Source organism: Lagenorhynchus albirostris, chromosome 18 (assembly GCF_949774975.1).
Source record: "Lagenorhynchus albirostris chromosome 18, mLagAlb1.1, whole genome shotgun sequence".
Classification (NCBI taxonomy): Eukaryota; Metazoa; Chordata; class Mammalia; order Artiodactyla; family Delphinidae; genus Lagenorhynchus; species Lagenorhynchus albirostris.
Genome location: NC_083112.1, coordinates 72,403,106 through 72,475,194, shown reverse-complemented (window position 1 = coordinate 72,475,194; position 72,089 = coordinate 72,403,106).

Below are 72,089 nucleotides of genomic sequence, written 5' to 3'. Positions count from 1 at the left end.
TTGCTTGTCCCCGAGCGGGGGTGAGCTGATTCCTTATATGGGTGAGGGTAGGGGTGGGTCCAGGGGGTCAGGCTGGAAGGGTGGCTTAGGTGATTTGCCCACCCCTTTGGTGGTATTTTGTGCAGCGGGCATGTGCAGTACCCTGCTTTTGCTCCCAGTTCTTCAGAAGCGGCAGTTGGAGTTCTTTTTTGGTCTTTTTGTATCTTGTCCAGAATTGGCCCCAACTGTGCAGGCGTGCAGCTATTTTTAGCCCCTTATAGCTTCTTTGTATTCTGTAGCTCGAGGAGACGATTGTCCAGGTACAAGCATGGCAGCAAAGGGTCCCAGGTCCCAGGTCCCGGCCTGTCTCAAGAAGGGCTTCCTCATTTGTGCCGAGAAGCCGTGTGGTAGAACTGTTGGCAGCCTTCTCACTCCAGGTGTCCCTTGAACTGCAGGATTTCTGAGTGATCTACCCACTCCGGAGTGTGGTGAATAATGCAAACACCCCATCACCTCCTTTCATGGAACCTGATTTATCACAGGCTTTACTGCCTTATGGATCCTGTGAACACCTGAGAATAGCTGACTCACCCTCTGAGCCATCTAGAACTCACAGTGACTCACCATCGCCTCTGGGGGATGTTTCCTCCCATTAACTCAAGGGCAGTGTGGCCCACAGATGACCCTGTGGCCCCTTGATTATTGTCCATCCTTATAAGTTACTCTCACCCCTAGGGGATGTGTCCAGCCCTTGGGATGACCCAGCCTAAGCCCCCAGCCATGGACCAAGACAGCAGTATCCCTACCAGTCTGCCTGCTGACTTTCAGCAAGCAGCACGTGGCTCAGGACCCCGAGAGCAAGGTTTAAGTAGGTGTACGGTTCCCATGCTCTGGGATCCTGTAGAGAGTCCTAAAGGCACTGAGACTGGAGGCTTCAGGAGGGGAACTGCATCCCCCTGCTGCCGTCTGAGAGAACCGTTGTTAAGTAGGGAGCAAACACTGATCTCAGGCTGTCTATTTAGGAGAGTGCTAGCAACACCCATTTCCCCACATCTGAAGCTCCCAGCTGAGAATTGAACTTGAACAGGACACCAAGTCTGTTGGAAAGAGGCCCAGAACTCAGATTTGTAGGGACACCTAGCGATGCCTCCTGGGGTCATACACAGGAAAATCCTACTTTTCTCTGTGGAGTCATTTAGGTAGGAAAGACTGTTCATTTAAAGCACCTGTTAAAATAGGCTCATCACCTGATCACCAAAATTGCCAGCCTATCTGCTTCTGAAGTTATATTTTTTATACTTGGTTTTATTACTTGTACCAGAGACCGATTACATCTCTTACTCTAGAGATCCTATCCCGTATTGCCTTCTCATAGAATTTTCTTTGCACCGATGCAATTTCTCTTCTGCATCTCTCATTCCTTCCTCTCTATCAGATTCTTTTCATCATCCCACAAGCAAGACCCATTGTCCCCATCCTTAAAAAGTGAAATAAAATAAAGGACCCCTCCACCTCATTCTTTTATGATTCCCAATCCAACTCTGTATGCCTTTCCTCAACAAAGCATGCCTTTCCTCAACAAAGCATCCTAAGATTGCTGTCTATAGTTATTCCTCCAGTTTCTCTACCACAGAACACAGACTTGGGTCCCATCACTCTACCGACACTGCTCTTACCAAGGTCTCCAGACATGTCCACATTCACTGGCCTTTGAGTGTTTCTTCAGTAATATCTCAGCAACATACTCAAAAAATCACTGCACTTTCCTTTCCTCTCTTGGCCTCCAGAGCACTGCATTCTCTTGCCTTTCATTCTACCTCTCACACAGTTTTCTCTCATTCTTCTTTGCTGATACCTCTTACACCGTCACCTGTAAACGATGGCATTCCCCAAGGTTCTATTCTGAGTTCTCTGCCATCCATTAAATATTTTCTGATGTGAGGTGTTTCCATTCACCCCCGTGACTTTAAATGCCAATTATATCTGACCCCAACTTTTCTCTTAGCTAGACTCTGTATCCAACTCAATATTCTCAAATACATCTCTGAGTAATATTTCTAAACCCAAACTCTAGAATCACATCCAATCACCCACTTCTAGGTTCACGCAAATATCTAACAGGCATCTCAATCTTAACAGTGACAGCAACTCATTTCTCACATTTCCAAAATTGTTTCCTTCCTTGAATTTCCACATTTCCATAAGTAGGACAAGTTGCTCAAGCTAAACATCAAGACTTTGTCGTTGCTCCTGGTCTTTTATTTACTTTTTCATGTTCTACACCACCAGGTCAGGAATGTTGGGAGGCCAAGAAGTGTCAGCTATCTCACTAACATATATCCCATCACATCATTTCCATTTTTATTATTACTACCTCATCCAAGGCATTTCCATGTCTTGCCTGAACTGTTAACATAGCCTGTTATCTGGCTTCTGTTCAGCTCTTACCCCTTCTCTGTGCTCTCAGTCTAGCAGCCAAGCGCACTTTGAAAACCACACGGAATGTATCACGACCCTCCCAAGCTGAAAACTTTTAGCTGGCTTGTCATCAGTCTTGGAAAATAAATAAATAAAATCCCTTTCTCTTGCTTCCTAAGTGCTACAAGTTCTGACCCTGTCTCATACCATCCTCTGATTTGCCTTCTGAGCATGACAGTGACATAAATTTATTAAGCAAAATTAGTGTATAACTGGATTTTCTAAAGTTAGACAAGTAGTAAGGAAGATGGGTTAGGACAGCCTGATCTGTTAATTCTCTGGGGGTTTTACTATCACTGGATACAGAGACCATTATGTCCTCATTTGTCTTTTGGCTAAGGAGTCTAAAATAGGCTGTGCACAGTTGTGTTACCCACCCTTCATCCCTCTAAGTGTTCAGATTATGTTACATACTTTTGGAGGTGGCTACAACCTTTCAGAATTAAAGATTTATCCTCATTCTTCAAAGCACCCAATCACTCCAGACAGAGCCTCATGTCCAGCAACCTCCCCAGATGAAAGACTTCTAGCTCTGTTTCGTCTTCGTCCACTGATACAGGGCTCTCCAACCCCCGGGCCGCAGACCGCTTCCAGTCCGCGGCCCGTTAGGAACCGGACCGCACGGCAGGAGGTGAGCGGCTAGGCGAGTGAGTGGAGCTCCATCTGCCGCTGCCCATCTATATCCCCGTCGCCCACATCACCGCCCCAACCGTCCTCCCCCAACCCGGGTCATAGAAAAATTGTCTTCCACGAAACCGGTCCCCGGTGCGAAAAAGGTTGGGGACCACTGCACTGATAGAATCTGCCAGACTCTTTAGGAAGTGGTTAGGAAAGTAAAGTCTACCATGGAACAGCTCATCACTGGGAAGTGGGTATCCCTCCAGCTCAGATACAGATTTATGCAACGTTAAAGGAAATAAAACAAATGTTAATGGTTGTTTTTGAACGTCTGCTAATACGTCAGGCACTATTCTAAGTAAGTACTTTATGTACAGTTCTTGGGAATCTACCTAAGGCCATGAGCATAGTGCCTGACTCATAATGTTCTATCAATATGAGATATTATTGTAAAAATAACATGACTGTGTCAACCCTGTGAGGTCAGTACTTTATCTCCCACAATTTGCAGAGAGGAAATGGAGGGAATTTATTTTTGCTCATAAGTTTGGTAATTAGCAATCTGACACTTGAACTAAGGTGTACTGATTCTAGAGTTCTAGCTGACGTCATACCAGGATGGGCTTAATTTAAAGTCTCCACATCCCTTCACCTTGCAAAGATGATTGCCTAACACACTTTACCACCATTTATCTCCCTGTGTATGTGAGATTCCCCGCCCCCCTTTCCTACCAGCTCCTGAAGCTTAGAGAATGCTGGTTGACTCAGACTTGGTCCTTGTCACTAGCCCAGAGCCAGATGCATGGTGTATTCAATAAGCCTTTGATCAAGAAAGGAATGGAAATGTTGGCATGTGGCCTGCAGCTCACTGAAGACCATAGGGGAAGGAAATGTGTTAGCTGCTACACAGTATTGATACTTTCCCAGAAAACAGAGGCAACTGCTGGCCTTTCATTTTAAATAGTTCCTATAATAATTTTTAAATTAACCATAGTGTACTCACTATGTGTCAGAAATTGTTCTAAATGGTTCTATATTAACTCATTGTCTATATAATCCTCTAGGGATAGCAACTATTGTTATCCTCATTTTACATCTGCAGAAGCTGAGACAGAGACCCATGAAACAACTTGTCAAGACCCATGAATGAAAAATGGGAGAGACTAGCCTTGAACCCAGGTAGCCAGGCTCTGGGTAGATTCTTGCCCATCTGGCTGGGCTGGAGAGACTAGCCTTGAACCCAGGTAGCCAGGCTCTGGGTAGATTCTTGCCCAGTTGGCTGGGCTGGCTGTGGAGCTGGAAGTTTCCTGTAAATGGAGGTAAAACCATATTCCCAGAAGGTAGGCCATAACTGGAATCCAGTTGGTTAGAAATTATGATAGTTAATATCACAAGAAGTTGCCATAGTTATTAAAACAGAGAAAGGGGTATATATTTCCCTAAAGGGTGTGTGAGCACAGTGGATTTCCCACCTGGCAGAAACTAAGTCTCTGTGAACTCATAACAGATTCTATTAGTCTCCTTGGCTTGATGCTCACCATTTCCAATAAACACACTAAGGCTGCTGCTGAAATCTAACACATGTAGCCACATATATATAACATGTTGCTTTCTTACATAGGTATCAAGAAAGACAGACTCAGTTTAAAACATATTGAGGAATGAAATTTTTGCTGGGGATGCATTTTACATGGTGTCCAGCAAAGAAGGAACACACAACACATGGACATTTTCTTATCATTCTTCCCCCCAATGATCTTTAGATTCAGAAACCAGCTATGTCAGAACTGAAAATAGATGCTCTACAGATATTTCTGATTGAAACGTGAATGCTTACCATATAATAACATTATTAAAAATAATTTATTGGCTATAAAAGCTCTCAAATTGTGTTTTTATTCACAGTTAAATATATATGAATTTAATAAGCACTTCACAACATCTTTTGTTACCCAAAGGTAAGCATAAAGATTAAGAAGAAAGGAAGAAATATGTTCAACATAAAGAATCCCTCTGCAAATATGATGTATTCATAGTTTTGGCAATTGTAGATACAACCTCTGGAATACACCTACACAGCAGATGTTATACAATGTTTTGTTTGTTACAGGCATAAGTGAGGACACCACAAGAAGTACATCGTTAGCTAGAAAATGGAAAACTGAAATTGAAATAACAGTATGTTTATATATTCACTTTTTTTTTTTTTTTTTTTTTTGCGGTACGCGGGCCTCTCACTGTCGCGGCGTCTCCCGTTGCGGAGCACAGGCTCCGGACGCGCAGGCTCAGCAGCCATGGCTCACGGGCCCAGCTGCTCCGCGGCATGTGGGATCTTCCCGGACCGGGGCACGAACCCGTGTCCCCTGCATCGGCAGGCGGACTCTCAACCACTGCGCCACCAGGGAAGCCCTATATATTCACTTTTATAGATCTAAATTTCTGTGACTGTCAGAGGCTATGTTCTCTTTTCTGTTTTAATTTTTTTCCTTTCATTTTTGGGTCTATCAGCCTGGGACCTGAATCACTAAAATAAAGGAAGGTACAAGGAGACATTTTAGTGATGTGATTCAATAAACCATACGACAAACTTAATCTGACACTAATGTTATTCTGGCAAAATTACTGCTGTTCAGAAAAGGATTCTTGTTCACGTAGACATAAATATAATTTGCAATACTTTTATATCCCGAGTTTAGTGTTTCAAAGTTCAGATGGAGGGAAGAGAAAGAAAAGATAAAGAGAGAGAGGGAGAGAGGTGTAGAAAGAGCACATTGCGTCTTTATTCCTGTCCTACATGGTGCTTTGTGACCAGCTAGGAGGGTGGGATAGGGAGGGTGGGAGGGAGATGCAAGAGGGAGGAGATATGGGGATATATGTATATGTATAGCTGATTCACTTTGTTATAAAACAGAAACTAACACACCATTGTAAAGCAATTATACTCCAATAAAGATGTTTAAGGAAAAAAAAAAGAAGATCACATTGGCCCTTTTTTCCATGTGAACAAGTATTTCAGGCTTCTTTCCTTCTTATCTCTTACCTCTGTACCCACACCCAGGAGCGCAACGCTGGGACTTGATGCAAACTTCATTTCGGTCAACATGTCGTCTGAGTGGTTAAGATTAAGCTACCTAACTCTGCTGAGGGTGGGAGGAAGAGGGAGGAGAACGATAAGTTGCATATTTTGGTAAACATCAGGTGAATGTGATTATAAAAATACTCAATGATTTTCCAAAAAAATCACAAAAGATCCAAAAACTATTTGGGCCAACGGGAATGTATAAGCATCATATACATGTAACTGTACACTCACATATGCACACGTATAAAAAATACATATAGCATTTATGTATAAAATTTCTGTAGTGATCATTATATATGTATATTATATATAATCATAGGACAGATCATTTGTTATAAATTATATTCTGATTATATACGATGGATTATCGACCATTATATTGATATATTTGTATAACTGTCTTTTTAATCATTTGATTATATGTGTATAAAGCCAAGTTATACCTCTGTATCTTGAGTTATCGATGTAGAGCTATTGACTTTTCACACCATCCTTTACATTAAAGAAATTAATGTAGACTCTGCAGTTACATCCCATGTATCAGTGAGTTGTCATCCATGCATCCTTTCTGTGAGTCACCCACCCTCTGCCTTCCATAGCACATCTTAACTTTCATCAAAGTTGTATGAGATGCAGTACCTTTGGGAATCCATATATGATGCTATTATGGATGATTTTATCTCAAGCCACAAATACAGATTTATGTAACATTAAGACTACCGTCATTTCCTTTTGTTCTATAAGTGTAAATCCATATGCTCCATAATGTGAGTCAAAATTTACTGTATGACTTTTCAACATACATTAAAGTTCTTGTTTATAATGACATCCAACATTTGCAACTATGAGCTCATTCCCAAGGGGAAAAAAATCATAAATGTGTATTCAATTTCTTTGTCTCTTTTTTCCCTGTAACTTTGGGTGACCTCTATAAACATTCCGAGCCAGCATTGATTGAGGTTCTTTCAGGCCATATGTCTCCCCGAAACAGCATTTTGTGGCTCAAAATAAAATCATTGAAAAAGTAACATGAGATACTTGGTTAGGGTCCAAATACGAGGTGTCGTTCTTTACTGAGGGATAATTTTGAGAAATGTCACTTTGGGTTTAGTCATGTACGATAAGGTTTTCTACACAAAACCATTCTACATAAAATTCAACCAACCTGAGGATCATTTTTAGTTCCATACCTTTAGCAGTTGGCATTCTTCTTGCTGTGAATTAGTTTAGTTAGCTGTCCTCCTAATAGCCTGTGTATGAGCATTTACGGGTACCTCCTCTGTGCGGGGCTGTGACAGGATGTGGGATGCAGTGGAAACCAAATAGATGCCTTCCGTGCCCTGACAGACCCTGGAGCCTGGCAGAAAAAAACAAGCACTGGATACATCATTCACATCATTATTTGAATAAACACCCATGGAAAGGAAAGTGCGGAGGAAATGTATAGGGCCCTGTGTGATCATTTATCAGAGATCTAACCTAGCCTAAGGGATTCAGGACAGCCATCTGCATCCTGACTCAGAGCTGGCCAAGCTTCAAAACCCAGCTCTACCTCCTTGCTGTCTGACCAGGAACAAGCTACTAAACACTTCAGCTCCTTAATTTCCTCTTCTGTAAAATGATAATTATAAAAATAACCATGTAAATTTGGAGTGAGGATTAGTGATTTTATGTTAAATAAATATATACGTATACATTTAAATGTATATTCATTTAATATTAAATGCTTATTTAATGCTAAATGTTTATATATACACACATAGGTATGCATAAAACATATGTATATATAAAGACAAAATATAAATATATATTTAATATCTATTTTATAGAACAGACCCTGATACATTGTAAGTTCCTTTGGTGTAACATATCATTATTAACCCCAAGGCAGAAATATTCAAGGTAAAATATAAATGATGAGTAAAATATAAATGATGAGTAAAATTTACTCTTGTAGGGTGTGAGGGCAAAGGAAAGAGAATTGAATTCATCAAAAGTAGAGATGGAAGCCCATGTCCAGGCCCTGAGTTAGGGAATAATTAGATTGGAAACAGCAAAGAGGACCAGTGAGCCCAAGCTGAGGGACCAAAGCAGAGGTTGTTTGATGAGTCTTCTCGAGGCAGATAGATTTGTGTTTGCAGAAAAAGGAGCACAAAACTGACAAATAAGAAGAGCTAAAAGTGAGACCTTAAGGAAGGCAGGAGGAAAATGGCAAAAGACCAGGTCACCACACAGAAGAGAAAGGGGTTCAGAGCCCGCTTACGTTCTCTGAAAGCAGGAAGGCATCAGCGTTCTTTGTACCGTTTCTCGGCAGGTGAACACACTTAATAATTCATTTTGGCTTGGTCATACTTCAGTCATCTTGTTCAGTTCTCAGTTCTCTGCTTTTACTGAATAAGGCATGACCGCTGGTCCATCATGGAGCCACTAGGGGGGATTCCTTTCCCTGACAGGCTTACTACCCCTGGGGAGGATGCATAAACTTGAGTGAGGCCACTCCCTTCCTTAGGAAGAACTAGGCTGGCTGCTAACATCAAGCTGTGCCCTTGGTGCCGGGGGAGTGAGTACTTAGGTCCCAAAGGAGAAGCTGGTTGGCTCAACGCAATGTCCACAGCAGTGTACACAGTTGCCTCCACGAGGAGATGATGTTTGAGCAGAAATCTGAATGAAGGAAGAAAATGAAAATCTGGGAAAAGGATTTTCCAGGCAGAGAAACGTACAACCTTAAAAGCCCTGAGGAAGGAAGAAAGCTGTTGAGATCGATCGATGTGTTAGAAAGAGTGCTCATGGCTGAAGGGCAGTAAGCAATACCCAGTGTGGTAGGAATTATCTAATAGGGAGGGGAGACTTAGATCATAGGAATTATCTAATAGGGAGGGGAGACTTAGATCAGTGTGGTAGGAATTATCTAATAGGGAGGGGAGACTTAGATCATAAAGAAACTTAGGTTATGATATGGAACTAGGGTTATATTTTAAATGTAATGGAGGGCCACTGAGTGATTTTTTTTATGATTTAGATACTCTAAATGATGACTTTGTCTGTTTTGTAGAAAATAGTGTCAGGAGATCAAGGGGGAAATCAGAGTAACGAGTTAGTGGTCTGGTTGGAGGTGCAAGTCATCTGCTCTAGGATCAGAGCAAAGAAGTGGAAAGAAGAGGTCATGGAAATGTTCATAGCAAATGTCCCTTTTCATGACTTGTATACAAACTATGAGGGAAGCAAAAGGTGACTTCTAAGATTTTGGTTTGAGCAATTGTATAAATGATGGTCATATTTTGATCTGGGCAAGATGGTTAGGGACACATTAATGAAGAGATGTTTAGACAGTAAAATGTGAAGTTGATATTAGATTTTTTTACTGGAGATTTTGAGTAGGTAGTTGCATGTGCAAGTTTTGGCCTTGGGGAGAAGCTGGAGCCAAAACTATAAATTTGAAAGTCATCTGCATATAGAAGGAATGTATAGCCTTCGAACTAGAGGGGATCATCTCAAAATTTTATATAAATGAAGAAAAGAGAGTCTAAGATTGAGTTCTGAGGGGCACTTGAGAAGAGGTTGATCAACAGCTGTGATGGTGTATGTGTGTGTGTGTGTGTGTGTGTGTGTGTGTGTGTGTGTGAGAGAGAGAGAGAGAGAGAGCAGTTGAGAGAATAAAAATGTACAGTACTTTAAAGAACTACAAAATGTTTAATAAGGCTCTAAGGAGAATGTGCAAAGCATAGTAAATGATGCATTTCAACAATTATCTGGTGATGTACAAATGATAACTGAACAGTTATATCATGCCAGGTAGTCCATATTTTCCTCTGAAGGCAATAGATACAGTGATTCCTTTAGGATACACTTATACATAATGGAATTGGGGAGGAGAGGAGTGGAGAGATTTTTAGGTAGGTTTAGAATTTCAAAAGGAAAGATTTTGTTACTCATGAGACATTCGTGGAATGAGTGATTCTCAGATCTCTGACTATAAGTACCGGGTGAGAGATGGACTCTATTCATTTATCAATTTCTTCACAAAACAAATGTTCACTGAGCCCTTATTATACATCAGGTTCTCTTCTAGGTGCTGAGGCTGTTAACAGTGAACAAATAGACAAAAATCCTGCTGTTCTGGTTATGTTCTCATATAGAAATCAGACAATCAACAAGACATTAGTAAATATACAGATTAGAAGAAAGTATAGAAGATGTCAATTGTCCATCTATTTTCTTTTATTAACCACCTGTAATGAATTGTGGAAGGAACAGAGGTGGAAAAGGAAATTTAACACAAAGAAGAAATAGATAAAGTAGAAGATGAAAGCTACAAGGTTCAGGAGAAATGTGTTTTGCTATGATGATAAAAAGAGATGTCTTCAGTTTCATCTGCTGGTGAGAAGCAGGATGTAAGGAGGAAAGGAGCATTTTGAAATGGAGCACTTTGAGAGATGTGATTGATTTACTTAAAATTGTACAGAGGGAAGGATTATTTGGATGTAGGCCTGTCATAAGAAAGAGAGTTTCCAAACTGTCTCTTTATTTCATAGGTATATATACACCATATTCAAAACAGAATTTGAAAAATATGGAATTCCACAAATGATATTTAATTATAAAATATTTTGAACATATAGAAAAGTAGATTAAGTACTTTTTTTAACTTATTGCAGCTGGTATTATACTATTTTACTGGAAGTGGTGTTATTGTTATGTATGTCTATTTTATTTCTTAACCAACTCAAGTTGGATGTACGAAAGTTAAGTGTGAGAAAACTTCATGTATGCAACATAAGAGCAAGTTGAAACACACATGGAAGCTAGGATTGTGTTTTTACCAAGGTAGCCCTTATACCTCTTGAAGTTACATTTGTAATTTAAGCCCTTCAAAATCAATATTTGTAATCAAAAATATGTCTGATAGTAAAAAGAATATTCTTTTACAACCTGATGATTTTCTTAAAATTTGTTAATAAAAAGTCATGAGGGTATTTAAGCAAGGAAAATTGATTAAAGCATCCAACAACAGCTACAGAGAATTAAGGAGATTAGTGGATTTTGGTCATGAGAAGTTAATTTCAGATCCTATTTTTTGCTAATATTTTGCTAATTTCCTATCTAATATTTTTGCTACATCTTATTTCAAATCTGTTCTATGAATTACCAAATTAAAGCAAAAATGATTTTCACATAGCTGGTACACAATAAGTGCTCAATAACAAGTTAGTGAAACTCTTAAAATAGATTATTCCGTTAATCTGTGGACTAACAGTGCTACTGCATGATACTGACAAAACAACAAAGTTTTATAACTTCAGTTACAGATTGAAAATGAGACATAGCAAAGATGTATGAGCAGGTTCCTTGTGTTCAGGGATTTGAAAGTAACAAGGGATCCACATATGTGTAAATACAAATTACTAGGTAGTAAGTGTTACGTTAGATGCATGACAGTGAGTGTATATTTTCATCTGAGGAAACTGAGATGAACTTGTAACATAGATGCAGTAAGACTTTATTAAAACTCTAGGTTGATTAGATAAATCTGACCTAGGAGAGCTATAATTTTATACTCAAGAAACTAGAGAATTCAGCAGAGATGATCTATGCCATTTGTAGACCATAGGAAGGGATGAGTGAGTGACATTGACAACTACACCATTGGGAGATTGTGGGTAAGTTGTTCAGTAAGACCAGTGATTCAGTACCAACACAATCCAGGACTAAATGATTTTAAAAAAGAAAAAGAGGAAATAAAATAACTCAGGTTGTCATAAGTTTTTTTCTGTGATGGAAAGAGCCACACTATAAAACCATATGCAAAAGTATTAAAACAGAAGCTTGCCTGTAATGGGTTTTATTCAGAGCTTCATTTCTTGAAATGTTGCTGTAATTCAGGGTATCTTGATGCAAGAGACAGCTGGGATTGATAACAGCATTTCTCAAGGCTGTCATTAGTTCCGCAATATTAGCTTAAAATTAGTATGGAGGAGTATATAAAGTTCATACAGATTTTTGGTTCAGTTCCTTCAGCACATAAAAGATTAAATGACATATTTTAATAAGTTATTGGAACTTGTTTTCTTCATAGTAGCCTCGATTTTACAAAATATATTATTAGAAATTCTTCTTTACTAAGAGTATGGAAATTATTTTAGTCATGCTGTAATCTAATTACAAAAGAAATTACCTCCAAAAATATAAAACGTTATTACTTAGAACAATTATATTTCCACTGACTTATTTATGTAAAAGCCTTTAAAGGGAGATTTATATATGTTAGTAAAATATTTATTAGTAAAATGCATGTTATGTGCAGTAAATAAGATAAATTTTGTTGACTAGGATACATATAGCAGCCTCTTTCTCAAGATAATCAATTCTGTGTGCCCCGTTGGATCCAGTATGGTTACTGTTTACTGCAGGTCAAGTCTTTATTAAGAGGTAACCCCATTCCTGCAAGGCCAGCTGTGCAGACTCAATACACCAAAGGCATATCATCAGGCCAAATTATCTACAGATACTAAAAAAAGCTAAACAAAGGATATTTGCCTCAATGATATACTTATATCTAACTTTTGGTGGGCAAGAAGCATTCTATTGCTTACAAAAATACTATTTATTCATTACTGTTTGTAAATGTCCAATTAATGAAATCTCTTTGCCTTTATGTATATCGATAAAATGTTTAATTGTGGTTTTAAAATAGCATTTCATGATTGATTATAAATTGTTTCCAAAGTTTTTTCTTTATGTGAAAGTGTGGACTACAACCTTGATATTTTACTATATTCAGGCTCCACTAGCCAAGCACAATGAAGAACTGAAGGTAGATCGGGCCCAAATAAATTATATAATTAGTTCAATATCCTGTGATGGAAATTGGGAGATTTGAATCATCAGAGGCATAGGGCAAGTGAGTCTGGGAGTTGGGGACAGAGTTGAATCCTCCTGGGATGCAGAGCTTGACAAGTTAGGGGTGGTGGCATCCCATGACCATTGACTGAACCAGATCTTTTCTGGAGTAGAACGTCCCAATTTAGGCCCATAAAACTCCTATCTGTTAAGGTCAAACACTGAATTCTCAATCAAGGAACACAAACACATGAAAGGTTGAGCCACCGTAATTGAGAATCAGCAAACACAAGTGCATAAATATAGGTAAATAAAAGTTTAACATCTCCCAAGACTGAAAATACTGGAATTGTCAAATAAAAAATATAGAAGAGTTAGTTGCAAATATTTACTCAAAAATGATGCAGTTTCAATGTCTGATCAGCAATAAGTCATCATCAGTAATAAAAAAAAGAAATTTGAAAGCACATGAAATTCTAGACTATATATATATGTATATATGTATATATAGAGAGATCATAAATATATATACACTTTACATGTGTATAATACATGATGTATATTATATTGCATTTATTATATATATTTCAAATTGTTTAAAATGAAAGTCAATAGAAAGTTTTAGTAAAATATTAGAGAGACTTGAAAAGAAGCAGAAACCTGGAAAATATAATAAAATCAATAATGTAACAAAATGAAGCACTGAGAGGTAAGGAGAGGAAAATATGAAAGAATCATGAAGATATATTAAGGGAAAACAAAACGTTGTAATATACATAACAGTCGGAGACTAGAGAAAATAAAGAAGATGAAATACTTGAAGATATAATGGTTGAAAATATACCAGACCTCATTAAAAACATGAATCTACATATATGAAAGTACAACGCATCTCAAACAAAGAAAAAAAATGATACCTTCTTTAATGGGGCTACATTGGAAACCATTAACTTTAAAACCAAACTTAGACAAGGACACCCACTCTCTTAGCTGCTCTTCAACCAAGTACTAGAATTTCAAAGCAGTGCAGGAAAAGAACAAAAGAAGGAGAAGAAGGATTGGGAAGGGACAAATATAGAAAATTTAATTAACTCTCTTACAATACAAAAATGCTATAGGCAAGTTACAAACAATAATAAAATAGTTGCATAGTATACAGATATAAGATCAATACAAAAATCTATTTTCTGCATATCTGTGTACTAAAATAAAATGTTTTAAAACTTAATTTAAAAAATCCATTACCTCAATTATATCTCAGTGAAGCTGTTTGAAAACAGAAACAAATACACACACACAAATTTTTCACCCTTTCAATATAAACAACAAGCCACTTGAGAATGTCTTGTGAAAGATCTACAAAGCATATGTAGGAAAATGATAAAACTCAACATAAAAAAGAACATAAGTATAAGGAACAAATACCCTCTTCTAGGATGGAAAGAATTAATGTCCCCAAAATGTTAATTCTTTTAAAACTGTTGTAGAGTCTATGAGAGTCCAACACAATATGAGTAGGATTTTTCATGGATCTTGCCAAGCTAATTCTAAAATGTATACAACAGTGAAAATAGCCAAGAAACTGAAGAAGAAGAAAGTGGAATATTGGACATGTCTGACAAAATTATCAAAATTTAAAATAAAACTATAGGAATTAAGGAAGATAAATAAGTCAATAAATATAAAAGAATAGAGGCCCCAGAACCATACATGGGCCCTCAATATGCAACAGGGATAGGCATGGCAGACCCCAATGAATAAGTAAGGATAATTTGCATATATTTTGTAAGCCACATAAATAAAACCTGAAGTTGGAATCATAACTCACAATACACACACACACACACACACACACACACACACGCACATGTACACAAAGGTATTTTAGTAAACACGACAATATCTTTCTGACTTTAGGGAGGAATTCCTTAACAGACAAAACATGTGCTAATTAAAAGAATGGGTTGAAATTCTAGACTACCTTTAAATCAGAACTTCTGTTCAATAAGGTACCTTTTAAAAACTGAAAAGATGAATCAAAATCTAGAAGAAGATATTTGCAACATATACAACTTATAAGCATTAGAATCCAAAATGTATGCATTAAGACAAATACATTTACTCAGCACATATTTTGTCAAAAAAAATGAGCAGACACTTCACAGAAAACTTATATGTCCAACTTCATTACTAGTTACAGAAATGCACATTATAACCAAAATGAGGTACAGTTTTATATTTTAAAATACGGAAAAAAATGAGTCTAACACTATGAAGTGTTGGATAGCATATGGATAATGGGAACTCTTATGCATTACTCTGGGAAGGTAAATTTTTAAATTTATCTTGGAAACAATTTAGCATTTACATCAAACAACTCAGCAATTCCATGCAGAGTTATATCCAAGAAAAATTTCTGTATATTTGCTTCAGGAGTCAGATATAAGATATTTCAGAGAACATTACTTCATTAGAGAATGGATAAATCATTTGCTATATATTAATAAACTGGAATATTTTACAACAGTAAAAATGAATGAACAATAGCCACATGTATATCACAGAAAAACATTAGAAACCTGAAGTTTAGAAAAAGGAATTCCCAAAGTCTGAATACAGTATAAGACCACATTTATATAGCTTTAAATCAAACTAAAAAAAAATGTATTCCTTAACCATGCATACATATATGATAAAATTATTTACCAAGACAAGACAAAATTAGCACAAAACTCGAGATGGTGATTATTTATGAGTGGAAGGCAGGGGATAGGAGAAGTAGAAAAATTTGTGCAAGATATTAGTATGTTCAATTTCTTAGGTGAAGTGATAGGTTTCCATGTATTCTAGACATTATTTTTCTTTACAACTTAAAGTATGCAACATATTACCTTTTGTGTTTGTCAGATATCATATATCAACACCTAATAAACAAAAACATAAAAGCTCTACATATAAACACTTGCAAATAATTTACCATAAACACACAAGCACCCATTTGCAAATGTTTTGATGAGAGTCATAACAGTCCACAGATTTTCTCCCATGAAATTATATAACATCTGTTATGAAATTTCAACTTTATTTTTATTTGATTTGTCAACTGCTTTTACATTGAGAAGCTGTCAGGTATTTTCAGGGGACCATGGGTATATGATTTGTGTTAGTGGAAATTAGACTGGACTGCAAATTGGGAAAAGTAGATTCAAGTGAGAGCTGTAAGATTAACTCTCAGTAACTTTGGGCAAGTCACTTTAATTTTTCTCAACCTCTTCATTCGTGAAATTAGCAATTTAATTAAGTGTTCTCCGAAGTCCCTTCTAACTCTAAAATTTTACACAGTTGTGACCTTAATTTTTTGTAAACACAAATATTTTGAAATAATGTATAGCAAATTAGATTGCTTCAGTGTTAAGCTAAACTGCATATGCATTATTACTAGAAATTATGGAGAAAATGCTTCTTGAAAATTTCCTTGGATCTTTTTCACTAAATTACTTATAAAAATGTCTGTTGCATAATCTAATAAAATGTTGATACTTGTTATAAACATGCCAGATATTAAGGCAAAAACCTAAATGTCCCGTTTAGTTTCATTACTTTGCAGAGTGCGTCAGGGCATGAATTAACTAATGCACTAAGTTGAAATATTTAAAAGTTAATGTACTGGGCTTCCCTGGTGGCGCAGTGGTTGAGAGTCCGCCTGCCGATGCAGGGGACACGGGTTCGTGCCCCGGTCCGGGAAGATCCCACATGCCACGGAGCGGCTGGGCCCGTGAGCCATGGCCGCTGAGCCTGCGCGTCCGAAGCCTGTGCTCCGCAACGGGAGAGGCCACAACAGTGAGAGGCCCGCGTACCGCCAAAAAAAAAAAAAAAAGTTAATGTACTTACCTGATGTGAGTAATTTTCAATTTGCATATGAATTGGATTCAGACCCATTTGCAGGAAGGAAGTATAAACAACTGAAAATTGATGTTTTCCTACAATTCGAAAACTACTTCTGCAGATTTTTTTAAAGGAAGCTGAATAACAACAACAAAAAGATTTTGAAAGAATAAGCTTAAAATAAATGATAGGTGGTAAAACATCAGATTTCCTAATATTTCTGTCTCCAAGTCAAATAAAATAAGTGATTATGGTTGATTTAATTTTTGAGATTCAATGTGGTAATTTAGCTCCATTAAAATATTGAGAAAGCCTTGAGTGTGATATGCAAGATATCTTAGAAATCACTAAGCAATATGAAAATATAAGCAGATGAAGTACCCATTAAATCTACAATTTCCCCTGGAAACAGATTTTGACAGAGTTCTGACTTTTAGGAGAACCATATTATTACTTTGCCTAGTGTAACTGTCAAATGTGTATAAAATCATAAGATAATTCACAATTTTCTTTCAAATGCAGCTTCTCATCAGTTGGCATTTTTTACTTGCATAATTTGTTTCATTTTTTTTCTGTAAAAAACATCAAAATATTTCTCATGGGAAATCTTTGTGTTATTTTATTTTAATGGTTATATTTCTATTATTATAATACTTTCTGATGAAAAGACATTTTCATTGATGAACCAAATTTACAGAGAACTATGTATAATAATAAGCACATTTTAGGATAGAATTTAATATACTTAAATCAAAATGACATTCTCAACATGTAGACATTTCCCCATCCTCTTCTATGTCTATGGCATCTTCATTTTGACTTCTTGTGTTTAAAATACCTCATTCATTATCTAGATTAGTCTTGGGACTAATCTTGGGCCTTCCCTGGTGGTCCAGGGGTTAAGACGTTGTCTTCCAGTGCAAGGGGTGCAGATCTGATTCCTGGTTGGGGAGCTGAGATCCCACATGCCTCACGGCCAAAAAACCAAAACATAAAACAGAAGCAATATTGTAACAAATTCAATAAAGACTTTAAAAATGGTCCACATTAAAAAATATATCTTAAAAAAAAGATTAGTCTGTCTAAAAAGAAATAGAATCATTTAATTACTTAGCTATAAAAATAGATCAAGCAGTCACTTTAACAGTGCATATATTCAATCTATATTTCCCAGGTCATCGTACCCATAAAATAAGCAGACAGATCTCCTGCCTCAGCCCACCAAGAATGGTCCACTATTCCATGCCTTCAGGCAATGATTCCCAGAGGATGGATATCTATTTCTAGATAATCAATTTTTAAGGTATTTTTGCAGAAAATTTCCCTTTTGTTTTGTAATAAATATATAATGCCAAAGATACAGGCATCTATTGCTATATAATAAACCAGACACATTTAATGGCTTAAAATAATAATAATTTACTTTGCCTCCAAATTTGCACTTTGTATAGGTCTTGGCAGGGATGGTTCATCTCTGTTCCACCAGGTATCACCTGGGATAGCTTGACAGGGGCTGGAAATTCCACTTCCAAGATGGCTCCCTGGAGTGACTGTTTGCCACAGTCAGTCTTCTGGAACATTAGCTGGGGCTACTGACCAGGGGCGATCTTTCTTTTCTATATCGGCCTCCCCATGTGGATTTTTAGGTTTAAATATATTTTCTCCTGTATCAACTCAATTCTCTTTTCCAAGGACATTGGCATGTAAGTAGGATTTTACTTTTTCATCTTCTGCAACAATCAAGATTTCACCGTTCCTTCTAATTCTTTGGTTCCATTTATTTTGCTTCTTTTCTCAGTTTCTTTTTTTTTTCTCTAATTACTTTTGTAATTAAGGTGCTTTTAGTGTCGCTATCATACTCTTGAAGACGTTATTTCTTCCTTGGTCTTTTATGCTCTCTGTAAGTTCATGTTTTACCTCATCTTCTTATTTCTTCCCTGAATCTCTTTGAACTCTTGTTTCCAAGCTGATTTGCTTAGGATGTTTACTTTGTCACTTTCAGATATTATTTCCATTCTTTTATGCATCAAACACAAATAAAAAATACTTTATCATGATGACGTGTACCAGTGCTTTCTAGACCAGCGTCCTCCTGATTGCTGTGTATCTGAAGGTTAAGAGGGACTCATTTGGAAAATAAATTGGTACAAAGTTGTAGCCCAGCTTTACTATGCATTTAGTAGGTACTTAGCAAGTTGTTTGGTAGACATTACTAGTATTTACCAATGCCTATATCTTTCTTTGTTTCCCTTTTAAGGTCTGCACTTATCCTTGTGACTAGGGTAGAAATTAGTACTACTAAATTTCGGTCAACGACATGAAAATGTGTCAATTATCGCTTGTGACAGTGAAAAACCCATGGAGTGTTCTCTAGTTTCTCTCTCTTCCACTGTTGCAAAGATCTTGGAAATAGACTTGTGATTCATTTGTTCGGGCAAATTAAATAAGAGCTACCTGGATGGTTGAGTCACCGTATGGAGGACAGCTGCCCTGGAGAGTGGTCCAGGACCCACAGCAGCCCTGTGTAAGTGGGAAATAAACTTTTAGTCTATGATGTCAATGAGAATTGGGGCTTGTTGCTTCTGCATTCTGATTAATAGAACTAGGCTCATAATCATGGTACCGTTTTCTGTTCCTGTGACCAAGAAGAATTTCATGTGACTTTGGGAATTTGAAATAGTCTGTTATTTTACTTTGTTTTTATCAATCTACAGAAACATGACAACCCATAATCTTTAGAATTACTATACCCAGAATTTTCTTCCCTCTGCTCTTACCTAGTTAAATGGTATTCTAGGTTTCCATAAGTCCTTGTCATTCATCTTTTCCATCTCTGTTATTTATTTTACTTCAAATTACAGTACTTACTAAATATAGAAGACATGCCTGGATAAGGATGGAGGAGAGGAAGAGGGGTGATTCTGTCTCAGAAAGCCCTTCTCATGCTGTTCCAGGTCATGGTAACAAGGGTGCACATCCCTCCAGTGTTCGTTTGCATTGAGATTGAGAGCAAGGTGTTGTTTCTATATTGTTTTGTTTTTTGTTTTTTTGCCTTCTTCCCGCAAAGTGATATCTCTTCAGAGACTGCTGATCACTTAATATATTTCTGCTATAGTTAAATTAATTCCTCCTTAACCTTACCTTATGTATTGATTTTCTGAAATTTCTGTAGTGTTATCATTTTAAATCTGTGTGAGCTTTTTTAGGGTGGTGGGTTCTTTATCAATGAAAATATACGGAAGTTAAATTAAAATTAGTTGAATAACTTCCATCATAAATTTAGTCTTAAAATAAGTGATTAAATGGAGGCCACAAATATCTACTCAGGTTTCTCCTATATAAGAAGGACGTATGAATATATCTGTAGAAGGATGGATATTGATATATAAGTGTATAGATATCAACCTGATATACTCTCTAAGCAACACTGAAGCTACATTAAGAGTTTTTGTAAATGTTACTCAAATGCTTTCACATTACCTGTTCAATAAAAAAATGAAATGTTTCCTGTAGTGTTACAAGCGCACACCTTACACAGACTGTAGGAGTTCTGATTTTCTGACAATTACATACATTACTTTAGTCTGTGACTTTGTGACATATTTTCTTACTCTAGAATGTTAAGAGTCTTCACTATAAATATGTTAAAATATAGATGGCTTGTTTTCATAACCACTGTGTGAATCTCAATTTTGAGAAGCCTTCTTTCAAATGCATGCATTTACTTATATTGGAGGATGGGAACATTTGGTAAAAGACTAAGAATAGTCTTTTACCAAATCAAAAGTAAGAATAAATTGGGGATAATTTATCAGCACTACTGGAAATACAATTATTTTCACATAATGCTTCCCATTATGCCATTCATAGAATTTAATGAACGAGGATTGATGAGCATCTTCTGTGATGGGATGCTTTTGGAAGAATTGGAGAATTGGGTAAAAGGAAAAGGGTAAAATCCTGTTTCTGATGGTGCTCCATGTTGGAATGCTTTCAGTTTAATGATGTTACCAATGAATGGATCTTCAAGAGCTAATTGTGAAGATACCCAATGGTGTTGCCCAGATTGGCCATGGTCTTCTGTCAAGATGCCCTTTGGATCAATGGCAATAATCAGTCAGCTTTTTTGCAACATACAGAACATCCCCTATGGACTCTTGGGCTTCTTTACTCTTTAGACAGCTGAGATGGTCCCTCAAAAGCAGATCAAATCCCTTTGTTCATATTGGTTCATATTTGACTTCTACCCCCAAATATTCTCATCCAAGAAATTTCTGCATTTTAACTAAAATCAGTTAAAAATTGAGCTAAAAATTACCTTGAAGCTGTTTGTGAGTATGAGATCCATGATTCGTTTGCCACTTTTTACTGATTTTCTTGAATATGAGCAGCATATTAGTACGGCTAAAATGTGCTAAAACTGGAACATTACAATCTGTAATAAGGTAGCATTCTTTACTTGATAAAACTAAATGCTAATTGTTTTTCAACTGAGCATTAGATACTTCAATGACCACTTCCCACAAGACACTTGAGAACATCTGTATAGCTATCACTATAGAAGAGTTTTCTGAAAACAAATAATCTCCAATCAGGCAATTTTCCTATATTTACAGGCAATTTTATATTGACACAGTATAGAAAAATGATATAATTGATGTCCATCAAAGGGGCAAATACAATGGTTGTATACTTGCTAGACTTTATACAGATATACTAGTATATTTTAGGTGTATTATCCACTGTATGTGTGTGTGTGTGTGTATGTGTGTATCTTGCAAAGTTCTCAGAATTCTGATTCTGGTCTCCATTTTGAAATGTATAATTTTCCAAAACATTTGAGATGCTGAATTTTTGCTATGAAAATGTCATTGTCATAGTTAATTGATAGCTATAACCTACTATGGAGAAGCATATAATTTTTAATGGGAACATCTTAGCTAGAGACCAATTAGTACTAAGGCAAATGTGAAGCAATTTCACAATCAAAATGTCATCAAGGGTTTCCTTATGTCTTTGTCCTTTTTTTATGGGGCTTTTAATGTCACACACACTATTATTTAGATATATGTATATCATTAAAAATAGGTTAAATCATTCAGGTTTATTCATATTTACCTATCTGTAAGAAATACTCATTTTCAGAACAATGTTTATTATGAAAATAGTGATAAGAAAATTATCAAATTTTATGAAAATTTTATTTAAGCTTTGTGCAAAACATATTTAAGATAAATGTCTGTATACCCAAACTCATTGATCATTAAGAAGACAGAAAATATAGAGAAAATAGAGTATAGACATAGCAACAGATGCAAGAAAAAGAACTGATAATGTGTTTTTTTAATGTTTTTCCTGATCCATCTAAACAAAATTATCTCTATTGGTTAGAAACCTTGTCTTTGTTAATTTTTCATTTTATTTAGGTGCTTGAAGTTAGCATTTGCACTGAATAAGGTAGTTAATTAGATTCAGTGTTTTATATATATTAAAAAAACTTGCTGAGAAATGTAAAAACTAAAATGAATTGGAGAATGACATTTAATCCAACATAAAAAAATTTACAGGAGCAAAATGGTTAGCTTTATCTTAATATTTCCATAAATTGGTAATGGTTAATTTTTCACAAATAGGCACCTAATTGACATTTAATCAAGCATACACAAGTGTATGTTAAATATAAATTAATTACTGTATGTTAAAAATACTGTAATTTTATGGTGTGTAAACAAGTAAGTACATTTTAGTTACCATTTAATCACTGATTTCACAGACTATAAATGTATAATTACCTAACTAACAATTCACTACCTTTCTAAGGAAAACGTTTTTCAGGTTAACTATGATGTAAAATTAATTTGATGTTATTTCTACAATAATACTTAAAAAGTTGTAAGTGATTTGGCCTATCTATTTTACTCCTGAATTAACTCATCCTCACCGTAATATATGTGGAAATTATAATGTGCAGAAAGACTACTTATAAATGCACAGTTATATAATTGTGATTTGATTACCCAGCCCAATGCAACAGTATGTTCATGGAAAATACCAAGGAATATGTCTTGGGGTTTTAAAATAAAATATTATCTATTTCTAAAGTTAAGTTAAAAAAATAAAGGTGATTAAACAGCATACAAAAACACCTTTTAAAATGTATATTTCTGTAAGTAACGCAGCAATATAAATCATCTCATTGCATTTTGCATTATTACCTTTTTCTTTATTTTACCCTCTTACTGCTCAGTGTTTTTCTAAATACTGGTTTTCCACTATCATTTACCTTTTCCATTTTCTTTTACGTCTTCAAATAAACAACCTTGAATTCGATGTGGAAGGAAATGTTGCAAACTGACCTCAATCAGTTTGGTCATGGATAACAATTCTGTTCTTTTTGCCAGACATCAGTAACCTTATGTAGGTTCTGGGTCTTCTACCACACAAACTCTAGAGCTGGCAGTAAGTTATAGAGAAAGCTAATTCCAGACAAAATTCTACCATGCATACAAGTGTTTACCAGCACGCAGGGAGGAAATCCCTCACTCTACGTTTATTGTAAGCTAGCAGAATCCTAGCACTGGCTCTTCATATGCTATGGAAACACGTTGGCTGACAAGTTCACAAGAGACAACTGTAGCAATATCTCAGCAATGGTGTTCATCTAACTTTCTCATTGGAGTCAGATTCTCTGTTGAGTGGTTTAATGGGAGACTGTTTCAGAATCCTAAAGCCACGTTTCCACTTGAAGTGGTGCAAGACTTTGGGCTCAGTAGAGAACACAGATCACGAAATAGTCATGATGCTTGGACAGTATTTCTAGTCAAGGTAAGAACCTTAGACACCACTTAATTCCCTTTAGCATCCATATTGCTAATCATGAAGCCAGCTAGTGTGGATCAAGATAAAGACAGCTGAACACTTACAGTAACAGGTTACTGGGATATAATCTTCTGACTATAGTCTACCAACTGGGTACATCAAATATTAACAGACGTTCTTAGGTTGCAGATGGCTGCAAATGACCACCTATGAGTATATGGAACTGCACAATCTGAAGTATTTGAAATTAAATTACAGACAATATAGCAGATATATGATATATTTTGTCACAATAACTATTGTATACCAATAATCATTTTTAAGTTGCCCACGTAGTTTATAAGCATGGGAACAACCATTTTAAACAAAAGGAGGAACTATTTGGGGGAATACAAAGCATATTTAAAGGTTGATTAGGTCTACATTTACAAAAACTTGGGACGAAAGTATTTTCCTGTTATTAATAATCAAAGATGAGATGTAGATCCGTGCCTTATCTAAACAAAACGTTATGAAAGGTACAGAGAGGCATCCAAAGAAGGCTAAACTACAACCTCATCCCTAAATAAGTTTATTATAATCTGATTTTGGAAACAAGATTCAAAACATAATTAGAGGCAGAGAAAATTAAAGTTACCTAGTGAGCAATGGAAATCCACACTTGATTGAAGCGGTAAGTTGCTTGATATAAACATAAGCCCAGAGAGAGTTCGAAAAAGGAGAAATCACTATTATTTAGGAAGTCTTCATGGAATAAATATTATGGGAATTATAAAAGCACTCATAGCCACTTGTAAATTTTAAGAGCTAAAAAGCTTTTGACTTTTTATTCAGTAGGTGCTTGAAGGAAGTCTGGCTTCTAGAAAGTTTCCTGGAAGTAGGCACTACAATGGGAGCAAGGGAGTAAATATATCTTAACATTTGTTTATTCATCTCCCCCTAACGTCTTATAAATGACATTTTAAAACAACGTCATATATTTTCAGTATACGAATATGAAAAAGCACATTTTTGTCTTCTGTTTTGTAGGGTTGCCGTGGGGCTGCAGTTTTTAAGCTATTTGGTCTTTACATCCTAAGAAAATATTGAGGACTTCAAAGAGCTTTCGCTTTCCTGAATTATATCTACCAGTATTTACCACATTAAGTCAAAAAAAAGTTGAAAAATATTTTCATTTCATTAAAATGACATTGCAAAATGTGCTAAATGATAAAGTAATACACACTCTTTAAAAATGATGATGTTTCCCAAAAACAAAAAGATGAGTAAGGAGAATGGCATAGTTTTACATTTTTGTAAATCTCTTTAATGACTGGCCTAATATAAAAAAATCTATATTCTCCTATCAGCTTCTGCATTTAATATGTGGCAATTCAGTGTTTTAAAGTATAGGGAAAAAACAATCTGGTCTCACGCAGATATGTACCTGGAAACTCTTTGAGATAATTGCAGATATTCTTCTTTTGATATCACACCAAAGCTTGACAAATGGAATTAAAAAAATATTTGTGACAATGTGTAATCTAAAAGCATATTAATACATTTTTAAATGGCTTTACATGAAGAGACAACGTTCTGTCTTGCACTTTGAATAAATCTTTTACCCAACAGTGATTTTACACCGTCATCCATTGGTCATTTGGAAAATTGGTTCACTGACTTACGCAGATTTTCCAAACTTGGATACAATTTACTTTTTAATCTAAAACAAAAATCCCATTCACTTTCTCATCAGAAAAGCCCATAAGTATTGGAATGCTGTAAAGCGTGTGTTGATAAACAGAAGTTTTCTAAGATTTTGATTATTCCTTGAAAATTTGAATTTTACCATTGGCAACACCTACTGTGAGTTGCTCTCCTGGAAGTGAAAGACTGATTTCATTCATTTTTTTAGTAAGTCTGACAAATACCCAAATGTGAACAACCTTGGTTTGCTCTCAGTGGTTCTTTCAAGTAAAAGTGGTGTTCTCAAAAAGTGAAAGGGCAGCTCAGCTCACAGACCCAACAGATACATTAGGGATTTTCCCCAAGAAGAACACCACACACCTACATGCAGCCCACATGCTTTCAGATAGGTTCCATTTCCCCACATATTCCTAAGTAACATAAAAAACATGTACGTAAGCCTCAAGGTTAATTACGTTAGGAGCTTGTACTGCTTCGTCAGGATATTCTTATGGGAACTTGTTTTTTCCTGGGAGCAGGATGGATGACAAAGAGAACCTGCTAGAACAGTCGGGCACCGCTTTCCTGACTGCTGCTAAGGCACCCTCACTAAACACGTCACATGGTGAACAAGGCAAATGGTGTCTTACCTTTACTATGAAAATAGGTTTGTTTTGTTCTTTTTTTTTTTTTTTTGCGGTACGCGGGCCTCTCACTGTTGTGGCCTCTCCTGTTGCGGAGCACAGGCTCCGGACGCGCAGGCCCAGTGGCCATGGCTCACGGGCCCAGCTGCTTCGCGGCATGTGGGATCTTCCCGGACCGGGGCACGAACCCGTGTCCCCTGCATCGGCAGGCGGACCCCCAACCACTGCGCCACCAGGGAAGCCCTAGTTGCTATTTTTGTAAAGTTACAGACTCTACCCCAATCACTACTTCTGCTAGAGTCTCTGAAAACCCAAATTTACTAAAAATACATGTCCCTGGGATTGCCATGTTATCTTCCTCAAAGAGTTGTGACTATCTCATGAAGCGATGCATGAAAAGCTCTTAAACTATGACTGCAACATACCAAACAGGTCCTCCCCCTCCCCCCTTCCTCCCCCCTCCCCCGCCTCTCTCTCCTCTTCCTCTTCATTTTTCTTTCTTGAACTTCCTCTGAGCTTAGCCCAGTGACTGGCACATGGCAGCTAATACGGGTGTGATAACTGTTTGTCCAGTAGGTGACTTCTGAATGCAGCTGGATCTCAAGTTTTCCACATCTTATTCCCACATCTTCTTTGTTATACAAAGGTGGGGTCTTCTTGGAGTTTGGCAATGTGGCTTTTTTTCCTTATTTCTGCTACTGAAATAATGACCCATTATTTCCAGAGTTCATGACCTGGAGTTTAGTTTTGGTATCAACTATACTTAGGCATCATTAGACACAAATAGAACAAAGGATCATAAATATATTTACAAAAACTAAGCTGAAAAGCAAAATAATGATTTCTGCACAGGATGCCACAAGTTTAGGACCTTGGGCTAAGCATTGGACTTAGCCTAACAGATTTTATATGCACTTTTAGTGACCTTGTCTTTGAAAGGTTTTATATGAAAGCCACTCTGACATTTTTCAATACTTCAGAAGCCAGAAAGAATTGTGTGTGTGTGTGTGTGTGTGTGTGTGTGTGTGCTTTTCACTTGACTGGTGAGGAATTTTAAATGTATCTTTGTGCCTGTGAATATATGCATTCTTATAATGCAGGAACATGAGTGATGCCAATGGAAAACAAAATTAGTTCATTGACATAAGATTAATTCTGGAACTAACTTATTCTCTTCAGACCTCTTATAAATACAGTTTCCAATGCATCATATCCCAGAGAAAGAAAGCATTTTGGAGGATGAATAACGTATGTGAAATTTGTTCTTAAATAACTGCTTTTGGAAGAGTGAAGAAACAAAGTATTCAAGTGGAAGAAGTAGTACTTTAAAACAATTTTAAGCGTCTATTTTCAGCGCTGAGAAACAATTCTCAGCGTCTATAACTGAGGTAAAAAAAAGGAAATTATTTGAATACTGTGATACAAGTATATATGTATATTGCCAATAGCAGTGATCTGAACTTCAATTTCAGTATGTATGTTGTTTGTTTTCTTATAATAAAATACCAATTCATCTGATTTCAGTTATATTCTTGTAGACATTTTTATATTACCTCTGGATTGGACTCCAAAGTCATAAGGAAAAGGAATATTCAAAGGCAGTCAATTTTATAGAGATTGGAATAAGTGTGTTGTAGCATCATCAGCCTCCTAGAAGGCAAGTAGGTCACATAGAGAAAAGAGCATCTTGCAAGACAGGAGTGAACTCCATCTTGCAACAAGGAGTGAACTCCCTGTTGTAGTACAGAGAACATGTACTTTGGAATCAAGGAGACTAAATTTAAAAAGTAGCCCTGATGTCTGGTAGTTCTTAGTCCCTGACTATTTACCCTCCTGGACCAATTCGGAAGATTAAATAGTCAGAAAAAAGCTTCTAGCACTTAGTAAATATTCAGTAATAGTTTGCTCCTTTTAATTCCCTCCCCGTATCACACAGATTTGCAATCTTAATTTCTGAGTGACCTATTTTAAGCTCTATTCATTTTGTTGTTATTCTTTCAGAAAATTTCTTCACCTTTGACAACCTAATATCATTTTAAATTGTCACTGTCTGAGTATACCATTCTTTAACCTGTTTCATTTCAATGGATTTCTAGGCTGTTTACAGTTTCCCAGTACTTTGAACACCATTACAGTGAACACCCTTTGACGTGTATACTTCCACACTTGTGTCATTATCTCAACAAGATAAACTCTTGAAAGTAGAACTTGGTTGGCCATTGCTTTGCTCAATTAAAGTTTGATTTATATGGCAAAAGTGCTCTCCAAATCTTTGATTAGTTGCTCCTATTCTTAAATAATGTATGATTTATTTATTTAAACCTTGGAAGATTTCAGACTCATTTCTTCAAATGCTTACTAATATGATGCTTTCTAGGATATTTAAATATTTGCTAATCTAAGAGGAAAAGAGATTTTTAATTTTTTAAAAATATATTTGCTTTCCTTATTTCTTTGATTACTAATAAGGTTAAATATCTTTTTATATGACATTAATTTTACTTTTCTTTGGGGTAATGATGTTCATAGTCTTTGCTCTCTTTTATATTGGTAATCCATCCTTTTTAAAAATATCTCTGTAAGAATTTTTTCATATTAGAGATATAATGGTTTGTCATAGTTATTTTATACATTAAATTTAAAAAAATTTGTCTTTTAACCTTATGATTTTTTGATAGAAACCACTTTTTTTATCATGTTAGAATTGTAAAGTAAAATTTTTCTATGCCTCCTAATACTTTTATTATGCATTTATTCATTCAATATTCCATCCATTTGGAATTCTTTTGATGTTTGATGTTAGATAATGAAATTTATACATTTTTCAGATATTCTAGAGTTCTAACACCATTTTTTGATCAATTTATTTTTTTCTCCTCAAAATAAATATGATTTTTGAAGGATATTGAAGCTAGCATACTTTTTGGAACTGCCATTTAGATCTCTTACAAGAATTCTATTAGCAGACTGCTTTATCAAAAAATTAAGAGCAGGGGCTTCCCTGGTGGCGCAGTGGTTGAGAGTCTGCCTGCCGATGCAGGGGACGCAGGTTCGTGCCCCGGTCCAGGAGGATCCCACATGCCGCGGAGCGGCTGGGCCCGTGGGCCATGGCCGCTGAGCCTGCGCGTCCGGAGCCTGTGCTCTGTAACGGGAGAGGCCGCAGCGGTGAGAGGCCCGCGTACCACACACACACACACACACACACACACACACAAATTAAAAGCATTTTCTACATTTACACTTCAGTGTTTATTCTTTATTTTTTCCTACATCTACTTGGAGCATTGGCCATAATCAGGATACTATGCTAGGTACTACTGATGGAGAAAAGACAGAGAGGAGTAGAGAGATAAATATAATGTGGTCCCTATTCTCCAAGGCAAATGCCCATTTGGTAGATACCAAACACAGGATCATAAACACTTCAAAGGAAATACAAATATATCCCATTGGGAATCAGGAGAAGAAGATGATACTATTTTTTTTTTTTTTTTTTTTTTTTTTTGCGGTACGCGGGCCTCTCACTGCTGTGGCCTCTCCCGTTGCGGAGCACAGGCTCCGGACGTGCAGGCTCAGCGGCCATGGCTCAGCCGCTCCGCGGCATGTGGGATCCTCCTGGACCAGGGCACAAGGTGGACTCTCAACCACTGCGCCACCAGGGAAGCCCTAAAGATGATACTTTTGATGATAAGAAGAAAACATTTAATGTGAATCCTAAACTCTTAGTATAAAAATGACAATTGAGGAAAGAAAAGAAACACTAGTTGGAGGAAATGGTGTAAAAGACTAAGAGGAAAATGTCAGATATGTTCTTGAAAACAAAACCAAACCTAGATTAGCGTCTACACTCAGAGGAATTACTGGAGAAGGCTTAAAAGAAAAGTCTGTGGTAGAGATTGGAGGGCTTTATTATGAGTGCCAGATTGAGTTCAAGTTTAATTAATTAGTGAATGAGAAATCATGAAAGTTTTAATGACGAGAATTTTGATATGATCAGATTAACAATTAAGACCAGTGTCAGTTATGAAGCGGTTTGCAAAACCTGCATAGACTCTTAGCAAACAAATCAAAGAGGCATAAATCCTTGACATATGACATTTTGAATGCCATGGTGACATCTATCATCCTTTTCTTTCTAAACAGAAAAATATACCTGATTTTAAGATAATCTGTTGTGAAGAAAATTCATTGGTAAATGTTACAGAAGATTTGTCAGTGTTTCTTAAAATTTTGACATCAATTACCCTTTAGTGAATTATACATATGTAGTATCAATATTGGAATAAATAATTTGAAAAAAATAAAATAAAACAACTAAAATACATTTTAAGTTAAAGAAAATATAGGTGTTATATCAATATAAGAGATGTCATCATTTATAAAAAGAATCTTTGTCAGTGGTGTTAGACAATTTGCTAAGTCATAACTCACGTTAAGACTGATAACAAAGATTTTTATACCAAGAAATTTTAGTGCAAAAAGTTGTTGAGTATTTCCTCCTTAAAAATGTTCTGCACATATCAAGACTTCATTAATATTCTTAGTATATATTATTTTATTTGACTTTAAAATAAAATGTATGCTAACATGAAAGAGGATAGTAGTTCATTTTTCATATTGTGCATAATTAATTTTGTTATGCCTAACATTGTAATTTGATTAAAAATTTTGCTAGGAGCCTTTTGTTCTGATTTCAAATACTATATATTTATCATTAACTTCTCAGAAATATTGTGACTTGTGCCTGTTTTCATTATTAGAACTGTGATTGTCAATAATGCCTTTGTAGCTATGTTCTCTTCTCTACCTTAAACAATAAAATTAATTTTGTATGAGAAATTTTATTTTTTAACTTATTCTTGGAAAATTTAACTGATTGATTAGTTTTAATGAAAATGAATGCTTCCGTGGATTCTTGTTTGTGTTCGACAAAGTTTTGTAACACACAATGTACGGGGGATCACCTGGCCTATAATACCCAGTTTTCACTTACGTTATCATCATGCTTTTGATCTGAGCTTTGATTTTCCAGATGTTTACATAGAATCATCACACTCAAGTACTGAATTTATCTCACTCTATTCAGATTCACATTCCTCATTTGCACTGAAGTTACCATATTACTTTTATTATACTTTATAGTGAGGAGTAGTTTTAAATTACTATTCTTCTCAGTACTTTATGTTTTAATTAACCACTTTCAAAGGATATAATCATTTTGGTAGACATAATGAATATTAATAAGGAGAATATAAATTTAAGAAAACTAAACAATGCCATCCAAATTATATTAAAAATATATTTACAAACATACTCTTTATTATCAGTCATGATGAGCTGAGCAATGTAGCTCTTGTAGCTTATGTATAACCTCACAGAGCATAACAGTTTTTAAATCTAATTAATTACTTTGTGAAAAACATAACTAGACAATAATAATTATTATTTTAATAATAATTTAATTTAATTCCACAATATTAAATGAAAACAGGGACATGTTTTCATCTATTTTTTTTCTTCAGAAACCAACAATTTCCTTCTGAACATAATTTGAGAAACTCTTATTCTTCCCTCAATTTTGTTATCTACCTGCTGCTGTTACTTCCTTTATGATATCAGGTATGGCAGCCAATCCACTCTTTCTATGCCACCAATAGATGTCTTAAGGCTTACCTTCCTTCTCCTTTATGCGTTTGTATCATTCTCTTGGAATGACTGACCCAGACGTGGTGATACCTACAAGGAGTATGGAAACTTAAGAATGAACATGTTGCCAGAGCTAAGACATATTCTAGACCTATGAGTCACAGCTCTCCCAAGAAGTAAAAACATTAGCTTCTACTTTCCCTTTATTGACTGGATGTATGATGAATTGTAGACAATAGTGAACAATGGCAAGGAAATACAAGTGTCCCATGAAATACTGACATTCCGCTATATCCACTTAAAGCTGAAATGTATCCTTTGCTGATAGCACCTTCCCTTAAATTTACAATAATATGTTTCCTTTTACTTATGAGTTCTGTGTTTAAGTAATTTAGTTACTATTTTATTCTATTTTTAGGCAACTCATTAGTAGAAAATAAATTCAAGTGTTGAAGGAATATGTCAGTTACTAAAATCAGGACTTGATATCTTAGCATATGGGTCATGACATAATGATCAAGGTACAATCAGAAATGAGTCAGCAGAATAAGCTTTCTGCCCCTTCTGGGAATCCCAGTGGCGCCATGCTAAGGCAGATGTTAACAAGGGGAGAGACTGGGTACGAGGTATATGGGAACAATCTGTATTATCTTCAAAACTTTTCTGTAAATCTGAAGCTATTCTAAAATAAAAAGTTTATTTAAAGAAAAAGAGTTGAGTCAGCAGATAGTCAGGAATTGTTCCTGCCATAGGTTGAAAGAGAAACCCCTGGAAACAAATTTTGCTGTAGCAAATGAAAGTCAAAAGTTAAAGTGGACGGTAGAAAACGCCCCTAAAAACTTGGAGACACAGCAGAGAGGGCAGTGGAATTCAAAGACCAAGTAGTAAGCAGTGCTGAGCACTGCAGGTGCATGCCAAGTTTAGGTGTGAGTTCCAGAAGTGAAAATGGGTAGAAAAATTCAGACAAGGAAGAGCCAGAGAGATAGAGGAATGACGATGTGGGAGAAAAGCTTCTCCAATAGCCAAATGGATTGTGATAAGTGAATGTTTCCAGATGGTGTTGGACTAGATTTAGTCAGTTACGTTTGTTCTTTGCTTCTCCGGTTGTAAAGAGTTTCTATCCTGGTCTCCAAGGGGTGGTTGATTCCACTTGTAACAGTTGAACTCGTAGGTCGGGGAAGAAAAGACTAGGAAAGCTTGTTAGTGATGAGATGAAGATTTGAAAAAGGCTGAGCATGAACAATCAACAGCGGGACAAACAAAGAAGAAACAGACACAAGAAATGTTTATAAGGCAGAGTTAGGACACCTTGGTGACTAACTGCACACAGAGGACAAGGGGAGAGCAAAGAATCCTGCAAGATTCTGAGCTTAAATGATGAGGACATAAAGGTGAGAAGGAAGAGAGTACATTTACATTCAGACATGCTTCATTTAAAGTTGCAAGGCTACACCCAGGTGGGGACATCTGCAAAGCATTTGAGTGTATTGGTTGAGAAAACTGGAACAAATCATGGTTGAAGATAATCATATATACAGAAGTAAACGTCCACCATTAGGAGTGGATGAGATTATTAAAGCAGAGTTTTATGGCACGAACATGATCTAGGGTGGAGTTTTGAAAAATGTTTAAGGGCTAGGTTTATCAAGAGAAGCCAGTTGATGAGATGAAAGACATGGTGGTCAAAGAAGTAGGAGACTCCGGAATATGCAATAACGTGTGAGTTTAAGGAGATGTTTGCACGGCTTTTCTTTCTCAAGGGCTGGAATAATTTTCAGGTGAGGTGCCTGTGGCTTCACATGAAGTCTTTCACTGTGTGTGTTGGAATGAAAGAGAGGCAGTTACACATAATCATTGTATAGATCAACATTATTATTACTATTATTCCAAGGATAAGGCATGTAAGCACAAAAACATTAGACACACATCATTTGATACAGTTTGCAAACATGGTGAAAATTGTCCCACTGATGTAGTGGATTCTCAAGGTATCTCATGCCAAACTGATAAATGTGTTTCTTCTCTCCTCCTCTAGGGTAAGAATAGGTTTATGCTGTCTTCACTAACTCACACCCAAACCAGAGTCTCATGGGTCTGAGCAGGGGATGAATGGTATATCTAATTCCTGGCATTACATTTACCAATACTTCCCAGTTGCAAATATCAAATTCTGAAACTAAACTTAAATATTTAGTGAGAGGCAAAGGTGCCCCTGAAGATGCACTTCTCTCTGAACAGGATTCATGCTAGACAGAGGAGGAGAGGAGATGGCTACAAAAAAAGCAGAGGAGGGCAGCGCCTGCAGAGGTCTTAAAAAGAAGGAAGGGGTCGAGGAGGTGGAAGTGTTGAGGATTGGAGCCCAGACACTGAGGACCAGCGACAGAGCCTTGAGGAAAGTTTCTGATAAAAGCTAAACTGTCCTAGCACCCTTCATTTTAAAGGTCTGGGATGGTAAAGTGCAAAATGAAACTACACGAAGGCCCTCTTTTCATCAGTTCTACAATTCACAGTCCAATAAAAAGAAGGCAAATACAATGCTTGCTGGGTTTTTTTTCCTTTATTAAATACAAGGAAAGCTTTGGAACCAAGAAGGCCATGTCCAACTCCAAGAAAACACTTGTGCATACTGCTTTGTGCCTTATTATTCAGGCAGTTGGTAATTTGGCAAATTAAAATTCAGAAAAGAAACTATTTCTGGAGAAACCAAGATATTTTGTATTTTCCTGCTTCTCCCATCACCATCTCATGATTTCTTTCATCATAAAGGCATGTCCAATAGTTTTGATTCACACATACCAAATCTATTAACTTTTACCAAGTTACCAATTCCAAATTTAAGAAACATTTGTAAAATCACCTGCAGTCATTCAATTTCATGTAAATAATAAGTTTCTATAGTCATGTTGAATATAAAGGCTCAAATATATTTGGATACAATAACAGTAATCCCAATCCACGATTCTTCTCTAATTTTTTCTGACAATATTATTCCCTTAGCATACGCTTCATCCTGCCTCTCACAGAAAGCAGCTCTATTTTTTTTGCCTACGTTCCTACTTAACAGCAGTCATTAATTTACTGATACCCTGTCTATCAGGCCCACATCATCTTGATTAGGGCTGTTATCCTAATCAAAAGGCTGGTAATTAAGACTATCCATCTGTAGAGTTCTAAGTGCTAAGATGAGTTGAAGATCCTAATTAAGATTATTTAGGTGTTACTTAAATGCCATCATTTGATTCAGCTAATCATACCAGTAGGTACATTAGATTTGCATTAATGTTCTTCTGAAGCCAGCAGTCTATTTAGGTAAGTCAGAAGTGTATATTGCAGACACGATTTCAAACATCTTTATTTGAAAGTGATATTGAGACAATATGGTAAGATAAGCAGGATGTTAGAACAACTAGGTTATTTCAATGTTTCTTAATTTACTCTATGGTAATGAGTGGAGTATTTAAAATAAACAGCCTTTTATTGAATTTGCTGTGTATCTTTCATCATCTTGCGCCCTCGCTCTCTCATACACGCACACACAGACCAAAAGTGATGCATTTTTACCAGCATTTCCCATTTTGTCACAGAAACTTACTGTAATATGTTAAAAGTCTCTGCAGACTAAGTTTCCTAAATAGCAATGCTTATGTTCAATAAAAGGTATTTGTCCCAATCAATGCCTGAAGCTGCCTTAAAAAAATTAATAACAGAATACTTTGTTGTTAAAAGTCACATGAATATCTAATTATCCTCCAATAAAAACAATCATGAAGATTAGTACAGTAAAATATAATTCATTAGTATCTTCTTTTCTCTTACTTTATCCTTGGTTAATAGAAAATACAAAATACATTACTCTGTTTAAAATTTTATAGGTATAATGGACTAAAGTGTGTTCTTAGTAACCTATGCTAAGTGTTGCTTTCAATTTACTTTTACCCAATTTTGATGATGAATAATGTTACTACTTGTAGAGAAGAAGGGGTTGCATTTATTTGAAAGAATTATTCTTACAAACTATGTGATCTATATTTGGAGTTCTCTTGTTCTGGTGTGAAAAGGAAAGAAAACATATACTTGAGTTTTCTGTTAATGTGTAACTTCTGACATCGTATTAAGAGATGTATTTCAGGTGGGACAAGCAGAGCAGATAAAAAGGGATATAAGGAAAGGGAAGTGAACTAAAGTTTATAAAGTTTCTGCTTTGTGCTCTATATGGTTTGTAACATATATTGTAGCTATTACAACTTTTTGTTTCAGGGGTGTAAGTGTGTGAATGCCTATTAAATATCTATATTATTTATACATCAAATCAGTTCTAAATTCCTTAAGTGTATAGATATTTTAATGTTTCTTTAACTACTGAATATTGGACTTTTAAGGATATGCATGATTTCTAGAAATGACTACTCATTCTTCATGATTTATATCATATACTAATCCTTGTGTTTGAGATATGGCATACTTTATAATTCATCTGATGTTCAGAGACACTGCTTTATGTTTCAAATCATAATTTTAAAATATAGCTGGCTTTATCTTTCATAATTTCCACAGTAAACTTTAAAAATCTTAGGGCATTTGCAAGTATCAACCTATTGCCTATACACACATTAATAAAACAATTACAATTATCCAGATACTCCAGTGTCATTTTCTCTGCCCTCAGCTATTAAGGGGTTAGGTGGTAAACTTAGAGATAGTGCTTAAACACCCCGAAGAATAACATGGAGAACAGAGTAGCCTAGGTAACCAGAACATTGCCTAATCAAGCACTAGATAATTTAGAGATGAATATATTTGGGCCTATTAGAACATTGAGGCTACTAATGCCAACACTTAGTCTCAGTTTTCTTGAAAAGTGACAAAAATTCCTTATTTATGGCTCCTTTTTTTTTAATGTGACCAATGTATATTTTGCCTTAATGGTTTACTAAAATTAATTTGCTTTTACTACAAAGAATACACTTTTTGTTTGTTTGTTTGTTTGTTTTGTGGTACGCGGGCCTCTCACCGTTGTGGCCTCTCCCGTTGTGGAGCACAGGCTCCGGACGCGCAGGCTCAGCGGCCATGGCTCACGGGCCCAGCCGCTCCGCGGCATGTGGGATCTTCCCGGACCGGGGCACGAACCCGTGTCCCCTGCATCGGCAGGCGGACTCTCAACTACTGCACCACCAGGGAAGCCCACTTGTAGCCTTCTTGATAGATGTCTATTTCATTTTGTTGAATGGTATATTTGTTTTGAGAAACTTAATATTAAAAATTGTGAATAAGAATGAACATAAGTTCTAAATACAAATTCAAGCATAAAATATTGCAAATGTGCTAAGAGTAAGGTTACCATTATTTATTGAGCATGTACTATTGTGTACTAGGCACTTAATATATATTTTACTCTTCACCACCCTGTAAATGGACATGATTGCCCTCCTTTGACAGCACTAATATAATTAAGATCACCCAGTTAACTCTCAGCATTTCTGAGAACATCTTTCTCATCTACAGAGTGGGAATAACAGTATCTACTTTTTAGAGATATTTAAGACTCAAGATTCTTGTTTTCACATTTTTTTTTCTTAAAAAAAAGCTCATCTTGCAATCTTTCTCCTCTCAGTAAATGACAATTTTATTCTTCCATTTCCTGGGTTAAAAACCCTTGGAGACATCTTTGATAGTTCTCTTTTCTCTTCATTCCATAATTATTTCATAAAGAAATTCCATTAGCTTCCTTTCATCATGCATCTGTATTCCCACTTCTCACCATCATTACTGCATTAATTCAAGCCCATGCTTCACTGGTAGGATGACGGCTGTAGTCCCCAAAATAGCTCCCTGTTTCCGCTCTCACCACCATGTCCTGCCCACCTAGAGTTTTCAACCAGTAGCCAGAGGAAGCTGCAAAAATGCAATTCAGCTCATGCCACTTGCTGTGGTTTCAATGTTTGTATTCCCCCCAAAATCATACTTTGAAATCCTAAATCCCAATGCCATAGCAGTAGGAGGAGGGACCTTTGGGAGCAGCTTAAGTCATGAGGGTGGGGCCCTTATAAGTGGGATTAGCACTCTTATAAGCAAGACTCCCGAGAGCTGCTTCACCCCTTCCAGCACGTGAGCATTCAAAAAGAAGTCTGGGACAGAAGAGGGTCCTCACCAGACCATGTTGACTCCCTGATCTCAAACTTCAGCCTCCAGAACTATGAGGAATACGTTTCTATTTTTTATAAGTCATCCAGTTTGTGGTACTTTGTTACAGCAGCCTGAACGGACTGAGACACCACTCCTGTGCTCAGAATCCCCCAATAGCTAAATCAAGATGTTATCACTGCCTCCTTCCTATATTACCCACCCACCCACCATGACCCTCAGCACTCTGTTCCTGGACATGAAGACCACTCCTGATTGCAAGCACCTGTGGCTCTTCTCCTAGGAATTACACTGGCTGTACAGTTGGTGATGGCTGCGACAGAGCAGCCTGGAGGCACAGAGAGTTGATACCCCTGGGAGCAGCCCTCAGCCAATGACAGAAGGAAGTGGAGGATTATACTCCAGCATTCTGAGCCCTCAGGTGAGACGGATCTGAAGTCTGCCATGTTATCTCCCAGATATGCAGATATTCTCCCAACAGAATGCAATTCCAGTTGCCCTGAGCAGTAACCAGCTGCTGAATGATCTCTGTATTTGCTCCCTTCCCCACTTCAGTACTGGTATTTCCTAGACTCTCCTCCCAAATGAACACCTCAGCCTCAAATCCTCGTCTCAGGGGTTGATTCTGCGTGAGCCCTTCTTGCCCAGAGACGGCATCCTACAAAATCTCCTCTGAAAGTAATAAACAGTAATTAAGTACAAAAAAGGATGTAAACAAAGAAAATATAAAACAAAGTTATTTGGTTAAAATGAAATTAAGTTGGAAAATTAAATAAAGATTAGAATTGTGTGTGCTTTTTTACAGACTCCACACTAATTCAATTTCATTTACATAGACTAGAAATGTATATGATTTTGATTACAACGATCATTCTCACAACTGCAAAGGCTTTTGGGGTGATTTCAGGGTATTTGCTTAGCACAGGAATGTTTACTTAGAAAGGACATTTACAATTTTTTTCACATTGGCTAAAATATACAATCCAACATTTCCTGCACTTGACCTTAGACGCTCATCTTTCTGGAATATTTCTTTAGCCTTTGCCAAAGTGTTGACTTACCTAATTACCTCCTGTTACATTGGTTAAGTTCCCTCATGCTGGCCTGAGAGTTCTTCTAGCCCACCGGTATTTGCAGTTGGAATTTAAATATTTGCTAGAGTACTAGCCCTGTTCTTTAGTCATCAGTTAGCAAAGTCAAACATCATTTAGTCTCATGCTCCACAACCAGCATGGAGGAAATGCTAGTTCATCTTTCCTTTTTTGTTTCTCTGTCCTGGAACAGCATACGTTTTCAATGGCAGGATCACTGATTATTCATTCATTCACCATCCACTGAACATCTATATGACAGGCACAAAATTTGACCTGTGAATTTAAGGAGCTTTACCCTAATGGGCAGAGACAGATGTGAGCAAATAACTACAAGGTTATTGGACATGTTCTGGTGTGCACAACATGAAATGAACACACAGAGGATGAAGAAGCAGCCTCCGACTGGGAAAACGGGGGATGATGCACTGGAGGTAAGAAATAAAAGTTCTGCAGAAAGAAGTCTAATACCTAGTTTCTACCTTTGTTTGACAGATTGAGATATAATAAACTGTGCGTGTTTAAAATATATACTTTGATATATTGTATGTATGTGTTTAGACGTATGAATTCATGAAACTCCACCATAATTAAAGTAATGAACATAGTCATCACTCCCAAAATATTCCTGATGGTTTTTTGTAATTCCTCCCTACTACCAACTCTATGGATCTTCTCTCCCCCATCCTTTTTTTCTGCGGGGGAGAGGGTTGGGAATGGGGAGTGGAATTATGACTTCTTTCATTCAGAATAATTATCCTGAGATTGATTCTCCTCGTAGCATGTATCCCCGGTTTATTCTTTTTATTACTGAATAGTTATCATAGTTTGTTAATTCATTCATGTGATGATGAAGAGTGAGGATATTTCAAGTCGGGCTATTTCAAATAAAATTGCTATGAAGAATTTTACACACAGAAAGTATAAGTATTTGTAAGAATATATGCATTTATTTCATTTATTTCTCTTAGAAAAGTATTGAGGAATGAAATGACTGAATCGTATGGTAGTTTAAACCTTTAAGAAACTACTAACCTGTTTTCCAAAGTATTTCTATGATTCTTTACTTCCACTACCAGGATATGAGAGTTCCGGGTCCTCCATATCTCTGCCAATATTTGGTATGGTCATTAAAAAACAATTTAGTCACCCTAAAAGCAGTGAGTGATATCACATTGTGGTTTTAACTTGCATTTTAGTGACTAATGGTGGTTACCATCTTTTCATAGTGTTGTTGGCCATACATATATCTTCTCTGGTAATGGATCTCCTCAAATCTTTTGCCCATTTTTTGTTGGGTTGTCTGTTTTCTTAGTGTTGAGTTTTGATAGTTTTTTGTATATTATGGGTATAAGCCATCTGTCAGTTATGTGGTCGATAAACATGTTCTCCTAGTCTGTAGCTTTCCCTACATTTTCTTCAGAGTCAGAAGTTTTTAATTTTGATGAAGTTCAATTCATCACTGTTCTTTGTCTGGTACTTGGCGTGGTATCTAAGAAATGATTGCTTCATCCAAGTTACAAATGCTTTTCTCACATATTTTCTTCTAGAAGATTTAGAGTTTTAGGATTTATATTTACAGTCACAATCCATTTACAGTTAACTTGTCTATCAAGTGCAAGGTCTTGATAGATATTTTTTGGCTAATAGATTTACAATTATTCAAGCCCCGTTTATTTAAAGACTGTCTTTTCTCCACCCAGCTGCCTTGGTGCCTTTGTTGAAAATTAGTTGTCCATAAACGTGTAGTCTATATCCGGACAGTTTATTCTGTTCCAATGGTCTGTTTGTATCATTACATGTAGGACCCCCAGCAAGAGTTAAAATAGCCCCCTAGATAAACCACAGAGACATTCTTCCTGCTCTGGCAGGTCCAGATAACTCACTATCCTCCAATTTTCTTGCACATTCTCTTCCCCATCCCTAGTTATCTTTTATGTTTCATCACAGATTGTCTCAGAAGTCTGAATTTTTCACCTGGAAATCCTGTTAAAATGTTTTAAATTAGTTGTGCTTGGGTGGGACTCGCAAACTGCATCCCCGAGAACAACACATGTGTGTATCCCTTTACAATACTTACTCTGTCAAATCAGTACTTAAGAACAAAGTTTTTATTCCAGCAGATTTGTTCCAATAAAATCTGTCAGTGGAATACTGGGAATTGTGAGAAAAACATTCCTAACATCGTAGGATAACTGAGATACTTGCCATCAATTGTTTTTTAGCACGTCAGTGATTCCATCTTATGAAAGCATTTATCTGTTTTGCAGTAGATTTTTAATGTACTAGAATTCCCAACACATATTAGGTGAATTTAAAAATTATATTAAATGGAATTATATTTTATAATAGCTTGAGTAAGAATATTCATATCTGATAAGGAGTTAATGCCTGAAATATACAAGGAACTCATACAAATCAACAGCAAAAACACACATAACTCAGTTAAAACATGGGCAAAGGATCTGAATAGACATGTTTCCGAAGAAGACATACAAATTCCCTGCAGGTACATAAAAAGGTGCATCACTAATCAGCAGGGAAATGCAAATCAAAACCACAATGAGGTATCACCTCACGCCTGCTAGGAGGTCTATGCTCAAAAAGAATAGAAAACCAGTGCTTGCTAGGATGTGGAGAAAATCAACCCTTACGCACTACTGGTGGGAATGCAAACTGGTGCAGCCACTATGGAAATCAGTATGGAAGTTGTTCCTCAAGAAGTTAAAAATAGAACTACCAGATGATCCAGCAATCCCACTCCTGGGTATATACTGAAGAAAAATGAAATCATTATCTGAAAAGGCTATCTGTATTCCTGTTGTACACAGAAGTGTTATTCACAATAGCCAAGGTACGGAAATAGCCTATGGGTCTGTCAGTGAATGAATGGATCAAGAGAATGTATACATATATTCCATTGTATATAGTCCATTGTGTATATATATATGGAATGGACTATATTCAATGGAATATTATTCAATCTTTTAAAAGAAGGAAATCCTGTCATTCACGACAACATGAATGAAACTAGAGGGCATTATGTTGAGTGAAATAAGTCAGATGGAGAAAAATAAATACTGGATGGTGTCACTTATATACGCAATCTTTAAAACAAAGGTTGAACTCATAGGAAGAGCAAAGTAGAAAAATGGTTGCCTGGGGATGGGAGAAATAGGGAGAGGTTGGTAAAAGGGTACAAACTTTCAGCTCTAAGATGAATAAAGTCTGAGTGAATGTATAACATGGTGACTATAATTAATAACTCTGTATTTGATAATTGAAATTTGCCAAGAGAGTAGGAATTAATTGTTCACACCAAACAAACCAAAAAAAAAGGTAAATATGTGAGGTGATAGATATGCTCATTAATTCAGTGGAGAGGCGTCCTTTCACAAGGTATACGTATAACAAATCATCACACTCTACACTGTGAATATCTTACAACTTTACTTGTCAATTGTACCTCAGTAAAAGAGAAAGAAATAAAAGGCAAAGCTATCTTTTGGATTACAGAAAGAAAGAGTACCAGTCCTATTCAAACCATTAAAGACAATTAAAAATATGGCTATGATTAAGTGAAAGAAAATCGAAATCAGTTCTTAATGATTCTGAAGGCATGTGACTAACAGCACTAAGATAGCAGTAAAGTCTGTGAACCCTTGGAGAGGGGAAATAATTTACTTCAGACAAATGAGTTCATCCTCGCGGGCTGCTTTGCAAGGAGCTCTGGGACCAGTCCTGCCTGTCTTGCTGTACAAACCTGGTGCAAGTTTCCAGACCAGCTGAAGGTGTCACCTCCTCCTTGTGGCTGGCTTTTTCCCCTTGTTCTGTGGGTAACTGTGAGGTAGTCTTGGCACCAACCCAGGCATTCTGCATCCCAAGTGAAAACCACACAATAAAAACACCCTCTGCTTGTGAAGATAGTTTGAAAGCTTGTGTGAGGCCTCAACACATTTCTTGGTGAATTCTCTGTGGATTCAACTTGACTTCTTGCTGAGAAGTGTTCATTGACATGGCCTTCTGGTGTTGAAATATTTGTATTTAATTTACCTCAGCATATGGCGCAGAGACACACTAACCCTGATTTGATTCATTTAAAAATTAATATTATTTATACTTGCTTGCTTTTAGGTAGAGTTTCTATGTTCATACAGGCAGCATCATTCCAAGACATCAATCTATCAAGTAACCCAGCCATGAAGTTATTCTCAAAGGTTAAGTATTTGTTAAAGAAATATATGTCAGGAGCTGGAAAGACACGGACATTGTAGTAACCATATCTTATTAGGCTTTTGGTATATGAAACACATTGTGTGGCTGGGGTCAGGTCCTGTTTAAATGCACGTGGGATATTTGCCCTTGCTTAGACAACCATACGTGGCCCAGGGAATCATTTTCATGTCCACTGTAATGTAATACAAGGATGCAAATGAGAATATCTATTACATAGAAATAAAGTACTCTCCCCATACCTCTTTAACTCTCCAACACTTCGTATATCATCAAATATTCCTGGCAAAAATGTATGTTAGATGGCAGATTAGAAACGAATATCTGTGCATAATAGGTTCATGGAAAAATACATCCACATTTTGGTGGCTGTAATGGAGAATTCGGGAAGTCTTTCCCTGTGACTGAAGGATGACAGAAGAAATGAAGGGTTTTCCTATTTACTACAACTTGCTCCTAGCTTTGAAGAATGCTTTGCTCCAAATCTGTGGCTCTGTGTGCCTCCTTAGCCTGGTGACCTCTTAGCTATGTTCTGCCTTCAGTTACTTACTCTGAACTTAAAATGACACTGCAAACTTTTTTCAGCTAGGGAGACTGTAGGAAGGGAAGAGAAAGCAAAATCTATAGACTTTATTTCTCATTCTTTTCATTTCTTTTTTCTCTTCTGGATATGTCTTTCTTCCTGCAGATTCTTTTTTTTTGGTGCAGTTTGTGTCAAGGGAAAGGAGAGTTTCTGACTTCTTGGAGATTTTCACTTCTTATCACTTTTCAGAGGAAAACCTCTGCAGTACTTCCCGTCATCAATTTTCCGTTCCCCCCCCCCCAACTTTGCCCACAGCTCCACTGCTAGGAAACTTCCTGTGTCATGTGTCTTCCGGCCTGCCCTGTGGTTAAGATGTCAGGCCTGTTTGCAGGATGACACAGAAGGATGAACGGCACGGAAAAGGAGCCCACAAGCACGGCAGACATATGTTCGATGTGTACTTGAAGGTAATGTGATGAAGATCATATTTTGCATCAAGGGAAAGAAGGATACGTTGGTTAACAGATGGTACTGGGCCAATTGGCTAACCATGTGGAAAAGGAAATAAAGTTAAACCCCTACCTCACAACATGCATCCTAATAAAATCCAGATGAATTAAACCACAGAACTACTGAAATAAAACAGAAGTGAATATATACTGTTGGCATAAAGGAAGTCTATGGAAGCACACATGCAAAGACAGAAAGTAAGGGAAAGAGCAATAAATCTGACCACATAGCATGAATTTTCTCCATGGTAAAGAAGCTAAACTACAGACAAACACATAATTTGTAATACATAGCCGGAACATTAATATTTAATTTATAAGTATCTCCTAATATTAACTAATGGAATACATCATTAGAAAATCGAGCCTAAGAAAGTGTAGGCGAATAAGCAACAAATACAAGTTAATGCAACAGTCAAATTTTATTTCATCTATAAGATGGGGATTTAAAATGCATTATTCAGTATTTACAAGGCTGGGGGAAAATACAGCCTCTCATAGATACCTTAAGGTTTAAATTGGTCCTTCATGGTGAGCACTTGGAAAGTTATATCAAAAGTCTTAAAAATATGTACATTTTTCTGCCAAATTCCATTTTTAATATTTAAGGAAAATTTTAAATCAATGTTATTTAAAATATTCAAGTATTGAAAATGATTTACATATTAAATTATAAAGGTTTGCCTAAATAAATTATAGCACAAAAAAGGGGATACTATATATCCATTTTAAAGTTTTTGTAGGATATTATTTAAAACCATGGGTAAATAATTACTACTTAGGTATTAAGTATGAGTTAATGGCATACACGAAATTTTTAAAAACAGTATATAAAGTCTGACAACTTAAAATGTATACATTTTAACTAACTGATGAGGTTTATTTGTTTTAAATGCACTTTTTAAATCAAATGTTTAAGAAGTGTAATCGCTATTTGTACATACCACACAATGTTATAATAGTTTTCTTTAAAATCAAATGAATTGATTGACAAATGTCCCTTTCATAAACTTTTTTTGATTATTGCTGGCAGGTAATTAGGTGATTAGAAAAGGATAAGCAGATACACTGGGGAAAATATGGGAAAATTTTGCTTTTCAAACTTATTTTTCCTGCCAGTTTTATTGAAATATAATTGACAAACATACTGTATAAATTTAAGGTGTACAACATAATTCAAACTTTTATTCCTTGGTTGAAATAAATCATGTTTGTTCCATGCTTCTACCCTTCCATGAAATTCCACCAACCACTGAGCCCTGTTCACAAATTTTGCAATAATTAACCTCTATCCCTTCTTTTCATTTCCTCTGATTTTAATTCATGAATGTATTTTTTACATAACTTCCTTAATTTCCTGGTACATAAAATGGGAATAGTATTCCCAAGTTTTAGGATTATTTGAAGAGCAGATATAATGCAAATACAAACCCTTGTGCGTGTTGGGATAAGTTGATCTTTGAAATTCAAAGTCTTGGAAATCTGCTGGAATTCTGGCAAGGACGAGGGGACTTGATGTTTAACCAGTTTCCCAGGCTTCCAAATCTACAGGCTCCTGCATGGGCTTTCCTGTTCCAAAACTCAGTATCCAATGCATTACCATTGATTTTTCTCTACAAGGCAATTTATCCCAACCATCTTTGATGCAGTGAATAATTATCTAAAAGTAAGGAGACTGAGAAGTTATGAGAACTGTTTCAAGTCACCCTATTCTTTCCGTAAGAATGAGTTCCTCTTTCTAGCTGCTTCCCTTTAAGCTCATACATAACAATTACCACTGTATCTAAAACCTCATTAATTTGCTGTCCTAAATGATCATCTCTTTCAACTGTTAGCAACGAGGAGAACCAATCAGAGCCTCTGGAAGTTTGGTCTTTCTCTTCTTTCATCCCACTAGTCTCTGTGAAGTATAGAGTGATTGCAAAGATTTATTTTTCCCCTAAGATCGATTGGCTTGTTTGTCAAAACATATTACTTGTTTTCTCCATTTTACTGGAGAAATTAAAAATAATATTGTACCTAATATCTACTAATTATTGTGCATAAAATTTCTAAAGAAAAGTTTGCTGTTTTACTGTTGTTTTCTTAAATGATTTTCATTTGTCAGCTATTACCCCAGAAGACCAAATGCAGAGATTCTCAAGGAAACTATTGTTTCTTGTATGAGCAGTGGTCGTTGTCCTAAAGACATGTCCTTTCTGACAGGGCAGGGGTGTGAATACACACGTTGTGCTTCTGTATGTGATAGACACAGATCGTTACAGGTGTGCTACAGGAAAAATCTTTACAGGGTTTTCTGTATTCTCAAAATGTAAAAAAAGAAAAGCACAAGGGATGAAATGAAAGTAGAAAGTTGCAGTCATGGAAACCTTAAAATTCCACCTCAAATAGAAAACGAGAGAGTCCTCTGTCCATTTTGGAGTAAGACTGTCTACTTTTCAGTATCACAGAACTTAAAAAATTGAAGAAGATATGATTTGAGGACTATAATTAAATTTCCTTTCTATGTAACATATTTAGAATGCAGAACTGGATCTCCAAGTTCATCATCAGACCACCTTCACAGCCTTTAAAAGGGCCACAGGTAATCTTGCCAAGGCAGAGGAATATCTGCTTTATTCATGTTTCAGAAGATAAGCCTATTCTACCTTACTTAGTAAGGTATTTATATCTTTGCTGAACTAGAAATCATGCCCCAAGCTTATCTAAATCTCCCTTGCTGCATTTCAATAGATTGATAACTAGTTCTGTTTCGTTTGAGATTTATGTGTATTCCATTTGATTCAAGGAAGTTAAAAGTGTTTATGACTATTTATCACATCCTAAGAACCTCCTGGTATGCAGGATTTGGAATCAAAATACATAAATTCATGCCTCACCTTCATCATGCATTCACTGTATCACATTCAGCAAGTTATATCTCTTCTCTAAGCCTTAATTTCTTCCTCTGCAACAGTAGAACTTATTTTCTGAAGTTGTGAGAAATCAAGTAGGATAATTCATACAAAGGACTTTGTAAATCAAAACACGATGCCCCCTAAATATTGGCCACTTTTAATACAGTAAACATGTTCAGTCAACATGATGTCTTGGATCATTCTTTTTAATAATTAAAAAAACAGCAACATTGTACCAGATTGGTTTGTCAGGCCAGACTTTGTTTCTGCAATGCTAAAAACCTACCAATTTATATCAGCAATGTTATATACCTGCCGATTTGTATCAGTGATATATTGTCCTGGTCTCAAAATATAGGATCATTTTTTAACTTCCTCTTTCCGTATTAGCTTGTATGTCTATAATGACTAAGTCTGTTCATCTCTCCTTAAAATGTCTCTCCCATCCATCCCCCCCCTCCATCCCTGTATGTTTCCTGTATCTTCAACTTTGGCCAAGGAGAAATAGATGTGCCAGACAGACTTATGTTTGAATTCTCCATCTGCTGGTTCCTATCTGTGTGACCTTGGTTATACTACGTAATCTTAAACTTCAATGTTCTCACCTATAAAGTGGGGATAAAACAAACTTGTCATAGTGAATAAATTTAATGAAACGTTCATTATAAACTTTCTGTGTTCAAAATTTTCAATTTTTCACTAAATAAAGTTTAAACTTCTCAGATAGACTTTTGAGACCCATCTCCTATTCCCGATCTAACTTTTATCTCTTAATTCTTCTCTGAGCATTATCACCAGCCATGAGATTTTGCTGCCTTGACATTAGAGGCACAAAACTTACATCCTAACAATACCTCTTAAAATGAGGTCATTAAACCTTTGATTCCCTTGTTTTGATATGGAATAAGGAAAGTTTTCTGCATGTATCACAGAATTAAGTTTTAGGGAAAATGTGCTAATCTATATCACAGAATATTGGAAGATCCTAAAACCTCTTATTTGCATTACTAATTGGCATACCCTTTGAATCATAATGCAACTGGCTGAAATAAATTTTTCACCATACCTCTTCAGTCTCTCTAAATGAGAGTGACTGACTACAAGCGGAGAGATGGAATCTTTTTTATCCACCATTCTTTACTACCAATGAGATGCAGAATCAACCTAAAATATATAATATTCATTCACCCATCAGATTTATTCACATAAAGGTTGGGGACCAGATGATGACATAACCTTATTTTTTACAGTCTACCGAAGCTCTCAGGCTTTAAACATCTAAAATGTTTATAGTTGACAAGCATTTCTCATGACCAATCATACACAACTATAAAAATATATGAGGAACAGTGTGAAAAGAATTGTTTCTTTTCTATGAAACAAGCCTATTTCATACTGTACACAGCACAGTGCCTAGCCAGTAACTCTGAATACATGCTCCTTAACGACTGAATTAAACATATTGTATATTTTGTCTAAGTGCATTTCTGCCTAATTAATCACATTTAAATGATCAGTATTTGGATAATAGGCTTCACTGTGCATTAATTTTAAGCAAAGAGCTAGAGCTCTGAGCACTCAGATAAGGCTAGGGAACGGGTACTCAGGGGTGGGGATGGGTGGGGATGAAGAATGTTTCTGGGAGGGCTCCAGCCCAGAGAAACGTCAAGGTCTAAGAAGAGTTTGATTGTGGAACTAGGGATACTTCATTGCAGACCTGCATCCATTTATCCAAGGTCAGAGCAAGGACATGAAACAGATCATGGGAGGTTCAGAATGAATTCATTTACCACCTGTCAAGAGCAAGACAGGTAACGAGGTCAGAAACCAGGCAGCCAGAGATGAACATAGATGAGATATTAAAGAATATTGGCACAGATGGGAAGTTGATGTCAGGGGCTGAAGAGACCAGACAAAGCACCTTGGTGGGTAGAACATTATCACTGCACACAGTGATTGCCTACAGAGAATGCTCAGTGAATGCTAGAGAATCAACAAATAAATTAATAGGACAAATATAAAAGCAGTACCATATAGAGGATCTGTTAAAATTAGCTTCTTTAGAACTGGTTCTTTAAGGCTGGAGCCCATCAGGAGAAAATTTACAGAAAAATTCTAATTTAATGTAAGACGATTTTAAGATTCTATGTGGCTCGCTTGAGCCTTTTATGTGAAACCCTTTACGTGGAGCCAACCCACTGAAGTGAAGAGGGTGTGAATAGGTAAAAGTGGCAGCTAAAAGTGAGAACATAACCACATTTGTCAGTTTTGTATGTATTTGAATAGCCAAAAATGACCGGAGCTAAGAAAATTAGATCCCAAAATCAAAATCAGCTTTTTAGTTCCACCTAGGGACTAGACCTGTTTTCAGGAATCAGTCTTTCCAAGTAAAATGTTTAATCAATTTAATTGTATCAAGAAAGCTGAATTGTTGCCATTTCTTTTATTTCCCTTTATTTTTTAAAATACTTTTAGCAAATTGCTTGTTCTTCAACCATGAATAAAAACAGCAAGAACATTCTAAAAATAAGCATATTCCTTCTCAGCAATAAGCCCGGTTCCTTTCATGACCAAAAGAAATACTGGTCTGTCTTAATGGATTGTTGGCTTTTCATAGAGTAAGGTTATGAATTTAAATTACAAAGAGGGACAACTGGAGAATTCTGGTGTAAACAAGGTGGTAGAGCAGTGACCATTGCCAAGGCTGATATTATTTAGGGGTTTTATAAATGATCCAGAAAGATGGCACAGATTGAAATCTCCTTCTTTGCAGATGACATTCAGCTTTTGGGAGTAAGGAAAGGCCAAGATAATAGAGGTAAATATCTGTTTTTTTTCTAGCTCTTTGGTATCCCAGCTGTTACTTTTGGATGTGCCATTATCAACTTACTGATATACTTTACTATATGGCATTGTGTCTACCTTTCAAAACGTGTGAATGTGAGTTCTTATTTACAGATTCAAAAAACCAACATCAGAATATGGTAGATGTCTCAAGATTATCTGAATAAATGTTCTGGCCCTCCCATTATGATTTTGAGAATCATACTGCTTTTTGAGCGGCAAAGAGAAAAGATTGAAATTTGGAGATGATGTTAACAATCCTAAAATGCTTTTATAGGCAGGACTATTATCATATATATATATAATATATATATTATATATATATTATATATATATATATATTTTTTTTTTTGCGGTACGCGGGCCTCTCAGTGTTGTGGCCTCTCCCGTTGCAGAGCACAGGCTCCGGATGCACAGGTTCAGCGGCCATGGCTCACGGGCCCAGCCGCTCCGCGGCATGTCAGATCTTCCCGGACCGGGGCACAAACCCACGTCCCCTGCATCAGCAGGGGGACTCTCAACCACTGCGCCATCAGGGAAGCCCCTATTATATATTTTTAATCAGAGGCATATTTAATATAAAACAAGTAATGCATGGTGGTGCCTTAGTTGGGGTAAGAATAAAAATGCCCTATTCCCTTGGTGCTGAAATTAACTGATTTTCAATACCTTATGCAAATCATTTAATCTGTTTGTATCAAATTTCATGTTTCTTTTAATTAAAAAATACTAATGATTTAAAATAGCACCCATAATAATTGAAAGTCAAACTAATTTTCAAATTATACCTCCTCTCTTCTGGTAAGGAAATGGAATCAAGAGTATGTGTCAGAAGGAACTTTGCTGATGATAATATGATAAATATCACTCTATTAGTATTTCTTTGTAGCTAGATATTTTTGACAATTCTATTGTATTTTGGCTAGTGAGTTATGTGAGGTTTATGTTATCTTAATTTTGTCCTTTCCTTACAATATATCTAAATTTTTAAGAATATATAAAGTAATAATTAAAAATCCTCAAAGTAACAAAAAAAGATTGTACTGTGATATTTGGCTGGGTTGACTTATCAAATTATTTATATAATTCATCCCCCTTAAATTATAATTTTGGTAAATTATTTTTAAATTTTGGTAAAACATGTATTCCTTTTGAAAAGAAATTATCCTATATATTTTACATACTTTTGGCTAACTCAATCTTTGATTTAGGAATAATCAAAGTTTATAAACTGTGTCTACATGTACAAAATTGCTCTGTCAGAAAACAGCTTTTAATCAGCTCTGCACAAAGGCCTGGGGATATTTGCAACAATTTGAGAATAAAAATTGGGGAGTAGGCAAATGTTCTTGAAGCCCATACAGTGCAGTTTTCCAGTTCTACCCATGAACCTCCTATAACCCATAAGTCAAGGGTAGAGGGTAGACTAAGTAAGCAGGGTAAAGAGTCTCCACACCTTTTCTTTGTATAAAATAATTTGCATTGTTTGGAGTATCCACACCAGCCTTCTTAGAAACTTTATTATGCAGTTTAACGATGAGAACAAATTGACAATCAACTCTTTCACACTCATATTGTACATGAGAATATAAGGTCCTGAAAAGTTATATGGCTTTTTTAAAGTCACACTTGTTGTCGATGGAAAAACTAGGATTAGAATCTGTTTCTTTTTCACAATATTCCATGATTAAAAAGAAGAGTTGCGGGCTTCCCTCGTGGCGCAGTGGTTGAGAGTCCCCCTGCTGATGCAGGGGACACGGGTTCGTGCCCCGGTCCAGGAGGATCCCACATGCCGCACAGCGGCTGGGCCCGTGAGCCATGGCCGCTGAGCCTGTGCGTCCGGAGCCTGCGCTCCGCAATGGGAGAGGCCCACATAACAAAAAAAAAAAAAGAAGAATGGCTGCAATAGTCAGACTTCCTACAATGTGGGTGGTAAATTTAGAGAACTAACTAAAGGATACATTTCAACAAATCAATATAAAAAAAAAAGTCTAGCATATAATCAATTGAATAAAGCTTATATTTTTTCTAAAGACAAAATTACTTTTAAGGATTTCTGACTAGGCTCTGTTAACCATGATGAGCTCCTGCACAGCACTGTGGGTAAGTGCAATGCTCCCAGGGAAATGAGCTTCTATTTCCTGACTATGCGGGGCCTCACTGTGTACTAAACAGTGCATGGAGTGATGATGCATGCATGCTTTTATCACAATCAATCTTGACAGGTCAGGTAGCTGCTGGCAGCTCGTGACACATTGGAAAATTTCAATGATTCAAGTACAAAGATGAGAGAAAAGAAGTCAACAAAACCCCCTGAAACTTGCACTTGTTTTTCCTGACCAGTACACTTCGGTTCCAGAAACAGTATGTGGCACATAATTATCCTTGTCAACATAGATTCATCAATCCAGGGAAAATATATGGGGGACAATGGAGATGCTTCTTTTCTGCCAATCCACCTGGTATTGATTTGCCAGGAGAAAATATTTATCATTATGTGTGTAAATATAAGATATATGCATATATATTCATAATGCACATATAATATAAATTTATTTATATATACATATATATGAGTATATAAATATTATATATATATATTTAAACACATACATATATGCATCTAATACTCTGCAAGTCCCTGGACCTATGATTCTTCAGAATAATAACATCACAGAGGAAAATTTCTCATCCAGATCTAATGATGCTTGACAGTGGGACGCAAGTGTTGGCTGCATTCACTGTGACATTGCATTGACCTAATAGCTTGCTCTGCTGCAGTTTCCTGCTTTCTGTTGCTGTTTAAATGAATATAAATTTCAATATTTCGCTTGCTTGAAAAATCTGGTATCACATTCCAGACTGTTAGTAGCTTTTCCTCATATATATTATTGGGCTGTCACTTCACCAAATCTGGTGCACTGTGGTTATTTTTAGCATTCTGTGCTTCTTCCCAGACTTCTTTTGGTGGCATTGCTGTTACAGACCCATTAGAGGGAACAGAACTGCTGTAACTGCACAATGTCAGTGATGTATATTAGGAATCAGATTGCTAAAAGCATACATATTTAATGAAGCAAGGCTAAATACAAGGTTATAATGTTTAACAGCCCTAAAAGGCAAAAATATATACTACAAATCATCTCCATGTCATTGAATGCTAGACCCGAGAATTAGGGAAAAAAACATTCTTTGTGGGAATTAAATGTCTGTGACATTTTTCTGCCAATATAACAAATAAAATTAGTTTTTTCATGTTATTAAATTATTAATGCATGGCAGCATTATAAATATTTGTAGCGATTATAATTAATTTTATGTCTCAGTGTATGATGTAAGTAAATTATTTCTAAGGACAAAGCATAGTGTATATAAAACTCCCTGTAAAATAACATTTATAATATTGGTATCTCTGTGGTTTTTTTGTTGTTTACAATTTTACTTCTCTGAATCACTGAAAATTTGAAATCATGAAGCCAAGAAAACAACATGCTTTGTATTTGTTCACATTATCCTTCTTTCATTAAAAAATTGCATGTGAGAGGTAAACAGACCTGTTAAAAGTGTAAACCAGTGAAACTAAATGATACGCCTTTTTAAAAATTGTGCTGATTTTATTTAACATTAAATATATGTGTTGATTTTAAATAAACAGCATTGCATTTGGCAACCTATATTATTTTATCTACAATTGGAACTTATTTCTAATTATTTCAAATTTGGCAGTAGTTTTTATGTCATACCCTTAAATATGATTTTTAAAAATTCTGATGTCATCCTGATGACTGATGAACCAGGATTGGCATTTTTGGTTAGCAAACCTTGAGCAAGCTTTATGCAAAAAGGCTTTTGGGAATCCAGAATTTACCTTTGCATCCAGCATGTGGAGAAAATTTGGGATGGCATATCTAGTGTCTAGAAGAATTTCTTTCCTCAAAGTAAGCTCCAGACAATTCAGTGTGGACTGTTGACCAGTCATGACATGACCAACGGGCACTTCTCACCATCCGTGACCTGGGGCTCATTAACCATTCCTGATATGGCCATCATTGACCATCTCTGTCCAGAGATTGCAGACCATCCTTGTCTCAGCCATTGCTGACCTTCCCTGACATGGGCATCACTAACCACCCTTAACAAGAGCATCACTAACCATCTGTAAAATCCCATCACTGACCACCCCTGACCTGGGCATCTATTGCTGACCATCCCTTTTATGAGTGTCAGTGACCATAGCAACCCTTTGTAATAGGGAAACAGGCTCAGAAGGTTAAATTTCTCATAGTCTCACAGCTAATAAATAACAAAACAAACATTTAAAACTAATTCAATTTTTTTAATTAAGAAGTTTGGAGGTGGGATAGGGAGGGTGGGAGGGAGACGCAAGAGGGAGGAGATATGGGGATAGATGTATATGTATAGCTGATTCACTTTGTTATCAAGCAGAAAGTAACACACCATTGTAAAGCAATTATACTCCAATAAAGATGTTAAAAAAAAAAGTTTGGAATTCTTAAGTACAGTAAAATTAGTTTAGTCCAAAGTACACAGTGATAAATAGACAAGTACCGAAAGCATACATCTATCAAAGCTCTGAGGTATTTAGCTGTGAATGAAGATTCTTTTACGACATACTATGCAAATCAACATTCACATAATTTCCTTATGTTGACATTAAGGCTGATACTTTTTCTGTTTCATAACCAAAGTGTTATTGCATACCCTTGATTATAATTTTCAGAGTAAAATCCGACCTTGCATAAATAATCTTCTTAGGACAAACCACATGACTATTTCAGTAGAGAAACTGATTTCCTTCTCGAAAGTGTTTGAGACAAATGGAGGAAATCGAGCATCCACAGAGATCATTTGTTTAAAGAAGAAATTTTTAATAAAAATAACTTGTCTTTGTAATTTATTTCAATTTCCAGTGCATATATTTTTAAAGCAAGGACAGTTAACCTTTACACTGTGATAAGACCAACGTTCAATTAATCATTTTCTTCTTCAAAGCCTTGAAAGCCAGAAAATTTTGTTTTCTATCTTTTACATTTTACCATTTTTCCCTTAGATTACATCCACAGGCAAGGAAGATTTAGGAGTTCCAAAAAAAAAAAAAAATGAAATGACGAAAAATGGGTTATCAAATGGTTACGATGTAGCAAACGATCTCGAAAGTCATTTGTAGTTGAGTAAAATAGCAGAATAAGAAGCATTATAAATTATACTGTTAGAATTTGAAAAATGGAAACCAAATGTAATTGTATGTGGCTGTCTGTTAATACATTCCCATATGTAGGTGTGTCCAACTTTGCTACTTTATTTATTTTTGCTACTGCTCTCTAGTTAGTTAGTCACTAAGAAAAGTTGTCATCGTTTCCTTAAAGTCCTTCCCTCTCCTGCTCTTGCCTAAAAAATGAGTTAGAAACAATTACTCACAGAATTAGATGGGGACCAGTCTTCCTAAACAAATGGTTTATCTTTGAAATCACATTACAGACAACACTGTATTAAATTATGGGAACACACTTTCCCCAATGATTTTTCCAGTACCATGTCTGTAACCTTTATTTTTCAAAACAACCAGAGAGTAATTGCAGTTATAGAACAACTGAACTGTTTACTGAAGTTGAGAATGCATAACATATATTCTAGGATGTACTCAATGTCTAAAAATCAAGTTCATCCGTTCCCATTTTGAATAAGAACTTTTATGGGTACAGGGGCCAGAACCTGATACATGGCAAAGTCTCGGTCCAGATTCACTCCTTTCTTTTCTCATCAATTCCTTCTCAATTTTCATCATCTTTTTACAGTATCATTTCTTCCCGGAGACCCACACACAGACTTTGACCTCTACATTTGTCAAAAAACTAAAACAGGAGAAAAAGATGGGAATTTTATAGAGGGATCTCATTCTTAAAGTAGAGAAAGTAAATAAAGCCAGGAAAACAGTAAAACATTATAGTCTGTTCTTCTCCTTGATCTGATCAGTTCCAAGCTTGGAAGTAGTTTTCCCTTCCAAGTTTCTGACATGGCAGACATTAAAAGCCCTCTTCTATATTCAAACCACTAGAAAGAAGGTGGCAACTGACACATGAGTTCACTCAGTTAGTAATATTTTTGCAAATAAATTACCTAAATTAAGTAATATTTGAAAACTCAATGTGATTGAGAAAAAGTTCTCTCACTTTATTTCCATACATCCAAGAGTTCAGTATTTATTTGTAAAACTACTTATAAAGAGCTTAATACGAACCACTGCCCTACAGTATCTATCTGTTCTGAACATGTGGACTGATCAGTGAGCAGAGCAAAGTGGTTTCCTGCCTAGAGTTCACCTTCCAGAAAGGGAAGCCAGGCAATAACATGCACATACAGTATAGAAAGTGATATTACTGTTACGGAAAAAAGAAACAAAGTAAAGTGAGGGAGGAGAATGGGAACTGTACAGATTGGGGTGGTAGAGATATATTAGTTGGGATGGTGAGGAAGGGTCTCCATGATAAGGAGACAGTTGAGTAGAGACTAGGGAAGGGAGACAATTAGCCATGTGGGCATCTGGTGGGAAAGTCAGCAGGAAGACCAAACATCACCCCAACAAGGATTAGGCTGGTGTGGTCAACGGAGGGCAAGGAGGCCACTGTGGCTGAAGCCAACTGAACATGGAAGAAGCTAGAAAAAGAGGTCGGAATCTAAGTCATTAAAAAGAAAGAAATATAGCCATTTGCAGCAACATGGATGGACCTGGAGATTATTATACTAAGTGAAGTAGGTCAGACAGAGAGAGAGAAATATAATACGATATCGCTTAATTACAAAGCAGAAATAGACTTACAGACTTAGAAAACAAACTCATGGTTATCAAAGGGGAAAGGTGGGAGGGGGAAAGGATAAATTGGGAGTCTGGGATTGACATATACACACTATGGTATATAAAATAAATAACCAACAAGGTCCTACTATATAGTACAGGGAACTATATTCAATATTTTGTAATAAACTATAAGAGAAAAGAAACTGAAAAAGAATAGAAATATATATATATGTATAACTGAATCACTTTGCTGTACATCTGAAACTAACACAACATTGTTAATCAACTATACTCCAATATAAAATAAAAATTAGAGTAGCATTGACATATATACACTACCAAATGTAAAATAATTAGTTAGTGGGAAGCAGCTGCATAGCACAGGGAGATCAGCTCGGTGCTTTGTGATGACTTAGAGGGGTGGGATAGGGAGGGTGGGAGGGAGATGCAAGAAGGAGGGGATATGTGTGCATGTGGCTGATTCACTCTGTTGTTCGACAGAGGCTAGCACAGTATTGTGAAGCAGTTATACTTCAATAAAGAACTATTAAAAAAACAAAACAAAACAAAACAAAAAGAAGTTGGAGATTTGAAGGGAAGTCATGTAAATTCTAAGGTGAGATTTTAATGAGGAGTGAGATGGGAAGGCACTGAGAAGGTAGAAACAGACTCAATGAAATTAAGATATTTTCCCAAGCTCACAAAACAAGAAAGGGAAGATGCAGGTCCATCTAATCCCATGGCTGGGGCACTCAGCAAATCTGCTATGCATGAGACAAAGACCCGCAGTCGTCTCCGTGTAATACTGGGGTTGTTTGGAGGAGGAAGGGATTGACAGTGATTCAGTTTTCAAAGAAATCTGCACATAGGAAGTGGGAACAGAGCCATGCTTTGAAGGATGAATAATATTTTTAAGAAAGTAAAAGAGAATATTAACAGAATCATGGAGGAAGTCACACTTCAGTTAGGAGAATAACTTGACTTCAGTTTAATACCACGTGGGGTTTAATAGAAAATAGCTCTAGAAGGTAGGAGTTAGAGAATAAAGTTAGAACGTTAAAAGTTCTTGACTTCATTCTCTAGTCAGTGGAAAATACTATAGAATTTTGAATTAGGGAGAGATTGATTTGCTTCAAGGAAAGGTCTAGTGATTTTTGACAAGTAATAGCATAAACATTGAGTTCTTAGTAGTTAACTGGCAGTAGAAATAAAGAGGAAGTGACGCACACAGGGCATAATTAGAAGGGACACTTAAAGGGAACTTGCTATTAGTTGGGAGTGGTGATAAGGATTTTTCCCTCTCCTCACATCTTCCATACATCGCAAGAGGGTTCTTCTCTAGACTCTCTTTTTATGGTAGTAGTGATTCAGATTTGCTCCCCTCGCCAGTTTCAAAAATTTTGCAAATGTGTTTGTTTTCTTTCTCCCTTCACCTTTTACTTTGCATTTAGTTTCTTAGCTGTAGAACATGTATCTCTGCCCTGTTTCAATGAGATGGGCTGTCCCCTTATCCCATTCCCCTGACTTACCCTACTATGGAGATACTGTTTTCTTGCCTGGACACTTGGATGAATTTCTAACTAATTTCCTGCCACCATATCTATCAGCACATTCAAAAGAGCTCTTCAATATGGCCCAATATTCCTTTCTAGCCTCACATCTATTGTTTCTAAGTATGAAATGTAATCTGCTGCCCCAAAAAGTTATTGTTAGGTGAATATCACATTTCAATCTTTAATCTCTTTGTTTCTTCTCACTTTTGCTCTCATTTTCTTCTCTCCCAACCACAGAAGCTTATGTGAGTGTGTATAATTGTACACACAAGTGTGCACACACACAAACTCACACCCTTCCACTTCTACCAATAGCCCCATTTTGAAAAAATTGTTTATATAATGAATTTTTTCAACTATGTACAAGTTGCATAGACTACTATAATGAAAGTGTATATTCCAATTACTCAGCTTCTACAATCATCAAAACACGGTCAGTTTTTTCATCCAAACCATTGACAATTTCTCCTTAATGGGAATATTTTTAACACTTTCCTGTCAACATAATGCTTCATCCATAAATATTCCAAATCACTTCTCTAAAATAAAAAGATTCCTTTAAAACCAACCCACAATAATATTATTATACCTAAAAATGAACAATAGTCTCTTTATACCATGAATAATCTAGTCAGTGCTGAAATTTCCCAGGTAGTCCAAATTTTATTAATTTGATTGAATTAAGATCCAAGCGAGGTCCATATATTGTAATTATTTAATGCACCCCAGAAGTCTCTTTTAATCTGTAGGTTACTCATCTCTGTCTTTTTAATTTCCCAGCATTTTATATTTTGAAGAAACTTCTACAGAGTTTCCCAGAGTCTACGGAGTACCCCTTCATCATGTCATTTAACATGTTTCCTTGCCCCCTCTATTTTCTGTAAATTGGTAGTTTTAGAAAGCTTGATCATATTCAAATTCATTTTCGTTTTGGTCAAAAGTTCTTCACGGGTAATGTGCATTCACATCATGGGTCACATAACGTCAGTTTATCTTTATTTTTGTGATGTTACCAGCCATTGATAATCACTGACTCCTGAAACAGGGTTTTACAGAAAACACAGGATGAATGTTTAACTCCATCTTATTTTTAAAACAAATTTTCAGACAAATGTCTTAGTTGTTCTAAGAGCCCTGGTCCTAGTACTAGCAATACACATTATTTCTCAGTTGGTCAATGTTTCTAGGCACTTTCTGTGGACAGGGCCAGGATTTATTTTTCTTTCTTTCCTTTATTTTCCCTTAGGAGATAAAATACAGCTAGTTTTCGTTTCCATTGGAGATACCAGGTAGTCTCTAAATTTTTCTCTTACATATGTTTTGCTTTCTTCTGTGTCAGCATTCCAGTTTCCAATGACACATACATTTGTTTTTGCCTAAATACATGTACAACAGTCTCTAGGTAGTAATACCAAGCTTTGTTTGGAAGAGAGCCACTTACGAATCAGGAATCCCTAAGTATTTTACTAGAGTAGTGTATAAACTTCTATAGTGTAAGCTTTTGGGACTGAAGAGTTTATCTGTCAGAGCAGCTATTGCTTCATTAATACATATAATACCTAAATATGCTTTTGTTATACGCTGCATACAAGTTTGTAGTATCAATGAGTATTGTGAATAAATGACCTACAGTTAAACATGACAATGAATCTGGTGACTTAACCATCAATAGATACTTATTGAGATCTATGTGAAGGGTCAAATACAAGGAAGGATTTTACCCTATAGGGCTAGAAAAATCTTTTATCATAAGTATAAACAGAAAAGCTAGGGCACATAACCAGGTTGAGAGATGTGTTTATATCATGATTCGATATTAGCTTCAGTTTCTTGGTGGAAAAATTCCTGGTGAACAAGTGAGTGAGATCGTCTGATGCGTTCCACTGAAATTAAGAAAATATAAAAAGTTTAAAATGTTGGAGTGGTAACCATGTAGTGACTGTATGTTTGCTTTCGGATTCAAAGAATATAAGAGGTGGAGAACAAAAGACCAGGTGGAAGCATCCGACGAATGTCCACTTTAAGTGTTGAGAGAAAGATTTGACAGAAAGAGATAAAAAGTAGTAATAAAAGGGAGGAAGGAGAAGATAATGTGATACGAAGGGACCCACAGGAGAAATGTTTCAAGAAGGAAATGATATACTAAATGAGACAGAGAAAGTGCAGATAACAAGACCATGAATTGAAAATTTAAGACATTGTTTGAGATCGGTGAGTGAGATTATCAGTAAAGCAGCTGTAATCAAAAGAGGATTAGAGGGTGATCAAGGAAAGAATAAGAGATAATAACTTTGAGATGGTGACTGTAAAAAAGAAGAATGACAAAATCCTAAGCAGCTCTGCTCAGACCGTCTGGTGAAAACAGATACCCTGTCTCATTTTGTTCTAAGATAAAGGGCCCCTCAAAGTTCTAGGATCCCACGGGGCCATTTTGGTTCCAACTCATCCTTTATACCTACTACCCCGCAATAGCTGGTTGGACCAGGAGTGGGAGCTAAGCCCAATGCAGGTAATCCTAGGATACACAAGGGACTATTGATCCATGAGGTGGCTGGGAAAACAAACAAACAAAACGAACAAACAAATGAACAAAAACGCCACCGAAGAAGCCAAACTGGACTTCTTTTGGAAATGTGAGACAAGTAATACCAATGAAATAAGACAGCGGTGGGAGCTAAACATAGATGTCATTGGTAAGTCATGGAAGGGGAGGAGCCAGTACATCAGTGAGAAGAGGTTTATTCCGCAAGTGAAACCATGGGATTACAAGTGATAGAAAGACGCTGCAGCTCAAGACGCAAAGATGGAGGGAGTGGATGGTTTTGAAATGACCTCAGATCCTGACAGATCTCTTCTTTATAACTTGTGGCTCTCTGTGGTTTTGTTTTGTTTTGTTTAATCAAAATAGCTTGGAAGAATCTGATGTCTTCTGCAGTCCTGGTTCTAGTTGTGTCAGAGGTAGATGACCCCAGTAGTCTGTATTCTTCAAGGGTAGATAGAGCCTGTATGGTGTGCAGGGAAAGAGAAAGAAGCAGAGAGAAGAGGCAACAAGTGAAAGGTTAATGAACTTTGGCTTAGTGAGAGTGATGTGGAGAATGATGCCTTCCACATGGCTCCAGCTCCTTTCTGCTTCCCTCAAGGACAGCTACAGCATGAAAAGGGAGAAAACAAATGCACATGTTCTAAACCAGGTTGAACAGATCACACTCTTTGAACATGTCCCCATGCCCCTTTCCAGAGAGAGAAAATGATCTGTCCTTTTCTGGTCATGAGCACGTGAAGGCACCATGCTATTCCTCAGGGGGGTGAGAGCACCACTGTAAACAGTGTTGTCAAGCATTAAATTATTGAACACCCAGCTTACAAAGAAAAAAGGCTAGAACTGAGAACCTCTGAACCTTTACACATCGAGACCCACAGTAGAAATTGTGACATGACAGGTTATGAGTTTAGCCACCTGGGTGAGGTAACAAGATCTCCTGGAGCTTTGTATCTGGGAATTTCCATTATGTGATGTCATCCTCTGTCCAGACTATGAGAGGAGCAGGAAAACAGCTCCAAGTCGATGTCAAATTCTCCCATCTCTGTTGAAGGTGTAGTTCAGGTCTTACTTGTCCCTTTGGATTATCTAAAGGAACTCAAAACAATTGATAAAATTTCCTTCTAACTGAGTTAATTTTCTGGAGCTGTAAACAGCCTTCTGATAACCAGAAATTGATCTCATGAAGCTCTTCTAAATAGCAGTGTTAATAATTGGATAATAATGGGTTTTCTTATCCCTCTAGGAATATCCAAATCTAAAAAATACCGGACATCAAGACGTATCCCAGATTCGAGATACTGAGCATCAGCAGGCATCCTATTCTGCCAAAACATGGCACATGTAAGGTGAAAAAAAAAAGAAAACATTATCCAGATCTGGCATGTCCTAACTATTACAGTTTCAGTAGGAAAGCTACCAGTTAATTCTAAAGTAATATCCCCCGTATTCTTATCTTTAACTGGCAGACCTCTGTTTAAAAAGTCATTGTAGAATTCCTTTGGTATCACTAATCATTCTTAATTAATATTCAAATAGCCATTAAAATATTTTTCCCTCATGTCATGGTTATCTGATACAACAGTCAATAAATAAAAGTACTTTTTTGAAAGTCCTCTTGGACTAGGTAGTTATGTAGTGTTTTACAAATTATTTACTCCTTTAAGTTCTACAGGTTGTAAACAATGATGATTTTCCACTGATAATATGTTGCATATTCATAGCAAGCATTCTAGGTTTCAGAAATACTACCCCTGGAATTGAGCCTCCTGAATATTTGGTGTAGCGTTCCAAGCAATAAAAAGAGAAACTAATGCCTATTCTGTTATCTGTCCTTAAATATAGTTGTTCTTTAATACAAATAATAAGGTTTTCTTGTACCTGTTTTACAGATAATATGAAAAACATGTTGCACACACATTCAAAGTATTTTACACAGTAAACAACACTACTTCTGGAATACTCTATTCTGAATATTTGTGGAGCTTAAAGTAATAATCTGAGCGATTATAAATTAGTAAATATCTACACTGAGCACATAATTTATATGTGCTTGCTTATTTAAGCAAATAATAGAAGTGATTTTACACAAAGAAATTGACTCTAGTAGAAGATAAGAAGCTTAACTGAAATATAAGATCTCTGTGCCAGATATTCTAATTCTGCTCTTCCAGTTTCACTCCACTCTTTTTCTGCCTGGGCTCTGCCCCATGAAGCTCCTTCTTTGGGTAGAATCAACCCATCTTCCTCGTCCTTTGTCTTCTGGGTGGTGTCAACCAATAGGCAGCAGCAACAGCCTTAGATGGTAGAAGAGAGAGAAGCCAGAGTGTTTATTCTACTGGCTTCTTCCTGTCAGCCTGTGTTTTGGCTGTGGCCGCATCCCTCAACCAAAAGCACAACTTCTGCTGGTCAGCCTCCCACCAGGACCTGCAGCTACTGGTTTCTGTGGTCCAGCGAGTGCTCTCCTTGCCCTTTCAAACTTAAGGTGGTAATGCTTTTCCCCCTTACTGACACTGGGGCTCTTACCACCCACAGTTAGCTAAATAAATTTGCCATTTCATTAAACTCTATTAGAGCTCTTTAATTCCCCTCCTGAGAGTTCATTGATTTATTCTAGGACTTTGATATAGAAATTGTCACTAGGAATGGCCTCAGGAAACAGAAGCTCAGAGTGGAATTTCGTCATTGATTGCTCACACACTTGATGAGTGCACTGATCATCTCCTTGCTGATGGGGTGTGCTGACCTGTGGCATGTGGTGGCATCATGAGGGCAGGTAGGGGACACGGTGCTCTTAGATCAAATGGCTGTGACACAGAGTCACTGTCACTATGGTGAAAAGTGGAATAAGCAGAGCTAGGCTGGCTATTTCTGAAAACCTTAGAGACTACGCACGGAGAAATGGATCAACTGAAGGTCTTGAAGGGATGCCCAACTCAGGGCATGTGTGGTACACACAGATGGCCACCAAGACAGCTTTATTATTTTTTTAATATAAATTTTTAATGGAATAATAATTTATGTATAGTGGAATGCTCAAATATTTTTGTTTATTTATTTTATTTATTTTTTTGGCTGCATTGGGTCTTTGTTGCTGCACGCAGGCTTCCTCTAGTTGAGGTGAGCAGGGGCTACTCTTCGTTGCGGTGCACGGGCTTCTCATTGCAGTGGCTTCTCTTGTTGTGGAGCATGAGCTCTAGGCGCGCGGGCTTCAGTAGTTGCCGCACGCGGGCTCAGTAGTTGTGACACACGGGCTGAGTTGCTTTGCGGCATGTGGGATCTTCCCGGACAAAGGCTTGAACCTGTGTCCCCTGCACTGGCAGGCAGATTCTTAGCCACTGAACCACCAGGGAAGCCCAAGACAGCTTTAAAGATGGCCTTAATCTTCTGTACCCACACAGAAGACAGAGCTGAAAATTAAGCCCTGGTCTCACCTGCAGTTGTCACAGAGTTGCAGCATTGATGAATGGACCCTACAGGATTCTTACAGGAAAGTAAGAGAACTTAGAGGAAGAGGGGTTCTGCTGTGACATGGGATGGGACATGTGGGTAGGCAGAATGGAAGCTAAGAACTTTGAACCCCTAAGTTTTCCTATAGGGTCCTTGTCTGCTAACGTAACTCCTCCCCAGTGAATAGAGAAACTAGGCTTCTCCATCACGACACTCTTGTCGTGGTTGTACCTGGTGCAGTTGCCTGACTAGACTATGGATCTCTCTTCCCACCACATTCATGGATCCCTGACCCACAACGAAAGTCAGATCCCAACAAAACCCTGAGAGAGAAGTACATACCAGAGAGGGTCTCCTCTGAGACAAAAGAATCTCTATCCCAGAAGAGTTGCAGAACATCTTCAATCTGAACTGGCAGGAAACTGGGAAACATGTTGGAGTGGGTTCTGAGGATGACAGACCAGGAAAGATTAAGAAAATATGTAAAGACACTGTCTGGAAGTGAGAATTTCATATATTAGCTCAAGCCTCTGGGAGTGGCATTGATAGATTGCTAGTTTAGTTAATTAAGTGTGATTCTTCTCAGTCAGTGGCATTTAACAGCCAGAGCTGCTGGGCATAGTCTCTATCACAGGTCAACCCATGGGCCAAGTCAGGCCAGCCAGCTTGTTTTTGTAAACAAAATGTTACTGGAACACAGCCACATGCATATTATGCATGGTCTGTGCATGTGTTTGCATGGAAATGGCAAAGTTATGTAGTTGCAACAAAGACCATAAACCCAAAATATTTACTATCTGGTGCTTTACATAAAGACTGTCTGGCCCCTGCACTAAAGGCAAGAACCAGAAGCTCTAGCAGAAAGAAACGTTAGAGTGGATTAATTTTATAAAACTGCTCAGCCACCCTTCCTGCACCCCCCTCCATCCCTGCCTAAGCTGGACATCAGCTCCTTCACCACCAGGGCCTGAAAATGAAATAATGTCCCTCTTCCAAGGGCCATGGGTGGCATTGGCCCATGTTGCAATCAAGCTAGACTCAGGAGTGGAGCAAGGTTTTGTGGCTTCTGTGACATAAAATTTTGGAGTCCTCCTTTAAGTAAAAGTTGCAATATTATACATGCAAAAATGATAATTGAATTAGAATGATTAAAAATAGCCATAATAATAACAAACCAGTTTTAAAGCTGTCAAAACTAACATCACAAGAGCTAAGAAAATAACTTTTAAAATATTAATTAACTTTATGATGAATTCCTTAATACTTCTTTGTTTTTCCTATTGGGAAAGATTGTTTGTTTTTAGTTTAGTTTTGTTTTGCTGCATAAGACTTCTTTTTGCAACAGTGATCCCACAATGGTAGAGGCCATGCTTCACTATCAGATGAGTTTTGCCCAATTACCATTATAAGCTGAGGGTATCTGTGATTGTGGCTGATTCATCACAAATCCCTAGCAGTGACATAGATGAGTAGTCCTTTTAGGTCTTGTTTGACATATAAAATTAGACAATTCTAAGTCTTTTGGGTTGAAATTGACTTGAGTTGCATTAGTGAGGATTGATGGCCTCTTGCTCAGTTTCTAACCGAAGTCAGTTCACAAAGCTGGTGTCCCTTGATTGATAGGAAGTTATGTTACTTAAGGAAGAACCCTATCACAGCCCACTTCTGCTCTCATTATAAAACTGGGACAACAACCACAGGATGGTTGGTGGTTCAGCTGGACTCCTATGAGGTAGACTTGGGCCAAGACTCCATTTGTCACTTGACTTCTATACTTTTCTACTCTGAGCAATGGATCTTGGTGGAATCTCAACAGATTAGTAGGAGAACAGAGACAGCATAAACTTGTTAACTCTAGATATTGATAGCCATATAACTAATGCAGGAATTCAGGTAAAAGTCTGCAGATACCTTTAGGGAAAGACTACAAGGAGGGAGGAGGTGAGAGAAAATATATTTAGTAATATGTAGAATCTCCACATTAGTAACCAGATCTGTGAAGAGTTATTATGTTAGGAAGAGTCGAGTGAAAGCCCTGAAGCTATCTCCTTTCACCCCTCATTCCCCATTTTTGCATCCATGAGGACACAAAAGAACTTGGTACCATCATCAAAGCCTTGAGGGATTCAGAGGTTTTCTAACTTGTCTGTATATGACCTGTGTACTTGTCCAGTGAAAAAGCCAGGTGGGCCTTGCAGAATGACTAGGGATTTTTAAAAATATAACTAGATGGTGATATCAATTCCAGCTGTGATTGCAGGTGTGTTATCTCTACTGATCAAATAAAGAAGCCTCTGGCATCTGGCACATAACTGTTGACCTAACACTATGCTTTATTGTCTAGTGCCTTCAAGAAAGATGTTCATATCATTTTGCCTCATAAGCCATGGACAGAAGTCTAACTGCCTTTCCTTATATCAGGGTAATGTCAACTTTCCTGCTTTCTGCAATAATGTAGATTTTGAGTACTGCAATCATTTTAACAGCATGTACAACACAATACTGTCTATTCATTAATAATACTGTGCTAATTGGACCTGGTGAGTAGGATGGAGCAAACTATAGTAAGAATACATGACAGAAGATATAAATCCGATGTTAAGTCCAGAGCTGTTTCAAATTGGGGAGGTTCCTATCAATCTAATGATGTAAGAAAGTTCATAATATTCTGTTGAACAATTTTTTATACCTTGCACTGCCTACCATAGAGAAAGAAGCACTTTTCAGTAGGCTGCTCTGACCCGCTGACCAAAATCTTTTAGGCTGATGCATTTAACTGGAACTGGGACCAACTAAAACCCTCTACTGATTCCAGGATGTAGTACAAGGGACCTTGCCTCTTGGGTCTTATGTCTTAAAAGTATCAAGGGCAGATAAGAAAGCTCAGTACAGCCTCTGAAAAGCCCACAGTGCTGCGCTTCTTCTGTTGATAATTATTCTCCATTTCAAAAGCAGTTCCTAAGACTAAGCATGTGACCCAGTGACACATGTAATGAAATGACTATTCAACTTAACTTTCAGCTATGAACTGGTGTTATATGACCCATCAAACCACAAAATTGAAAGTGCACACAGCATTTTATTGTTAAATGGAAATGACATTTATAAAGCTGGCTTGTGCAAGTCCAGAGGACCTAAGTAAACCCTACTTTGTATCTAGGATATATCTGTTGAGGAAAATGGTCGTTTCTGCATATACCCTACATATAACACACAAAGCAGCTGCATTTGACTCTTAATTGTCTGCACCAACTTTGAATAGACAACTGAGAGTAAAATTGGCCATTAGTTATTAATAATCTTTTGAATAACTGATTTATGAAGACAATATTATTTTTGGGGAATAGTTTCACATGGCTGAGAAAGGGTTCCTTCTTTATCTTATACTGTGGTAAATAACTGTATCACATTCCTCTTTTACCCTTAGAAATTGAATTTTAACAAGAATATTCTGATGACTGGTGCAGTCTTTTTCTTTTTTAAAGATATTTATAGTGTTTGGCTTGAACATTTTTTTTTGTCTTTTCATACAACGTTTTACAGTGTCTGCTTTACTAGTTAAATGTTTTTCTTTCATCATTAAGTCTTTTAAATGCTTAATAGTCTTTAGATTTGTTGTGAAAAAACTACAGTATCACTTACACATTTCATTCTATGATTCTTATTGAACATGCAGATGCTCATGTGTACATATAAATATGTATGGAGTAGCTTGTCCTAATGGTTTGTCTCTTTTTAGACACATTAACTGACCTGTACAGAACCCCCTTTAACAGCCCAAACATTTTGCATGGTTTCTAAAATCAAAGCTCCCCTTGAATTTGTCACCAACTCTAATTCTGACAATCCCCCTGGGGTCAGAGGATTCTTGGTATTCTTACCAGATCAATAGTGATTAATCTACTTCATTCACCCAAAGTCATCCTGACTCGCCTGCATGCTGGGTCTTTGAATTGCAGTGAAGAGAGTGTGAGTCATTATTAAAACTTGTACTCTCACTCACGTGGCACCCATGGGGAGTGAAGACCTCCTTTCAACGAGTTTTTTTCCCCCAGTCTTGCCAGGAGTTAGCATGCTTCGAAAGAAATTGCATCAATGCTGGTCCATGTGAGAACAAGAGGTAACTGAGGGCTTAGAAAAATCCTCAGTGTGCACATTGCTTCAAGTCTGCATTTCAGTGTTAGTAGAATAATAGGTTACTGAGGCTGAACTTTGCACGTTCATAGGTATTCCCGTAGACCTTCTGAGTATCAATATGTGTACCAGAATTTGAAAAGAAAGCAGTACTGGGAGATCTCCAGAAGGTTAAAAAAAAAAAAGATTCTTTTTAGAGGGTTTGCTTAATTCCTATATCTCAAAGCTTGTTTCTCCCCATAATGGTAGCTTTCTATTTACATTTCTATTTACCATGCCCATTTCTGGTTGACTCCTATAGCTGTCAGGAAGTACTCTTACCCTTCAGTCTCCTCTCTAAGCCTCAATGTAGACATCTGTTATGAATAATTCTCTTTTGAAGCATCCTTCTTGATGAGACCATCAACTTGCCTCTGTGATTTTCTTCAGATATCCCTTATTATCACAATTAACGGGGTATGTTTCTGAAACATATTCCCTTATCTGCTTTGCTCTGACAATCAAAACTGTTTCTCATTCATTACAGTGGATTATATCCATCTCAGAATTCCTTTCAGCAATGCAAACTAATGTGTGGAGGGTACAGATATTTGGATCCCACTTATATATGTAAAGATGCCTACACAAGATGATCATTTTACTTAATCTCAGTTTCAGAATGCAAGGTATTACTTTCTTTTCAATAGCACGATCAAGGAAAGTATTGGGAACCAAAATCCTAAATTTCCCACTTCATTCCTTTATCCCATTATGGATTTATTTTACTTCGCATCATTCTGTCTCATCTGATGTTGAGTTTTCTGAGACTCTAGCCTTCTTTCTTATGTATCTTTCAGTGACATCCTGGACCTTTCAGGAAGTTAAAGAAGACACTTCTTGATTCCAAATTTTATTTCTGTCTGTACAAGCCATTGGCAATGCTGAGGACTGGTCACTTTGTGCAAATAATCACAGACACACAGGACACCAGTAGAATGAGATTATGTCTTTTGGCATTCTGTGGTTCTCTCTACTAATTTATTCATTGATAAAGAGACACGGAAATGTTGACCTACAATCTCTGTACCAGTATCAGGTAGACAATCAACAAATGTGCCGTAGGCCAGAACAAGCGTGTTCAGAATCATAAATTTATGTGAACTCAAACCTCCTCCTTCCATTTTTCCCCTCTGTGTATTCCTCAGCTTTCTACTTGTACTGATCATGGTCCATAGCATACCCTGGGAGAATCCCATGGGCAGGTAAATTGGGTCTGTAAGTCTGTGCCTTTTGAGTAATTTGTCAATAACTTGGAAAGTGACTTAGCTTATTTTGTTTATAATATATGCCTAGTTCCCTTTTGGTCACTATACTAATGCCATTGCCTTAGTTACATATTATGCTTCCAAGATAAAATTTATATTAGAACTAGAAATGTACATTTGTTTTTTTCTTAGAGACATTGGTTGGTATCAAACTGTAGTGTCTGTTATTTTGTTTCATTTTCTGTGCACTTTTGTTTCGGCTTGATACCAGGCTCTTTTCCCATGGATTAAGTTTGCTTGTTTTTCAGATGCTATTAGAACACTGTACTATAGACTGAATGTTTATGTCTCCCCAAATTTCATATGTTGAAATTCTAATCCCCAGGGTGATGGTATTTGGAAATGGGGCCTTTGGGAGGTGATTAGGTCCTGTGCCCTCATGAATGGAATTAGTGCTCTCATAAGAGACCACAGAGAACTCCCTTTCCCCTTCTACCATGTTGAAGACACAGAGAAAAGATGTCACCTGTGAGCCGGGAAGTGGGCTTTCACTAGACACAGAATTTGCCACTGCCTTGATCTTGGACTTCCCATCCCCCAGAACTGTGAGAAATTAATTTCTGCTTATAAGCCACCCAGTCTATGGTATTTTTGTTACAGTAGCCTCTCAAACAGACTAAGATGCACACTAATATAATTTATTGCCAAAAATTTGCCAAAAAATTCTCATTATTTTACTACTCAATAGCTCTAAATAATAAATTTGACATGGGTGCTAAAACAATGCCCCTTTTTATGAACTTTGAATTCAAAGAATTATTGTGTATCGTGGAAAAGATGTTAGTTTCTTTGTCCTATTCATCAAGCACCCAACACAGTTCCTGAGACATAATATAAATGGGTATATGCATTGGACCCAGGATACAATAATACTGAACCCCAGTTATTCTGTTGAATTACTTAAATTGGGCAAACAAATCATCTGAACAGAGAAACCTGCAGCTGACTCATATTAACTTATAATAAATAATAACATCTAATTGACAGAGTTGCTATGAGAATTAGTAAAATCGTGCTCTAAAATAGGAATTATCCTTTCTATCAAAGCACATTAAGTTGTAGCTGACCAAACTTCCCACTGAGAATAACTAGAAAATATGTGAAAAATAAAATTGTAGAAGATCTGGTATTCGACTCATTCGAGACTTACTTAGGTTGCTAGGACTTGAGGGACCAAGGTGTGGAGATCAGGGAACCTCACAGATGTAGCGTTTCCTTTGCCAGCATTCAATGATTCCTATGTGGCATAGCAGAGAGGCTTAGAAGTCGAGTGGAACGTGCACACTGGAAGATGCACACCTTGGGCAGGGAGGTGAAAAAAATCATACAGAAAATCATGCATCTTGAGAAGTGATTCTTTAAGCAGACTGGCAAGTTGGAGAGTAAAGACCAATACAGATAATATTATATTTTCTTTTATGTGACTAATAGTAGCTTAATTTCTTTTTGGAAAAAAAATGTATAATTGACAAAATTGAGACCAAGAAAAACTATCCTAGATTGCCTTGAATTAACATCAGATGCTTGTATGACACAATATTTATTTGACTTTTTTTTCAGACTCCGGTTCTTATTTTTGTGCTTAAGAGAGTAATGTTCATGTATTGAAATTATAAACACAGTGAAAGGCGTAGCTTTGCAATCTTAAGCCTTCGGTTGTTACTTATAACTTCTTTCCTATATCCACATGCAATTAAATTTAATAAGACAAAAGCATTTGTCTGTTTTGAGTCCTCTGGTTCATATGGTAAATGAGAATCTAAAGAATGACCCACATATTTGAGAGAGGAAGGAAAAGAGACTAAGATAAACTATCACAGAAGTATGTAAATCTGAATCTCTTAAGTTTTTGAGATAATAACAGTTTTTTAAACTCCCAGTGTAATGAAATAGAATTACATTTATTGATGCATAAATATTTCCACAGAAAAATGTTAAAGTCTTAAAAAGTTATATAATAGCATATATATCATGGTCATATTTTCTTTAAAAGCTATTATGCACCAAAGGATAAATATCTCAAAGATCATGTAGCAAGAAATCTAAGTGGTAGACAGAGTGTGAAAGGATTATTACATTCTTCATATATACTTTATTTTCTGTTTTTTATCAAGCATGGGTTATACCAGTAAATTAAATCAACAATCTTTATGTGAATGTCACATCAGTTATATTAATGCTCTTTCTCATCATTTAGTAAATAAAGTGGGTGGAATCTATGTTTTTTAAATGTATTTATTGTTTGCATCTTTGACATGGATGCATTGCCCTTTTCTCATAGGCTCTTAGATATTACAATCTGAATCAATCTGATATCAATCATCAGGTATGAATCAACCTCTTACAGAGAGCATTGTGGAGGTGCGATTAGGACATCTGATCACTGAAGATTGAGTGATAA